Source organism: Zingiber officinale, chromosome 4B, assembly GCF_018446385.1.
Source record: "Zingiber officinale cultivar Zhangliang chromosome 4B, Zo_v1.1, whole genome shotgun sequence".
Lineage (NCBI taxonomy): Eukaryota > Viridiplantae > Streptophyta > Magnoliopsida > Zingiberales > Zingiberaceae > Zingiber > Zingiber officinale.
Genome location: NC_055993.1, coordinates 134,430,923 through 134,502,294, shown reverse-complemented (window position 1 = coordinate 134,502,294; position 71,372 = coordinate 134,430,923). Strand labels below are relative to the sequence as shown.

The following is a 71,372-nucleotide window of genomic DNA, read 5'->3' as shown; positions in this document are numbered from 1 at the left end:
GAATGGTTACCGAGACTAAACATGGTTCAAAGATGCTGAAATCAGGCCTTCCCAGCCAAAATCAGCAACTTGAATCGATTGGAGTTGGGTTCCAATTGATTGAACCTCTCTGAATCGATCCACTGATCGATTCAGACTTCCTGGATCAATCGGCTGATCGATCCAGCGAGCTTCTGCTCGCAGGAATTGTCTTCTGAATCGATCTACTGATCGATTCAGTCTTCTTGGATCGATCGGCTGATCGATCCAGCGAGCTTCTGCTCGCAAGAAATTCCTTCTCAATCGATCGGCTGATCGATTGAGGCACTCCAATCGATCCACTGATCGATTGGAGGTCTGAAATTGCTGAAATTCAATTTCAGCCAATTTCAGAAACCCCTAGAAAATTCTACAAAATTCCAAAAATCGTAAAAATTTGTGTAGACATTATTTAGGGTATAATTTATCATGGAAAATAGTTTTCTATGAAAATACATCATATTTTCAAAGATTGACACAAACTTGAGAACTTGCAAAAACTTTAGTGTTTTCTTCAAGTTTGTGTCTAACTATTCAATGGTGATTACTATCAAAAGATAGCCTTCACCAAGGTTTTCCAAACTTATTTTAAAAACATTTTCAAAACCAATATCCCACCATGTTCCTTGGGCTTAATGCACATGACTTGTACATTAGCTTTCCCAATGATGGGAAAACACATAATTATGTGTTTTGATGAACTTAAAACTCAAAAGAATGCACTAAATCAACATCTTGAGTTTTGTTCATCATCCTAACATCTCACTTGTATCTAATGTGCACTGAAACACATACAAGTCATCTTATAGGTCTTTGTAAGATGTAAGATTTTGGTTTTGCCCTATTCTAGGGATCATGCATATCTATCTAGGCATTTTGAGAGGTAGACATCCACAAAGGATGTTACTTGTTGATTCACTTGTTAAACAAATGCCACTTGTTTATTCCACTTGTTGTAAACAAATGCCACTTGTTGAACTAATGTCATATGTCCTTAATTTTTTTTTTTTAAGGAAATAAACATAATGCATGATAATGTTATAGCATACATCAAAATAAAATAGCTTTCAAAAGAAAGATTCCTATAACTACATGATGTATGTATGACATGACATGGTATTTTTGTATTTTTCATGATAAGTCATGAATGCAAAATAAAAATCAAAATAAAGTATGATGTCATGGCATATTATAGGCAAACAATCATGGCAAGGTTTAGCATAAATAAAATATACCTAGATTACCTATCTATGTATCCTTAAAGCTTAGCTAAGTTAAAACTTAACCCTAGATTGCCCTCTAAATGCTCCAAGAAAATGTCAAAACCTAAATTGACATTTCTATTTCTCTTGATTTGTTTATGCCACTTAAAAATTAAGCATATCCTCAAATGTTGGCATATTTCATTTTCCCATAAGAGTAATCACTTTAAATTAAGGCTTAGATTTGCCTTAAATTCCTAAGACAATACCAAAGTCCCAATTTGGTATTTCTTAACACTTGATTTCTTGTGTCATTTAAAGTCATCTCAAATTTCTTCCTTTATAGCACATTTTACTCTTTCCAAGAGTAACAATAAATCCATTTCATTTTCAAAGGTTAATAAAAACCTTGAAAATGCTCCTTGAGTGTCAATTTCTTCAAAGTTGGGTTAACTACCCTTCTTCTCAGAGTTGACACTCTCTAACCCATCTATGGGATAGAGAAAATGCTCCTAGGAACCCAAAACCTATTGGTGCTCCTTGGATGCTCTAGGTATTCATTAGGGATAACTTCCCTAGATACCTTCCTAATGACCTTGTGTGGTTTCTTAGAAGTCTTGGTCACTTTCTCTAGATCAACTCTAGGGATTGCTTCCCTTGTAACCTTCTTTGTGACTTTCTTAGACTTCTTAGAAGTCTTAGTCACATTTGTTGCAAAAATACTCTTAGGGATAACTTCCCTTGTATTTTTGGCTTGACCACTAGACCTAGGGTTGGTTCCATAACTATATGGAACCCTATAGTAAGAGATTACATCCTTCTCAGCCTTTGGTTTGTATCCCAAACCCCTATGGCCATTAGATGACCTTTGTGCTCCTAGACCTAGGCTATGCTCATTTTGCCCTTTTAGGATATTTTCCATCCTTTTTAGGGTCTTTTCCATTTTATCAAGCCTTGACCTCAAGACTTGATTTTCTATCACTAAGTCCTTAGGTTTTGGGTTTCCATTAAATTTATGAGCATTTTTATTTCTAGGCTTGTAGCTAATGTCCTTAGTGTGATTGCCTAGATTTTTATCTACCTTCCTAATCCTAGGTGTGGTAGTTTTAGCATGGTAAGCTACATTATTTTCCTTAATTTTACCATGCTCTCTATTCTTATGGTAAATAGCATTAAAATGATATAAGTTAGAACTAGCATGCTTTTTACCATAATGTAAAGGGATCGGCTCAATAAAAGTTACCTTCCTTTTTACCTTAGAGGCTCCCCCTTGACTTGAGCTTCCTCCTTGAGCCTTGACCATCTTCTTCCCCTTGGGGCATTGATTTCGGTAATGCCCTTTTTGTTGACATAAGAAGCACACAATGTGCTCCTTGCTCTTCTTTGTCCCGGGGGTGGTCTCCTTGGGCTTCTCCTTGCCCTTTTGTGTCACTTGACCCTTCTTCTTGGCCAAGTTGGGACACTTGCTCTTGTAGTGCCCACTTTCCCTACACTCAAAACATATTATATGATTTTTATTTTTAATTGAAACATTTATACCTTCTTGTGTAGGGATGACACTTTCTCCTTTGGATCCGGAGGTAGAGGCTTCCTCTTGATCCGAAGATGATATTCCTCCATTTGATTTTGCTTGACTTGTGGAGGTGGAAGCTTCTTCATCCTCTTCTTCTCTTGACCCGGATGTGGAGGATTCTTCTTGCTCTTGTTCCGGTGTCAATGAAGATTGCTCCCCCTCAATCCTAGAGGTGGAGGCTTCACCTTCTTCTTCATCTTCATCCTCTTGTACATGAAACAAGGAATATACTCCTTCCTTGCTCTTTTGATTGCTCTCCTTTGAGGATGAAGCTTCTTGGACCTCCTCTTCGGAGGTTGAGCATCTCTCAACCTCGGAGTCCTCCTCTTCTTGGTTTTGATCCATTGAGTCGCCCTCTTTGGATTCTCCTTGATTTGGTACAGTGGAGGGGATCTCATGAATCCTTGCCAATTTGCTCCAAAGCTCCTTGGCATCTTCAAACTCTCCAATTTGCTCCAGGATGTTGCTTGGCAATAAATTGACCAAAAGCTTGGTCACTTTGTCATTGGCCTCACATCTTTGGATTTGGTCTTGGCTCCACTTGCTCCTCTTGAGTACTTTTCCCTTGGAATTTGTGGGAGCTTCAAAACCTTCCATGAGAGCAAACCATTGCTCTATCTCCACCATTAAGAAGTTTTCGATCCTTGATTTCCAAAGATCGAAGCTTGTAGATGTGTATGGTGGAGGCACCCTCGTGTCGAATCCGAGTCCATCTCGGAATTCCATTTGAAGTTGAGCTTCTTGTGATGAAGTCTTCGACTTGTAGAATTGCTCCAACTTCTTCACCCTCTAGCTTTGCTTGTTTTGTTTGCCCCTTCCGGCGATGATTCCGGTGAAGAGCGGCCTTGCTCTGATACCACTTGTTAGGATCGAAAAGTAGCTAGAGGGGGGTGAATAGCTTCGTGTTTGCTCATCGTGCTTCGTTGCTTGTTTCTTCAAAGTGATGCGCAGCGGAATACAAAGAAACAAACTACAACAATGCTAACAATAGGATTTTACTTGGTATCCACCTCACAAGAGGTGACTAGTCCAAGGATCCACGCACACACACACACCTCCACTAATAAACACTCCTTTTCGGTAACTACCGAAGGCGGAGAAGCCCTACAAGACTCTCAATACAAGTAGAAGAAAGGGTAGTAAAGAATAAGCAAAAGCTTACAAGAGATGCAGTAAAAACCCTAACTTCTTATTCTTCTCGTTGCAACTCGCCTCTTGACTTGGATGAACCTCCAAGAACCTTCAAGAACTGGCGGTGAGGAGCTTAGAGTCTTTGGGAGGAGCTGTGATGAATCTGGAATGAATCGGTGAAGTTATGCAAGATGCCTGCGGCTTAAATCGACGCTAACGGTCAAATCCGATCGATTGGCGCTCCCAATCGATCGGAGGCTGGATCGATCCACGGATCGATCCGGAGCGCCTGCTGGAAAAAACTTCCGGATCGATCCACGGATCGATCCAGCGCTATCGCCGCGCCCCAATCGATCCAGCGATCGATTGGGACCTCGAATCGATCCACCGATCAATCCAGGGGTTCGCGAGGACTCACCGGATCGATCGGTGGATCGATCCAGATCTTCCGGATCGATCCAGCGATCGATCTAGATCTCTGGATCGATCCACGGATCAATCCAAACCTCTTGATCAATCAATTGATCAATCCGGATCTTGGTTTTGCCCAAACCAAGCCCAAAGCCCCCTAAACCAACATCTAGTCAACCATGACTTGTTGGTGCATAAGACCTAGCATCCGGTCACCCTTGACTAGCTAGGACTCTCTCACCAAGTGTCTGGTCAATCTCTTTGACCCACTTGGACTTTTCTCTTCTTGCCAAGTATCCGGTCAATCCCTTTGACCTACTTGGACTCTCACCAGATGTCTGGTCAACCTTGACCCATCTGGATTTCTCTTGCCTGGCTTCACTCACCAGGACTTTCCCAATTGCCTAGCTTCACTCACTAGGTCTTTCACCTGGCTTCACTCACCAGGATTTTTCTCCTGCCTAGCTTCACTCACTAGGACTTCCCAATTGCCTAGCTTCACTCACTAGGTCTTTCACCTGGCTTCACTCACCAGGATTTTCCTCCTGCCTAACATCCCAGTTAGGACTTCCCAGTCAAGTATCCGGTCATCCTTGACCTACTTGACTCTTCTTCAATCAACCTTGCATTGTCAAACATCGAAATCTAAACCAAGACTCAAGCTTGGTCAACCAGGTCAACCTTGACCTGAGGAATGTTGCACCAACAAGTACATCCTCCAGGAAGTGCACCAAGGATCGTGCGGAGGGCATCCGGGCGGACGTTCTCTGGCCAGGAAGATTCTGCTGGCCGGATACTTCTGGCCAACACTACAAGCAGACGCCGCTCGGACCGTCGCGATGTGCCTTTCCTGCCAGAAGTATCACAACTTCTCCCACCGACCGGCTGAGGAAATGAAAGCATCTACCGTATCCTGTCCGTTCGACCAGTGGGGAATGGACATTGTGGGCCAATTTCCTATGGCAACCGATCAGCGGAAGTTTCTACTAGTGGCGGTCGACTACTTTTTCAAATGGGTGGAGGCCGAGCCACTAGCCAAAATCACCGAGCAGATGGTTAAAAAGTTTATATGACAACACATCATCTGTCGGTTTGGCGTCCCCCGTCGGCTTGTTTCTGATAACGGGCGGCAATTCGGGGGAAAATTGCTCGAAGATTGGTGTAAAAGCTATGGCATCGAGCAACACTTCACGTCCGTGGCGTATCCCCAAAGCAATGGTCAAGCCGAAGTAGCCAACCGGGAAATTCTTTGCATTCTGCGCGCTCGGCTCGACCATATGGAAGGAAGCTGGGTGGACGAAGTGCCTGGAGTTCTATGGGCCATCCGAACGACTCCGAAGGTGTAAAATATCGAAAATAGGCGAATATTAATAAAAGAATTTTCTGGAATGTTTGAAAATTTTCCGGGAATTTTTCGGAACTCGTATGGACGAGTTAACGGGGATAAAAATAGGGCCCGGGAAAAGCCTGTTTGGATTACCCATTTAAGCGAGGAAAAGTTGGATTTATTTTTCTTTTTCTATTTCTTTTTCCTTTTCTTCATTTCTCGCCGTTTTCCTCCTCTCCGCCACGCGCCTTCTCATCTCCTCTGCCGAAAATCACCCCGTGCCCTAACCTCCTAGCGCCGGCGGTTCCTTCTCCTTTGAGTACAAGCTGTGGCAAGGGGAAATCTTCCCTTTTCTCACTGATTCTGCCCTAGATGCCGGTACTGAGCCGATCCTCTTCCCCCATTTCTACTTCTTCCTCGTCTCCACAGTCGCTCCTTAGCCGTGCCCTAGAATGAGCGCCGACCACTGTGCGGTGGATCTGAGCCACACCGCCGACGCCTCTTCCTTTGCAGAGTGTCGTCGCCGCACTGGACAGAGCCGGCGCCACTGCTGATCACCCCGTGCCGACGCCACCTTCTTCTTCCCTTGCCCTCTCTGCCTTCGTGTCGGCTGTCGTCTTCTTGTTGTGCCCTGGCGCCGCTGTCGACGCCAACAGGCACCACCGGACCCTGCTAGTTCTTCACTGCCAGCTGAGGGTTGTTGCTCTTCTCGGTGACGATCACTGGACTTGAAGAGCATTCCGGCCACTGTTGCTTACTTCCATCGCCGGAGAAGGTCAGGTAATGGTCTTGTTAATTACAACCGAGATGTAGATTTTGGTATGCTATTGTAAGGATTTCAATTGTGAGTTTTGGGAATTTGTTGTTCAATTGGCAGTGAACAGCAACATGAAGTAGTTCGTGTTGGACTTATGACCATGAAGAGCATTGCTGATTGGAACATGAAGCCAACACAAGAAACTGATGCAACATTGATGATCATGTTGTTGACTAAGCATCATCATGTTGGAGAACAATTGTTGGTCCTCCAAGTTGAACGTTATTGATTTGGGTGGTTCTTCTAAGCAACCAAGTTGTGGTTCTGTGCTGATCAAGAGAGGGATGTGCTGCTCTTACTTCTTCGACTGTGTATCACAGTAGTGGTTTGGTGAAAAGAAAGTAAGTGATTGATTCTTATGAGGTGATGAATAGGGTTTTGATTTTAGTTATAGATCATGATGTAATCTAGATTATATGATTATGTTGTTGTGAGGGATTATAATTGTTGCAAGTTCTAATTTGTATGAATTAGTTATGAAATGATTGAGGAGTTGATGATTCCATTTAAGGTTCAAAATTTGATTTGGATTTAGGTTAGTTTCTCGGGAATATGATTTATCTAATTAATTAATATGTAATTAGCTAAATCTGTATATCGTGTTGTTACAGGACTGTGATTCGAGACGGGCGTCTCGACATCGGGTTGGTTCGATTCGATCTATATCGGAGGCGGGTACCTCTTGACTTATCTTTTATGATATCGTCATTTGGATATGCATAGTACTTTATAGCTGCAAACAATGAACATGTTTGTCTTTGGTATTTCACTGTTTGATATCCATAGCATGTTAAGTTTGTCGCTTGTTATGTATCCGTGCTTATATCTCGTGATTTATTACCATGAGTATCTTATTGCCATGAGTACTTTATTACCATGAGTACCTTAGTTCCTAGAGTAAGTGACATACCATGCTCTACTGAGGTTAGGACTAGGTTCTGGATTTTTATTTCTGGCAGGTGTATCTAGATTATCTTATACCTAGGTTTTTATACCATACCTGACTTGTGTACCTCTATTTGTATATCATATATGATTCGTGTACCTAGACTCTGATTCTTTGATCTGTGTATATTGTTGGTACATATGTTATGGAAGGAGGATATGTTTAGGATCTAGGTTGTTATACCATAGAGGATCTGTATACCCTAGATTCGTGGATTTGACTCACTGATACTGTGGTACCCATATTATACATATATGGATATGGTTATGCTGATCAGTTTATGACTATGCTTAGTGTCATGCATCATGATTGCATGCTGCGCGATTGTCGGCTCCACTATAGTTGAGCACATCGCCAGTTACATGTACTGCACACACCACCACTCATGGATTAGTGGTATATCAGACAGATGTGTGGCGGTTCTGCTGTTTGGCTCCGTTGGTCTGAGGACTCAGCGTGGTAGCTGCAGCGCCTGCTCGTTTGGCTCGACATTTAGTGTAGCAACAGAGTAGGCAGACGGTGGACTCTTGGCTCCGTTGGTCGGTGACTCGGTAGCCAAGAAGATACCTCCCGTCCATCGTGTCCGGAGATGAGAGCATTGAGCTCCCCATTTATGATTTGGGGTCACAGACGGAGTACTCCGACAAGATCCCGTCCACTCGGTCACACATCAGAGCAAAGGATGGACAGAGTGCACGGTTGTCACAGCCCTACCCACTCGGTCTCACCATTTGTGTGTGAGATGATCGACCGGTGAGGGTGACCAGACGCATCATTAGCATCATATGCATTGATGCATTTATATTCTTATGATTGTGTTTCACGACGTTCACGTGATTTTGGTTGATGCATATTTTTGACCTGCATACAGGATTATTGACACTTTCGGTTTGACGACCCTTTTGTCTGGATAGGAGTTCCTGGTGAGTACAGCTTCCTCAGTTACCTTTCAGTTTTACATATTCCCTATATATGATTAGGAAGCTGTATTCCATGTTTGTTGTTGTTAGATATATCTTACTACTCATGTCCATTGGTATTCGCTGAGTTGTTGAACTCACCCCCGTTGACACTATCTTTTCAGGTACCAGGTTATTTATGGTGTCGCTTGGAGCATCCTGTCTGCTGGTCCCCACGTCACATCAGAAGACTTATCGGTTTCACGTATGTTTTGTTTATTTTATGTGTCAGTTTGTTTAGCTCTGTACTCCGGTTTTATTTTTGGAGTGTTGACGTTGTTATGTGGTATTTTGTATTTATGTTATTGGTTGTGTAAGTCTAGCCGGCTAGCAGTTTTGTGTTTTGGTTTTGGTACAGCCGAGTAGGCTGCTTTATTTTTAACTGCGTGGTTGTGTCAGCCAGAAGTTGAATTTGATATTAACTGCGTGGTGTTTGTTTTCTTTTATTGTTATTATTCCAGCCGCATGTGGCTGAGGTATATAGTGCTTGTAGAAAAGTTTCAGATTGTCCGTCGTACAGGGGAGATGCTGCCGAAATTTCTTCGGACAGAGACTTCTCCGGGGCGTGACAATGTAGTGGTATCAGAGCAGGTATACGATACTTGCTACGTATTCTGGATTTTTGAGATTTATCTGATACCAATTTATTTGGTATCAGAGATCGGCTTACGTGTTTTATTTCTCGTGTTTTGGATTTCATGTTTTAGTCTTCTCGATGTGACTTTTTGGATTTTGGGACTTGGCAGAAGCAGGACATCTCCAAGCTATAGGAGGTATGTTGGTATATGTTATCCTACCTTTTGATTAGTTTATGCCCTGTTCATTATTACAGTCTATGACATGTATTAACACTCTTTACTAGTACCTGTCTGGTGGTTGTAGCATATATTATATGTGATGGGTTAGCCACTGATATTGATTGACCTTAATAGAGATTAAGGATTATAGGCTTTGGTGATTTTTCATATCATACCATTAGTAGTATTAGCTTCTGTTATTATTAATTGGTTAGGAGATGGAGGCACATACCAGTCTCTGTTATTATTAGTGTGTAGTAGATAGTACCTTCATATTCATGTTGACTAGTTAGTAGAATACCGATATACTTTAGTTAGTTTTCGTCGGTAGATGATTATTGTACTCTGGTTATATCGGTCAATAGAAAACTGATTTACACATATTGACTTGGGGTAGTCGTGGGTTGATTTACCTTAGTTGCTTGTAGAGGCTTTATTTATTCTTGATTAGTTAGTAGATGATCGATTAGTTTTGTTGATCCGAACAGTAGGGGATTGACCTACTTTACTTCTAGATGTTTGAATCTTGAGTTATTCGTGGTTAGTTGGATATCTTGAGCACATCGAGTATCTAGCTTATCCTGACGTGGGAGAGGATTGGATTAGCCATATACTATTGATGATTTGGTCAGTCGATAGAGGATCGAAGTATCCTATTCCATGGGTACTGTAATTTTAGACTGTTTTTACCTAATTGGATAACTTCGAAGATGGCATAGGGTTGGTGTGATAGATTGGATTAAATATGCTGATTATGCATATCTATGAAGTGTACATATGATTGTTATGAGTTGAAGGAGTTCTATGATGGATAGTTCATTTGTGGATAGTGTGGGTATATATGTGTTTGGTGTGGTATATGAGGTATCTTGTTGATTATGTGTGATTTGTGAGTACACTTATGTTTATTAGGCTTTATTGGAAGTATTAAGTGATTATACTCATTTGGTATGTGTTGTGAGTATTATGGGAGGTGTATTGTTGATTATATCTACATTGATTTTTTGCACACGTGTTCGGTAGGTATTGCTGGAGGTATCATACTGAATATACCTGATTTGTGTGTGTTTTTGGTGTGTACTAATTGGAGGATTATGTCGATCATACATATGTTGTGTGTGCACGTGTGTCAGATGTATGGTTGGTAGCATCATGATGATTCTACCTATGTTAAATGTAGAATGTTAAATGTCTACATTATGATATTGGTTGTTTTACGCTGTCAACTAATTCTCCCATTAGTGGGTGACCGACCCACTAGGAGGATGATAGAGTTGACTATGGATTTGATTTGCTTACTGGGTGGTTATACCCTAGGCTACCCACAGTGATATGTGGTAGAGAGATCTCGTGCAATCTCTAGCTAGATAGTTAGGTGCTTTGGGCCCTTATGTATTGTTGTGGTAGAGCGTAGCTCCCACATGTTATGGATCGTTTGTGGTAGAGCGTAGTTTCCACATATTCTGGATTCCCACATATTTAGGAATTGTTTTGTAGTGGAGCGTTGCTCCTACATATTGCGGATTGTTTGTAGCGGAGCATTACTCCCATATTTATTGTGGATACATGTTTTGGATTATTTGTGGTGGAGCGTTGCTCCCACATATGGAGGATTTCTTGTGGTAGAGCGTTGCTCCCACATATGTGGTGTTTCGTGTGATGGAGCATTGCTCTCACACTGGAGGATATATTCTTTGGTGATTTATATCGTTGGTGATCATATTTCAGACTTATTGTTGTGGATCTTATGGTTAGGAATGTCTGTGATACATACATTATGTGTCTTGGTTTTACCATTAGTGCTTGCGGTGCCCTAGATGTTATTATGGACTCGATGATTTGGGTATCCCTAGAATGTTTGGATCGGTTTCCATTGTCTTTGTTGACGATGTTGTGATCTATTTCGGATCCGCGGTGAGTCACGTACACCACCTTTGCTTAGATCTAGAGATGTTTCGACGAGAACATCTATATGTGATGATCAGTAGTGCTTATTTGGATTGTCTTATGTGATGATGATTTGAACACACGGTCACCAGTAGGAGTATACCGTGGTTCCACAGGAGATCGAGGTTGTTACCGTTGGGAGTAGACGGAGTCGTTATAAGAGGCTCGCAACTTCCTTTGTTTGGCTCAATATTTCCGGAGATACGTTGAGGGTTTCTCACGGATTGTTATGCTACTTACACGCCTGATCAGGAAAGGCGTGAAGTTCACTTGGACTGAGGTTTGCAAGACCAGCTTTTAGGAGCTGAAGCGGAGTTTAGTGTCGGCTCTGATTTTTGGCTTTACCTTCTGGAGAGGACGAATTTGTGCTCTATACCGATGCATCTCTACCGGGTTTGGACGCTGTTTTGATGCAGCACGATAGAGTAGTCTCTTATGCTTCTCGTCGGTTGAAGAAGCATGAGAAGAACTACCCTGTACATGATCTGGAGCTAGTCGCCATTATTTTTTGCCATGAAGATTTGGCAACATTATTTATATGACGTTAAATTTGAGATTCTCACTGACCATAAGAGTCTCAAATATCTGTTTTACTTAGAAGGAACATAATCTCTGACAGAGGAGATGGATGGAGTTCCTGAAGGATTTTGATTATACCATTAGCTATCACCTAGGAAAAGCTAATGTGGTTTCTCCGGGTTAGGCCTTGGAAGTCTAGGGACTTTGACAGAGCAGGGTCATTCTGGTTACCATGGTTGCTCAATCGTCGATCGTGACGAGGATCCAGGAGCCCTAGGTTCAGTATTTGCGGTTATTTGCAGCTGGATAGCTTCCGGCAGCAATCGAGTTCACACGAGACGAGGAGGGTATTATATACTTCGAGGTAGATTATGCGTACCTTAGTCTCATCCGGTCTTATAAGAGTTACTTCCGGAGGCTCATCGCTCATGATTTGCTGTCCACCCAGGCGGTACCCGTGTGTACCAAGATTTGAGGTGTTTCTATTGGTGAAACGACATGAAGGGAGACATCGCGGATTTTGTAGCTAGATGTCTTGTCTGTCAGCAAGTGAAGGCCGAGCACCAGAGATCTGTTGGTTTATTTCAGCGGATTCCTATTCCCGAGTGGAAATGAGAATATATTACTATGGACTTTGTGGTGAGTTTGCCGAGGACATGATGAGACCATGACGCGATTTGGGGTAATCTTTGATCAATTACCCAAATCCGCGCACATTTTGGCTAATCGGAGAACAGATTTCCTGGATCGATTGGTAGATCTGTTTTGCCGGGAGATCATCAGATCACGTGGTGTTCCGTTGATTATTATTTCGGATAGAGACCCCGATTCACGTCTCGTTTTTGACAGAGTCTGCAGCAGACCTTGAGCACGCAGCTCTGTTTCAGTACAGCTTTCCATTCTCAGACAGATGGATAGTCATAGCGGACCATTCAAACTCTAGAGGGTTTGCTGAAGTCTTGTGTATTGGATTTTTGGGGCAGTTGGGAGGACCATTTGCCATTGGTAGAGTTCATCTACAACAACGGTTTGCATTCGGCTATCCAAATGCCACCGTTGAAGCGTTGTAAGGTAGGCCTTGTCGGACATCCATCCTCTGGGTTGAGGTTGAGGAGGCCCAGTTATTAGGACCTCATAGAGCTCAGTATGAGGCAGAGTTGGTCCGTATTATCAGACGGAGGATGTTAGAGGCGCAGGATCGCCAGAAGTGTTATGCTGATCAGAGACGCAGACCCCTAGCGTTCTCTATTGGCGATCATGTATTTCTGCGAGATTCACCCACGAAAGGAGTGAAGAGATTTCGCCTCAGAGGTAAGCTAGCTCCGCGGTACATTGGTCCTTTCGAGATCTTGGAGGGTATCGGAGGGGTAGCTTACCGGTTAGCACTACCATCGTCCCTGGCAGGCGTCCACGATGTATTCCACGTATCGATGCTGAGGAGATACGTGCATGACCCGACACATGTGCTGGCAGATATCCCAGTTCTAGATCAGCCTGACATTACATATGAAGAGGTTCCGGTACGGATAATCAACCGGAAAGAGCGTCAGTTGCGAAACAAGACTATCCGGCTGGTTAAAGTCGGATGACAGCATCATTCAGACGAGGAGCCTACTTGGGAGCTCGAGGATACTATCCGAGCTCGATATCCCCATCTTTTCACTTGAGGTGTGTGATTTAGTTTACCATTCAGCATTTATACTATATATCTGTTGTTAGTACTTGCTGATGGTAGATAACGAAATTTGGGGACCAAATTTCTATTAGTGGGGGAGAATGTAAAATACCGAAAATAGGCGAATATTAATAAAAGAATTTTTTGGAATTTTTGGAAATTTTCCGGGAATTTTTCGGAACTCGTATGGACGAGTTAACGGGGATAAAAATAGGGCCCGGGAAAAGCCTGTTTGGATTACCCATTTAAGCGAGGAAAAGTTGGATTTATTTTTCTTTTTCTATTTCTTTTTTCCTTTTCTTCATTTCTCGCCATTTTCCTCCTCTCTGCCACGCGCCTTCTCATCTCCTCCGCCGAAAATCACCCCGTGCCCTAACCTCCTAGCGCCGGCGGTTCCTTCTCCTTCGAGTACAAGCTGTGGCAAGGGGAAATCTTCCCTTTTCTCACTGATTATGCCCTAGATGCCGGTACTGAGCCGATCCTCTTCCCCCATTTCTACTTCTTCCCCGTCTCCACAGTCGCTCCTTAGCCGTGCCCTAGAATGAGCGCCGACCACTGTACGGTGGATCTGAGCCACACCGCCGACGCCTCTTCCTTTGCAGAGTGTCGTCGCCGCACTGGACAGAGCCGGCGCCACTGCCGATCACCCCGTGCCGACGCCACCTTCTTCTTCCCTTGCCCTCTCTGCCTTCGTGTCGGCTGTCGTCTTCTTGTTGTGCCCTGGCGCCGCTGTCGACGCCAACAGACACCACCGGACCCTGCTAGTTCTTCACTGCCGGCTGAGGGTTGTTGCTCTTCTCGGTGACGATCACTGGACTTGAAGAGCATTCCGGCCACTGTTGCTTGCTTCCATCACCGGAGAAGGTCAGGTAATGGTCTTGTTAATTACAACCGAGATGTAGATTTTGGTATGCTATTGTAAGGATTTCAATTGTGAGTTTTGGGAATTTGTTGTTCAATTGGCAGTGAACAGCAACATGAAGTAGTTCGTGTTGGACTTATGACCATGAAGAGCATTGCTGATTGGAACATGAAGCCAACACAAGAAACTGATGCAACATTGATGATCATGTTGTTGACTAAGCATCATCATGTTGGAGAACAATTGTTGGTCCTCCAAGTTGAACGTTATTGATTTGGGTGGTTCTTCTAAGCAACCAAGTTGTGGTTCTGTGCTGATCAAGAGAGGGATGTGCTGCTCTTACTTCTTCGACTGTGTATCACAGTAGTGGTTTGGTGAAAAGAAAGTAAGTGATTGATTCTTATGAGGTGATGAATAGGGTTTTGATTTTAGTTATAGATCATGATGTAATCTAGATTATATGATTACGTTGTTGTGAGGGATTATAATTGTTGCAAGTTCTAATTTGTATGAATTAGTTATGAAATGATTGAGGAGTTGATGATTCCATTTAAGGTTCAAAATTTGATTTGGATTTAGGTTAGTTTCTCGGGAATATGATTTATCTAATTAATTAATATGTAATTGGCTAAATCTGTATATCGTGTTGTTACAGGACTGTGATTCGAGACGGGCGTCTCGACATCGGGTTGGTTCGATTCGATCTATATCGGAGGCGGGTACCTCTTGACTTATCTTTTATGATATCGTCATTTGGATATGCATAGTACTTTATAGCTGCAAACAATGAACATGTTTGTCTTTGGTATGTCACTGTTTGATATCCATAGCATGTTAAGTTTGTCGCTTGTTATGTATCCGTGCTTATATCTCGTGATTTATTACCATGAGTATCTTATTTCCATGAGTACTTTATTACCATGAGTACCTTAGTTCCTAGAGTAAGTGACATACCATGCTCTACTGAGGTTAGGACTAGGTTCTGGATTTTTATTTCTGGCAGGTGTATCTAGATTATCTTATACCTAGGTTTTTATACCATACCTGACTTGTGTACCTCTATTTGTATATCATATATGATTCGTGTACCTAGACTCTGATTCTTTGATCTGTGTATATTGTTGGTACATATGTTATGGAAGGAGGATATGTTTAGGATCTAGGTTGTTATACCATAGAGGATCTGTATACCCTAGATTCGTGGATTTGACTCACTGATACTGTGGTACCCATATTATACATATATGGATATGGTTATGCTGATCAGTTTATGACTATGCTTAGTGTCATGCATCATGATTGCATGCTGCGCGATTGTCGGCTCCACTATAGTTGAGCACATCGCCAGTTACATGTACTGCACACACCACCACTCATGGATTAGTGGTATATCAGACAGGTGTGTGGCGGTTCTGCTGTTTGGCTCCGTTGGTCTGAGGACTCAGCGTGGTAGCCGACAGACGCCTGGCTCGCTTGGCTCACCGACATTTAGTGTAGCAACAGTAGCCGATGCAGGTGGACTCGCTTGGCCCGCTGGTCGTGACTCAGCTGGTAGCCAGAGATACCTCCCGTCATCGTACCGGAGATGAGAGCATTGAGCCCCCATTTATGATTTGGGGTCACAGACAGAGTACTCCGACAGCATCCCGTCCACTCGGTCACTCATCGGGCAGTGACGACAGAGTGCACTGTTGTCACGACCCTACCCACTCGGTCTCACCATTTGTGTGAGATGATCGACTGGCGCAGGGGTGACCAGACGCATCATTAGCATCATATGCATTGATGCATTTATATTCTTATGATTGTGTTTGCACGATTTGGTTGCGATTTTGGTTGGATGCATACTTTGACCGCATACGTGATTATTGACACTTTCGGTTTGACGACCCTTTTGTCCGGATAGGAGTTCCCGGTGAGTACAGCTTCGTTACCTTTCGTTTTACATATTCCCTATATATGATTAGGAAGTGTATTCCATGTTTGTTGTTGTTAGATATATCTTACTACTCATGTCCATTGGTATTCACGAGTTGTTGAACTCACCCCGCTGACACTATCTTTTCGTGTACCAGTTATTTATGGTGTCGCTTGGAGCATCCTGTCCTGGTCCCCACGTCACATCGGAAGACTTATCGGTTTCACGATGTTTTGTTTGTTTTATGTGTCGGTTTGTTTAGTACTCCGGTTTTATTTTTGGAGTGTTGACGTTGTTATGTGGTATTTTGTATTTATGTTATTGGTTGTGTAAGTCTAGCCGGCTAGCAGTTTTGTGTTTTGGTTTTGGTACAGCCGAGTAGGCTGCTTTATTTTTAACTGCGTGGTTGTGTCAGCCAGAGGCTGAATTTGATATTAACTGCGTGGTGTTTGTTTTCTTTTATTGTTATTATTCCAGCCGCATGTGGCTGAGGTATATAGTGCTTGTAGAAAAGTTTCAGATTGTCCGCCATACAGGGGAGATGCTGCCGAAATTTCTTCGGACAGAGACTTCTCCGGGGCGTGACAGAAGGAGGGAACGGGCGTGACGCCATTCCACTTAGTGTATGGTGGTGAAGCAGTGGTTCCAGTTGAAGTGGGCGTCGAATCCGTCAGGGTCCAAAACTACAACAAAGACAACGCCGAGCGGAGGCAGCTGGAGCTAGACTTGGTCGACGAAGAACGGGCTAAGGCATCCGTCTGGCTGATGGCGTACCGACAAAGAATGAAGCAGAACTATAACCGACGAGTGATCCCCAGAGCATTCCAAGTCGGCGACTTAGTATGGAAGAAAGTAAAGCCGGTCGGGGACGTTGGCAAGCTGGAGGCCCCATGGGCAGGGCCATTCAAGGTAGTCGAAAAGCTCCGCTCGGGCGCCTATTATCTGGAGGATGAAGACGGACGACAACTAGAGAGGCCGTGGAGCGCGAACCACCTCCAGCCTTACCGGGCGGGGTGAAAGGTGCGCCAATGTAAATCATTCTGTATACTTTTTTCAGCTGTATACTTGAAATGTAGAAATAAAAGATCGGAAGACTAGAGCAAGTATAAGGCATCGTCAGCGAAATCGCCGGAGGTATATTGTACGAGCCAAAGACTCGATGCCGAAACTCCTGCGCCGTTCGGCCAGGTAGATATTGTCCAAATTAGGCTTAAAAGCCCGTCGAGCTCCGACGTTAAATATCGAGAGACGGACCGACGTCTATAAACCCCCCGGCCGGAAGACCGTCGAGCTCCGACGTTAAAAATCGAGAGACGAACCGGCGTCTATAAACCCCCCCGGCCGGAATACCGTCGAGCTCCGACGTTAAAAATCGAGAGATGAACCGGCGTCTATAAATCTTCCGGCCGGAAGACCGTCGAGCTCCGACGTTAAATATCGAGAGACGGACCGGCGTCTATAAACCCCCCGGCCGGAAGACCGTCGAGCTCCGACGTTAAAAATCGAAAGACGAACCGGCGTCTATAAACCCCCCGGCCGGAAGACCGTCGAGCTCCAACGTTAAAAATCGAGAGATGGACCGGCGTCTATAAACCCCCCAGCCGGAAGACCGTCGAGCTCCAACGTTAAATACCGAGAGATTGACCGGCGTCTATAAACCCCCCGGCCGGAAGACCGTCGAGCTCCGACGTTAAATATCGAGAGACGGACCGGCGTCTATAAACCCCCCGGTCGAAAGACCGTTAAGCTCCGATGTTAAATATCGAGAGACGGACCAGCGTCTATAAACCCCCCGGTCGGAAGACCGTCGAGCTCCGACGTTAAAAATCGAGAGACGAAACGACGTCTATAAACCCTCCGATCGGATAGTTTCACGCATGGCACTGTTGGTTGCTACTCGGAAAGACTATAGGTTCCACTGTACAAAAATTTGTACAAAGGTCTGAACCTTTTCCTAGCTACCATGTGTTCTTTTAAATTAAATTTTGGATCTCCTGCGGAACTTAACACGTTTGATCCAAAACTTAATCTATTTGTTCTTTTAGGTTTTGACTTGGATCTCCTGCGGAACTTAACACGTTCGACCCAAGTCTCCTTAAGTTATTAATTCCATTAAATATCAATTTCCATAAAAGGTTCCCAGTACTGACGTGGCGAGGCACATGGCCTTCTTGGATATGGGAGCAACCACCACCGACTAGACAAAACCTTTAATAGAAAGCTAATATTTAATTTCCTAAAATAACTTTAGGTTAACCAAAGAGAACAATCAAATCACAAGGAAAAGAAAGAAACAAAAGAACACAACTTCGAAAAACCATATTCGAAATACTAGAACGTAAGCCTCTTGTATTTGGTATTATTTCCATAAATAACTAGCATGATGCGGAAATAGAAATTACTAGTTATACCTTGTAGAAAAACCTCTTGATCTTCTACCGTATTCCTCTTCTAACCTCGGACGTTGTGTGGGCAACGATCTTCCAAGATGAGAAACCACCAACCACCTTCTTCTCCTCCAAGCAAGGTTCGCCCAAAAAGGAAACTTCACCAAGGAGGAAAACAAAATACTAACCAAGCTCCAAGAGATGCTAGCTTTCTCTCTTCTTCTTCTTCTCCGAGTAGTATCCGCCACCACAAGAACTCCAAGGGAGAGGGAGAGGTTCGCCACCACAAGAGGAAGAGAGGGAGAGGGTAATGGCCGCCACAACACCAAGGAAAGAGGGAGAAAACAATAGAGGTTGTGTCTTGTGAAGGCACCTCACCCCTTCTTTTATATTCCTTGGCCTAGGCAAATTAGGAAATAAATTTTCCTTAATTTCCTTGACATGATTTAATTGAGAGAAATAAAATAAAATTCCCAATTAATTTGTGATGGCCGGCCACATCATGAAGGCAAATAGACAAGTTTCAATCAACAATTAAAACTTCCTAATTTGTTTCCGGAAATTTAAAAAATAAAATTTCTCTTTAAAATCTCTTCATGGTTAATAAAAGGAAATATCTATAATTTTAATTTTATTAACATGTGAATAATTTTAAAGAGAAAATAAAACATCTCTCCAATCTACAAATAAGGAAAGAGATCTGATCTCTTTCTTTAATCTTTTGTAGATTTTTTATAAGAGAGATATTTTAATTTTAATTCTCTTTAAAATATATCTTCCACATAATAATAAAAATTAAAATTAAATTTCTTTTTTAATTTTATTTGGCCGGCCCTACTAGCTTGGGTTCAAGCTAGGGCCGGCCACCCAAAATCATACCTAGGCCGGCCCTAGCTTGATTCCCAAGCTAGCTTGGCCGGCCCCCTTTGGGTGGGTGTAGAAGGTGGGTATAGTACTCTATAAATAAGAGGCTACGATAGGGACCGAGAGGAGGAATTGGTTTTGGTCTCCCGATAAAATTAAGCATCCCGTGTTCGCCCCGAACACACAACTTAATTTTATCAATGATAATTCATTCCACTAGAGAACTATCATTGAACTACCGCACCAATCCCAAATTACATTTTGGGCTCCTTCTTATTATGAGTGTGTTAGTCTCCCTGTGTTTAAGATATCGAATGTCCACTAATTAAGTGAGTTACTGACAACTCATTTAATTAATATCTAAGTCCAAGAGTAGTACCACTCAACCTTATTATCATGTCGGACTAAGTCCACCTGCAGGGTTTAACATGACAATCTTTATGAGCTCCTCTTGAGGACATTATCAACCTAGTATCACTAGGACACAGTTTCCTTCTATAATCAACAACACACACTATGAGTGATACCATTTCCCAATTTATCGGGTTTATTGATTCATCGAACTAAATCTCACCCATTGATAAATTAAAGAAATAAATATCAAACATATGTGCTTGTTATTATATTAGGATTAAGAGCACACACTTCCATAATAACTAAGGTCTTTGTTCCTTTATAAAGTCAGTATAAAAGGAACGACCTCAAATGGTCCTACTCAATACACTCTGAGTGTACTAGTGTAATTATATAGTCAAGATAAACTAATACCTAATTACACTACGACTTTCTAATGGTTTGTTCCTTTCCATTCTGGTCGTGAGCTACTGTTTATAATTTATAAGGTACCGATAACATCATCTTCTGTATGTGACACCACATACTATGTTATCTACAATATAAATTAAATGAACAACTACAAACAAATGTATATAATTAGACCAAATGTGATTCTTTATTCATAATGAATGTTTACAAAGCTTAGGCTCTCAGTATACACTCCAACAGGCACGACTCCGTGGTAATGAGCGACCAACAACAGATCCTGCTCCTAAGATAAGAATGGGGCCAACGCATGGCCTGGCGGCCCGCTTATCGAAAATACGATTCACATGGCCAAACGTTGTTCACTTGCTAAACGGTCTCGCGGCCGAGGGCATTTTCGCAGACAATCGATTCAAACTCGAGTTGGAATGGTGGGCCGAACGGCTAACTCATAAAGAATACTTTAGCGTAAAGATGGAAAAAATGCTGGCCGAAACAAAAGTTAGTGGATGGATATTGGTCGAGCAACCAAATGACAAACAAAAATAGGATTCATTTTCGCCAAACGACGGGCAAACAAAAGTAGTTATAGCAAAAATATTTGTGCCGAACGGCGAGAATAAAAAAAAAATGTAACCACTCCTCACGCATCAAAATCAAAAAGGGCGTCAGGGATAGAGCCCATCATGACGGCCAGATCTTCTGGGGGGATGGACAGCTCGGCTGGTAGGTGACCCTTAGTCTTGAAATAATCAATCGCCACCTTGATAGACTCTTCAAAAGTTAGAGATAGCTTGTCACGGAACTTCTCACCAAATTCGTCCGAGCGGACGAAAGCTTTTCGCACTTTAGCCGACCGGCTGGGCTCCCCATCTTGATATTCTTTGAGCGTGGCTCTGGAAGCGTCAAGGGCAGCCTGGAGATCTTTCAAATCCCCTTCAGATTTGGCCCGTTCAGCCGAGCGGCTCTCCCGTTCGGTGGCCAGTAGGCCGTCCAAGTCCCTCACGCGTTGTTCCAGCCCTCGGTTTTCCACCTTCATCGAGTCCATATCGTCGATGGCCTTGAGCTTCCGGCTGGTCGCGAGCTTTATTTCCTTATCACGCTGCTTGACCAGAGCCTCGAGCCGAGCCACCTCACTCGCCCGGTCAGAAGATCGTTGTTGTTCGGCTTCCAAGAGCTTCTTGGCTTTCTCCAGAGCAGCCGTGGACTGTCTACTTTCCCCCGAGGTTTTGAGCTTTTTCAGCTCGTCCTCCAGCTCGGCTAGGCGGTTGCTGATGGCGATCTGCTCCACCCAGTTCTGTGAACGGATGTGGTCAAGTTAAAAGCTAAGCCAAATTAACCAACAAGACAAAGGATATACCCCAGTCGCCTGTTGCAGATTGCTGTCGCTTAGCTGGCTGGGGGTCATAAGCGCGACGCGGATCCGAGCGTCCTCCCAGACTTTGGCTAGCGGCCCGGTGAGGGTGATCTGCTGTTCGGGAACCGATGGCCGATCAGCGGCCAGTAAGTATTCCTCCGAGGGAAATCGAAGGACAGTTTTTATCGCCCTCGGGCCGCTCGGATCATCTTGGGACGTAGCGGCTTGGCCAGAGGGCTCACCGGTCGGGACCGGACGGTCGCCTAGTCGCCTAAGGCGACGCAAGGTCCGAGAAGTGGAAGGTTGTGCCTCGGAGAGGGTCAGTGGTGAGTCAAGCTGAGTCGGAGTGTGCTCTGAGGAGATCGCCCCAGAGACCACGGGAGCATCGTCACCCCGCTCGAAACTCTGCTCGTTGGATGGGGTCGGCTGAGGGACTTGCTCTTGCCTCCTGCGTTTTCGGGCCACCAGAGGAACTTCATCAGCCGATCGGCCCTCTTCCTCGGCTTGAGCCGAGGAGGTGATATCGCCCACAGCCTCGTTGGGGGAAACAGGGACGGCTAAAGCTTCAGGGGCACTTTGAGTCCCTTCACCCCCTTTATCTGTTGAGCCGACCAGGATAAGCCCCCGTTCGGCGACCTCCTTGTTCTTCACCGTTTCAATTTCAGCGGCTTTCAACTTAAGTCGCTCGGTAGCCTTGGCACGCCACATGAATTCAGTTACAGAAACGAAGAATAAATCAGTTAGAACAAAAGAAAAGGGGTGATAAGAATGCTTACTCATGCTACAAGGCAGATCGGCTTGGACGGGGGGCAAGCCAAATATATACATCACTCCCGGGAGGAGCAGCTTGTCGATATTGTAGCGCTGGTCGACCAGTTGGTTGGCCGCATGAAGATACGCCGGATGGCTCTTGAATTTGCCAAGTCCCGGTTAGTTCGGCACCGCTGTCTGCCACTTGGTTCGGAAGGTCGGCAGTTCGGGAAGACGCAGATAGAAAAAATGCTCCTTCCAGTGCTTATTAGAACTCGACATGTTGTTAAAAAGAATAAAGCCTGCCCTAGATTGGAAAAGGAAAGTTCCCCACTCGGATTGTTTCGGGTAGAAGAAATAGTGGAAGATTTTTGGATCCAGTGGGATGTCATTCAGCTTAAAGAGAATTATCACCCCGCTCAGCAGCCTAATGGAGTTCAGAACTAGCTGGCCGAGCGGGATACGAAAATAGTTGCACACTTGAAGGAGGAACTGGTGAGGAGGAAATCGCAGCCTGGCCAAAAATTGGTCTCGGAAAAAATAAATCGTGCCGGCCGGCGGGTCATGGGGCCGATCGGAAGGAGTAGCTAAAACTATTTCATGGTCAGTAGGGATCTCATATGTCCGAACAAGACGTAGGGCGTCTTCCTCGTCAAAATGGCTCTCCATGGTCATATACCAAAGACCAGGAGCGCCAACTGATGGTTGAGAGGTGCTCGCCATAGTCGAAAAGAAACAGGAGGCAAAAAAGAAAATCGGGAAGCAAACGGAGGGCGACGATAAAATGAATAGGACAGACAATGAAAAAAGGCGAGGGATGTAGGAAGAAAGCTTACGAAGGAGAAGATGATTGAAGAAGGAGGCTGTGGAGGCGCCGGCAAGTCGAAGAACAAGATCACCGGAGCAAAGACAGCAGCAGAAACTCTGATCACGAAGAAACGAGAATGCGGCGGAGAGGAGAGGATTAAGTTTTATAGGGTGGGGGCCGGGCGGCCTCCACCGTCGGATTCAGGTCGCAAAAAACAAAGTTTCCATCAGACCGTCCATTTCAAACGGTGGCTGTCCCATCAAAGGTAATGCCACCGCCGTACGCTGACAATAGCTAGTCCGCCACGTGTCGGTCGGACACAGGGCGCATTTAAGAAAAGCATGCTCAGCTTTAATTATAAAGATTTGGCACAAATTCCAACGTGATATCGAAGAAGGCATCCAGGGAATAACGCCGAACGGGCATGACAGAAAAGAAGAGCCGAGCGGAAGAGCATTCCATGGGCTGGTTCAACGAGCGTTATTCAATCAGACCGGCAGTTCAGTCAGTCGGACTTCGCCTCCTTCGACTAGACTTGAAGAGGAGGCAAGTGATCCGGTGATAAGGATGGGGGACCCCCTTTTCTGAAGGAAGTCAAAGCCACGTGGCAACCCAAGGCCAAGAGGCCGATCGGGAAAGAAGTGTCGATCGGCCTAGAGGAATATAAGCAGAGGCACAGAGCCCGACAAGGAGTTGGGTTTCCGACGCTCAGGGTGAAGAAGCTCGCCTGGCCGAGCGGACGGTCCGCTCAGCATAGGCATAAAGCAGCAACTGATAGGTTTAGCCGAGCACACGAGCGAGACTCTCCCAAGCAGATTCGTACTTAGGGTTGGTCGGACGTAACGATATGGTCGAACGGCTGGACGGCTGGACCCTCGCCCTGAACAGAAGACAAGAACAAAGAAACATCCTCTGACAGTAGGCATATTCGGAGGACAAGCCATGTACGGAATCTTAAACCGGAATGTTCTAATGTCCCATCATGGAGGTGCTCGAACTGTAGAAGTATGGCGTCAAGCATGCTCTTCTGACAATCCCATGCTGGGGTATGGGCTGAGGACACGTGTTCATCTCGATATGTGTGCCTGAGCTCCTTCCCAGCCCTATATAAGGAGCCTTGCACTTCATCGGAGGTAAGCACTCTCGCATATTCGGAGCCACTTTCTAGTCCTCATCTTGCCTGACTTGAGCGTCGGAGGGTCGTCCCCGGGGACCCCTCCCCAGCCCGACTTCCTTGCAGGTTCGCCGGAGGTCCTTACGACCGGTTGTAGATCTACATCAGCCATTCGGAGAGCGTCAAGTGCCCAGCGTCCGTTGATTCAGCTTTCGGACAGGATCAGCAAGTATGATGGCATGCCGTCTTAATAATCAATAATCCATCATAGCCTCCCCCCGATAAGACGGTGTGTTGTACCACTTATAAAGCTTGTTTGGCCCTCAAAACTTGCTTCAAAATGTGATGGAAGTGCAACTTATCAAGATGACGTAGCTAACCTTGAGCCTTGTGAGCTTGGCCTTGAGCATTAATTGAGTTGTGTCATAGACCAACTCCCTTATAAATTGGTTACCAAATATCGAAAATCTCCATGCAAAATCCATATATTGTAGAATTTGAAAGAGCATTGAAAGGAACGGTTCGAATTAAGCATAGAGATAATACCACAAGAATGATTTGATAAACAACTAGGGGCGATGAACTCCATAAAATTATCATAATCCTTCAAGAACTAATGTGAATTAACTAAAGCACGATCAAGTTTACAAAAAGACATAGCATTTGACTATGTCAAGTGGCATTTGATCGAATAAAGGTCCATTAGTCCACAAACTTGAACAAAAAGCTCTAAATCATGTAGCTCGTAATTCGTAATAGATTACCCTCCTTCCTTATCATGAAATGTCAATAGAGAGTTAAAATATCTCATAAGAAGTTACAGTTCTAATATACCCTCCCCAAGTGCAGTGAGGTCACTCCAAAAAGGCTGACGAGGCTAAGGACGACAATGGATCATATTTAGGTCAGATTCCATATATCCTTCGTCCTCATACTCATTAGAATCGGATATTCATCTTCATATCCATACTATTAAAGGATCGAATATCTTCTATATAATTTTTTTCCCATCCAACTATCACTATTCAATAAAAACATATAAAATTAACATCATACTCAGATATTAAACCTTCTATATAAGGAATTGTCATTTAACCATACATGAGGTGTTGCCACCATGAGGTTGAGGTTTGAATCTCGGTAAAGCCGAAGTAAATACCTCCCTTATGTGCTAGTCACTATTCCAAATACTAATAGTCACCCGTGATTTACTTTTTCCGTATTGACCCTTGGATGAATTAACGAAAATACTGAGACGAAGATATTCAACTTTTTACCACCATGTCATTTAACCATGCATGTCATGCCCGCTGCAAGCTAGGGCCATGCCATGATCACAGCCAGAATTTGTTTCTGACCATAATGTGAAGATCTTTTCCAACACACAACAATCATTACAATTAAAAAATTATCACTATAAGAAATATCTCTACACATGCCAAAAGGTTATAATGTGTGATTTCAACTTGATTAATTTTTTATGTCATTCTTTAAGTTCTTTTTGATATATAACTCATAACATAATTTTTGTAATTTACAACTGAATTTACTTTGTTTCTATTATTATTTTTAATTTATAATTTATATAACAGTTAGCAAAACTGCTACATGATTTACTTGGATGCACGCGCTAAATTGTTTATGCGCCAATATAATTTATTTGGGTGTGCAAATTTAATTGGGCATTTTAATAATAAATAAATAAAAACAAATATCCTATTGGCAATAAAATTATTATTATTATTATTACTACGACGCGCTTTACCGGCCCGGTCGGTCATTTTAAAGAAGATGACGGTGGTATTGGTGGGGATGACGTCATTCCTATGTCCCCCGAACTGTAACTTCATTTTTTTTTAATTTCCACCTAACACTTTCCAAACCCCTAATCAGCTATTCTCCACCAACAACTGCCCTACCCGATCAAGTTCAAGTCAAAGCCATCGGCCAATCCCCTGCTTCCTCCTCCTCCTCCTCCTCCTCCTTTCTCTCTCTATATATAAATCCAGAGGCAATGGGGGAAGCCATCCCCCTCCTCGGCTCCTCCCCCACTCCACTCTCCAGAAGCTTCGATCCAACTCCGTTCATCCGAGCCAGGGCAGATCCAGTGGCTAGCGGTTGCTCCGTCAAAAAGCGATGGAGGCCGTGGAGCGGGTGTGGGATTCGGGGCGGCGGGCCAGCCAGAGCCTGAGCCACAACATTAGCCGAGGGATGAACATGGGCGGCTGGGGAGTGGAGGACGTGTTCTCGCGCAACAGCAGCACTCGGAGGCGGTCCGGTAGCAGCCGCGACGACGACGAGGAGGCCCTGCGCTGGGCCGCCCTCGAGAGGCTGCCCACCTACGACCGCCTCCGCACCGCGATCCTCCGGTCGGCCGCCGATCCGGGCGGCGGACCGGGCGAGGCGCGGCGCCAGTACCGCCACAAGGAGGTCGACGTGCGCAAGCTCGGCCCCGCCGAGCGCCAGGAGTTCATCGATCGCGTCTTCAAGGTCGCCGAGGAGGGCAACGAGCGATTCCTCAAGAAGCTTCGAGACCGGATCGACAAGTATTCCTAATCCCCTTTCACTTTTTTTTAAAAAAAAAAAATAAATTATTATTTTAAACTACGTAATTCATTTCGAAATAGAAATGAACAACAAAATTTAGTTCCACACCACAAAATTTCTTCCTTTTTCTTATTTATGATGGGTAAAATGCAAATCCAAGAGAGGCAAGTCTATTCCAGCTGATCATTCTGTCTTTTAGGTTGAAGGTCCATTTGTTGGTTAGCTAATTTAGTTGGATTAATTGACGCATGAGCTTGACATTTGCCCTTCATGGATAAATGTATTACTAATGCTTTCCCATGTTCAACGTTGGGTCTTTTTCCCGTCATTTTCATCTCTTTTACACTCCAAGCTACTTGTGTAGGGAAAATTATAAATTGCATGGTCTATTAGTTCTCTATTATCGAGTCTTCTTAGTTACTACAAGATTATACTTTGTATGTTTCAATACAATACATGCATATTGTCCATGTAGAAAAAGGATAATTTTGACAATCAATACAGTTCTAAAGTTCTTGTTTATAAGAATCCAAATGAATTAATGCAGACTAGAAGTAGGTGGTGGCCATGATAGGATGGTGGTTGGATGTCAATTTTTTGATTTGATAAAAGAGTTGCTCACCACATACATTGACAATTGTGGATTTTTCTGATCCACAGTTTACTTGCCCCCAATCATTTGAGTCAATCAAAATTCAAAACCAATTAATTAAATTTTACCCTTTGAATGATACAACCCTCCTGTAGTCTAGTCCAACTAAAGAAGTGGACTAAAGAGACTTTTGGTGCAGGGTCGGCATCCGGTTACCAACAATAGAAGTGAGATTTGAGCACCTAAACGTGAAGGCCAAGTGCCATGCCGGAGACAGAGCTCTGCCGACGCTCACCAATACAGTAAGAGACATCGCGGAGTCCGCCCTCGCCCTCTTGGGCATCCGCCTCACTAAGAGAACCACTCTCACTATCTTGAAGGATGTTTCGGGAATCATACAACCCTCAAGGTGAATAAATCATGCACGCTGCTAAACTGATGAACCATAGTAGTCTCGATAACTGATACCTGCCTGTGAACGCTTAATTTCAGGATGACACTTTTGTTAGGCCCTCCATCATCTGGGAAGACCACCCTCTTGTTGGCCTTAGCTGGGAAGCTCGACCCAACTCTAAAGGTTAATGGAGAGATAACATACAACGGGCACAGATTGGATGAATTTGTGCCACAGAAAACTGCAGCATACATTAGCCAGAACGATGTCCATTTAGGAGAAATGACTGTGAAAGAGACACTTGATTTCTCAGCAAGGTGCCAGGGAGTAGGAGTAAGATACGGTATATGGTCCCTGGAGCCTATTAATTAGTCATGGACAAAGGATCGAACTTTCTTTCTTTTTAATTCTAAGTAATGAACGACTTTGTAATTAGATCTTCTCTCGGAGCTGGCGAAGAGGGAGAAAGAAGCAGGAATATTTCCGGAAGCCGAAGTGGATCTCTTCATGAAGGTCACTGCTGCTGCCTGATTCACTAATTTTCGTAGTGATCTTAATCTTCCCTTAAATTTCAGGCCACAGCAATTGAAGGAGTCGAGAGCAGTCTTCAGACGGACTACACACTCAGGGTAAGTATGACACGCCTAATTAGTTGATGGGGAAGGAAGTCAAACTAGTAGATAGACTTATCCTTCAGTTGCTTAATGCCAAGCCACCTGCCCACTTGAGTTGACAGTGTACATTTCAACAAGTCATTGCCAGCAATGTTTATAGAGGTGGAGTTGGTGAACAATAAATAAAGAAATAAATAAATAAACAGTGATTTGACTTGTTAACAACGATGATTATATCAAGTCTCTATGCTTTTCCTAATTGCTACAGATGTATTAAATATTCTATGTAGCTACTGTGTCTTAATCTTATGTAAATATTTTAACCATGGGATAATGGCGCAGATACTGGGGTTGGACATTTGCGCTGATACTATCGTGGGAGACGAGATGCAAAGGGGCATTTCTGGAGGTCAAAAGAAGCGCGTCACAACAGGTGTACTTGAAAAGTGTTAAATTATAAGGACAAAAATTAAAAAGTGTTTCTATTTTTTAAATTATTATATGAGTGTTTTTATTAATTATTTTTTTAAATAAAAAAACTATCCATAAAATGATACAGGTGTTCTCAGATAGAATAGGATGTAGTCTAGTAGGTATGAAATTTTAACTGTTATAAATATTATAGTTATTATATCGTAAAAATCAGTGAAAGCTTGCTTTGAGGGGAGGAACTGGAATTTGAATTTGAATGTTGCAGGCGAGATGATGGTGGGGCCGACCAAACTGCTATTCATGGACGAGATCTCGACGGGGCTGGACAGCTCCACGACCTACCAGATCGTGAAATGCCTGCAGCAGATCGTCCACCTCGGCGAGGCCACCATCCTCATGTCCCTCCTCCAGCCCGCCCCCGAGACCTTCGACCTCTTCGACGACATCCTCCTCCTCTCCGAGGGTCAGATCGTCTACCAGGGCCCCCGCGACCACGTCCTCGACTTCTTCCAATCCTGCGGCTTCCGCTGCCCTACCCGCAAAGGCACCGCCGACTTCCTGCAAGAGGTGCCAAACTACACTTTCAAATTTCTACTGCTGCTTCTGCTTCAGATCCAGTATTTGAGACTCCTTGCGTACGTGACTGAGTAGGTGACCTCGAGGAAGGATCAGGAGCAGTACTGGGCGGACAAGCAGCGGCCATACCGCTACATTTCGGTCTCCGAATTCGCCCAGCGATTCCGGAGATTCCACGTCGGTCTTCGCTTGGAGAACGAGCTCTCCGTCCCATTCGACAAGGCCCGCAGCCACAAGGCGGCTCTCGTCTTCTCTAAGAAGGTTGTCTCCTATTCGGAGCTGCTCAAGGCTTCCTTCGGAAAGGAGTGGCTCCTCATCAAGCGAAACTCCTTTGTCTACATCTCCAAGACCGTTATGGTACCATTTTTGTTCTTTTTGCCAACCAAGCCCCATCTTCTTGGTAATTCTACTTTGTCTTCAACTCCTTTCTGTATTTGTTTGAAGATCGTCATAATAGGGCTCATAGCCTCGACCGTGTGGCTGAGGTCACGCATGCACTCGAGGAACGAAGACGATGGGGTCATTTACATAGGGGCTCTTTTGTTTGGCTTGATGGTCAATGTCTTCAATGGTCTCGCGGAGTTGTCAATTGCCATCGACCGTCTGCCAGTATTCTATAAGCACCGGGACCTCCTCTTCTACCCAGCATGGGTCTTCACCTTGCCCAATTTTCTTCTTCGGATACCTATCTCAATCTTGGAGACCATTGTTTGGACTGTTATGACCTACTATACCATAGGATATGCGCCAGAAGCAAGCAGGTAGAAAGCTTCCCAAAGACTTTTTTTTTCTCTTTTCCGTGTGCTTGTTAAATCATACACCATAAGTGGTTATTCTGCATTGCCAAGGATTTACAACCTACTTAATGAAATCATTTTCACATTGCAGATTTTTCAAGCAGCTGCTGCTAATATTCTTGATTCAGCAGATGGCAGCAGGGATGTTCAGAAGCATTGCTGGTCTTTGTAGGTCCATGATCATAGCCAACACTGGTGGGGCACTATCTGTTCTCGCCATGTTTGTTCTTGGAGGCTTCATTATACCTAAAGGTATTTGTATATGGCTCTTCTTTTGGTCCATGTGTTTAGGCGTTCGCACTTCATGAAACATAGGATAAGTGCATTGAAGAGGATCTTAAGAAATCATGGCTTCCAATTGGTACTTTTTTGTTGCAACGTTCTGTCTGATTTGCTTCTTTTCTTTCTCTTCTACAGAAATGATTCCGAATTGGTGGATATGGGGATATTGGGTTTCACCACTTACTTATGGTTATAATGCTCTAGCCGTGAATGAGTTTTTGGCTCCAAGGTGGATGACTCAAATGGTAACTATCAATTTGCAGTCACTTCCATCTCTATTCCAAAGATTTGATGACGACTTTCTTATGGATGACTCAGAGCTCTATATATTTCATGCTAGGCTCCAAATAATAGACCACTTGGAACGGCAATCCTTCAAAATGCCAATGTATTTGCAGAGGGAAGGTGGTACTGGATTGGAGCCGCTGTACTTTTTGGGTTTAGCATCATCTTCAATGTCCTATTCACAGTGTGCCTGATGTTTTTGAACCGTAAGTTGTTGTTCATCTAACTGCATAAAAGATCAGAACATCTTTTTTTTATTGCATACTGGAAGCAAAGTCACCTCTGTGAGAACTTACAAGGATCCGCACTAATGATCCAACCAATCTGATCAGAATGTTATGATTTTTTCTTTAGAATTAGATATTAATTCAAAAAAGAAAAGATTTGGCCAGGCCACACATTAATAGAATTATAAAATTATCTGATTCATACATTTAAAAATTAAATATGTTATCCAACATGATTTACCTTTAATTTAAAGATAAAAAAGTTCCAAAATTTTGATACTCTTTGAATTGTTTTTCCCCTTAAAATTGGGTTTAATTTTAGTTTGCCATCCAAGAGAATTAAAAACAGGTGTTCTGATTTGACCTTCATTCCCTTCATATCTTTTAGATGTATGTTTTGCATATGGTGTAATATTATTATTGCCAATTGTGCTAAACTATTTGTCTTAGAAGGTTAGTTTCGCACTAAGATGATCAGTCTCTAATTTGACATAGCTATTGGAAAACGACAAGCTGTTATATCTGAAGAAACGGCAAGGGAGATGGAAGAAGTCCAAGAGGAAGGAAAGGATTTACGAAGACTTAGAAGGACAAATTCTAAGAGTGAGTCTATACCTCATGCTTTGTCAAAAAAGGATGGAAACAACACCAGTATGTAGACACAATCCACCCATAAATTTCCAACTAAACTTCACTATGATTTGTGATATCACTGTTGTTTTTATGCTCTAAAAATGATCACCTTCTACAGGTGAAATTATGATGATTCGAATGAGTCCTAATCTCTCAAATGGACTTAATCATGAAATGTCCATCAATGCAGCCACTGGTGTTGCTCCTAAGAGAGGAATGATTCTTCCTTTTACACCTCTTTCCATGTCCTTTGATGAAATCAATTACTTTGTCGATATGCCTCCAGTGAGTTTTTATCTTTAATTTATACACTTATTTCAAACTTTCTTTGATTCAAGAAACATTTAGAACTTGCATATTTTCAACACAAAAGGTGGACACTATACCTCTTTAAATATTCTAATCTCTTACTTGTGTAATTCTTTGTTCCTCCCATCTAATTAGTTTCAGTTAATCACCCAGCTACTACCAATTAGCTGAAGTTTTGAACAATCTGTTTTTTTTTTCATTAGTGATTGGGACATTGCAAGTTGGATAATTGTTTCTTTCCATTCTAGATCTCCTAATGTAAAATAAATAAAATCTAATTAAAGCAAACCTAAAGGCCTGTCATGTCAATTGAATGGAACTTTAGCCATTGACTGAAGTTATAATTTACTGTTCTTTAGGAAATGAAGGAGCAAGGAGTCACAGAAGATAGGCTCCAACTGCTAAGGAATGTTACAGGGGCTTTTAGACCAGGAGTCTTAACAGCCCTTATGGGAGTTAGTGGTGCTGGTAAAACCACCCTGATGGATGTTTTGGCTGGAAGAAAGACCGGTGGCTACATTGAGGGTGACATCAGAATCTCAGGGTACCCTAAGAAACAAGAGACTTTTGCAAGAATTTCTGGGTATTGTGAGCAAAATGATATCCACTCACCTCAGGTGACAGTCCGAGAATCTTTGATATTTTCTGCTTTTCTCCGCCTTCCACATGAAGTCAGTGATGAAGAAAAAATGGTAAGACTAATTATTCCTTTTCTAAAATTTCTAGATCTTCATATTAAATCATAATCTTGACTCCTTAAATCTCACATAAATTACTAGGACCTTGCATTATGATGTCAAATTTGCAGTTAGTGATCACTAAGTCAAAGCAATAATTTAATATTCATGTGTTCAAGAATTCTCTAGGTATTTCTCCTCTCTTATTACCTATTGAGATTCTCCACATATCCTCTTGGGTCTCATTGCTTTACTTATATGAGAGTTTGTGTGGATCTGTTCTCAGCTACTTAGACTGAGGAGATGTTAAGTCATTCCCTATTTATTAAATCTAAGACGGTGCTGTTTTCTTTCTACTCTCTTTTCCTTCAATCCTTCCTGACTCCCTCCCTCTTCTCCCTTTAAAATGCATTTTTCAGAACTGAATTTACAGTTTCTACGTTGCATCTGTGCTAAAAAATGGTATTTGTTAATTAACTTCTAAAGAATTGTGTATTTATAGTGAGTTTAGTACTGAGAATGCAATTAACTAAAGGTCTTTCTGCTTGGCAGAAATTTGTTGATGAAGTGATGGACCTAGTGGAGCTTGACAACCTGAAAGATGCCATAGTGGGTCTTCCAGGAGTAACTGGGTTGTCCACTGAACAAAGGAAGAGACTGACAATAGCAGTAGAGCTTGTTGCTAATCCTTCTATCATCTTCATGGATGAACCGACATCTGGTCTTGATGCAAGAGCAGCAGCTATTGTCATGAGAACTGTGAGGAACACAGTCGATACTGGAAGAACTGTTGTTTGCACAATCCACCAACCAAGTATAGATATATTTGAGGCCTTTGATGAAGTATAGAATCTCTAGCCAGTGATAAATGAACATATTGTTTAAATTTTTTGCCTGTTTATAAGCTAATAAAATAAACTTTTTACTGAAACAGCTTCTGCTAATGAAAAGAGGTGGTCAAGTGATATACTCTGGACCCCTGGGAAGAAATTCTCACAAGATAATCGAATACTTTGAGGTACAAATTCTTATATATAAAAATAGGCTGTTTGTTTTATCACTTAAATTAAGTTTATAATTGCTGTCCAATTTGCTGCATTCATTTATTGTCTATCATGGCCTTAATTAAGTTCATAACACTTTCAAAGAGTAAAGGAAAATAATTTGATTGTTTCAGGCAATTCCTGGAGTTCCAAAAATCAAGGACAAATATAATCCTGCAACATGGATGTTAGAGGTCAGCTCAGTTGCTGCTGAAGTACGTTTGGGAATGGACTCTGCTCAGTATTATAAATCATCAAATCTGTTCCAGTGAGTGAAATGCAACTTTTATCTTAACTAGCTTGTCAAACTAGTTGCACCATTAGTTCTTTTAGTAATTGATTTAGTAGCCTTATGAGATTTACACATTAATGCTGATTGTATTGTTTTCATTGCAATTCTATGATCAGGTGCAACAAAGCATTGGTGAATGAGCTCAGTAAACCAGCTGCAGAAACAAGTGATCTGTACTTCCGTACACAGTGTTCACAATCATCATGGGGACAGTTCAAAGCTTGCCTCTGGAAGCAGTGGTGGACTTACTGGAGAAGCCCTGATTACAACCTTGTCAGATATTTCTACACCTTGATCACTGCTCTACTGTTAGGCTCCATATGTTGGAGGATTGGTCATAAGGGGTAAATACACAAACAATATCACACTGTTGTTATGAGCTTCTGGAATACAGTGGTAGCCTATCTCTTTCATTCCAAGGCATAGCCCAGCCATTCAGTGTAGGAATAAGAAGGAACTCAAAAAACACCTTTATGCCCTTTGGACTTTAAGATGTATGAAGTCTCATATTTGACCTTACCAGCAAGGCAATAGAGATTCTATTTAAGTGAACCTAGATTGAAGGATGACCTAAGTTAACAAATCCTTCTTTGAAATGCAAAAGTGGTTACCAATGAAATCTTAGTTACGACACTAGATCAGGTTGTGCTTCTGAAGCCTGGTTCATACCATAGCAATTCATACAGTACTTGTTTGTTTTAGGCTAGTTAGACTATCATTGATGGTTACAGGAGGATGGTTTCCATCCAAATGTTAATATACTAGATCAGGTCATGAGTTCCTATCCTGGTTAATAGAAAGATTCTTAGGTTATTCATCATAGAAATAGTGCTTTATGTGAATACAGATACATCAATTATTTGTCTGATGATGCAGGGATAATTCAAACAGTCTTAGAATTGTCATTGGAGCTATGTATGTAGCAGTTATGTTCGTTGGTGTCACTAATTGTGCCACTGTGCAACCACTTGTTGCAATCGAGAGGACTGTCTTTTATAGGGAAAGAGCAGCTGGAATGTATTCAGCCTTACCATATGCCCTTGCTCAGGTAAGAGTGCTGTGTTAATTTTCCTAAGATGGAATGCTCTGCAGATAAAAGTATTATTCTATTCTAAGGACAAAGTGATTCTAGTGAAATCATTCATTATTTTCATAAATGGAAGTTAGACACAGTAAGAACACTTTATTGGACAAATGCTGAACAATAGTTCATATGTTACATTGCAGGTGCTTGTGGAAATACCATATGTGCTAGTTCAAACCATGTACTTTTCTCTTATTATATACTCCATGATGAGCTTCCAATGGACAGCAGCAAAATTCCTTTGGTTCTACTTCATCTCCTTCTTCTCTTTCCTGTACTTCACTTACTATGGAATGATGACTGTCTCACTCTCACCAAATCATCAAGTTGCTGCAATCCTAGCATCCACATTCTACTCGGTCTTCAATCTCTTCTCCGGCTTTTTCATTCCTAAACCAGTAAGTCTCTCCTGCCCAAATTTTTTGCTTTTCTTGTCGGGGTTGATTCTAATTTGTTCAAGTGATTGTAGTTTCACTGTCACGCTTCCAAAGGTTTTGATTGCATGGACTTGTATTTGTAATTAATCAATGAATGCCGTGTAATTGGATTGCAGAGAATTCCCAAGTGGTGGGTGTGGTACTACTGGATTTGCCCACTTCAATGGACAGTTTATGGACTCATAGCAACCCAATATGGTGACCTGGAAACTAGAATCACAGTGACTGGATCTGTAGGGCAACCGAGGCAAAGGATTAAAGACTATATCAAGGACTACTATGGATACAATACTGGCTTCATGCCTGTAGTTGCCATTGTGCTAGTTGCCTTTGCCATCTTCTTTGCTTTCATGTTTGCATTCTGTATCAAGAAGTTGAACTTCCAGAACAGGTAGGAGAAGTGAATAGGAAGTAGAAGACCAAAAAAAGGAGTAAAGTATTGGATGGTGAGTAAAGGGTTCATTTTGCATTTTTTTTTTCAAAGGTCAGAACCAAAGATCTCAGGATTCTGTAGGTGTTTTTTTTTTTTTTAATAGTTTTGCAATTGCTGTAGATATACTCAGTGCAACTATAAGGCATCCAAGTAATTAAAGCTTACTTGTCAATGCTGTGAATAGTCTTGTTTCCTTTTGCACAAGGCAAGTGAGTGTGCATTAATCATAGAGAGAAATTTCTAGCATCAAGGCAGCTTCCAACATCTGCATTTCCTGCAGCAATAAATTCTAGCAAATTGTAATTCCAACAATTGCTTTTCCAGCAACACCAGAATCCTAGTAACTGCATTTCCAGCTTGTGCACTTCCTTCGGCAACTACATTCCTAACATAATTTTACAGATGGTAGTAAACTGCTCTTCAGAGATTGCAACCACAACAGTCCAAGCAAATGGCAGCAATTACTAGGCAGCAGAGGAATAAATATATCAGCTAGAACTCCAGATACAACCACACTATTTCTGCATTTCTGAGTTTCATAGTTCCAGCATTTTCAGCAATCATTAAGTCTGCTCTGCAGCAACAATCCAGCAAATAGCAGGCCAGTCATCAGAACTCAGCAACTATTTGAGTACAACCACTTCTACAGCAAAGCTTACTGCATACTCCAAAAACATTTACCAACCAAAGCCAACTTTGGAATTTCATTTCAGCAATCATCATCACCCCAGCAAGGATAGTAGCTCCTGGCAAATCGCCACAAGAAATACAACAGGACTTGTACCTGAATATACAGTTCAGTGGATTGTTTCTGCTTGTCAGCTCAGTAGCCACACAGGAATCATGGTCTTATTCTGACATGCAAATTTTGAAGTAGCTTCTGCTATCTTGTAAAATGGCATTCCAACAATTTCAGCCATTTTAGTTGGGATGCAGAAAACCTTCATCCATCCTGCTACATGAGCCATTTGACAGTAGTTTTAGCTACTACATCTTTCCTTGCTAAACGGGTTATCGCTTAGCAACCACCCCTCATACGTTCTGCTCATACTTTGGAAAAGTCTTAAATTATTTTCCCTCCATATGCAATAAACATATGCATCAAAGGTCAGCTTATATATCACAGCTTCCCTTCAACTTACTACATTAGCTTGGAGATCTCAGCTCAAACTATCAAAAGTATAGCCAGAGTCATGAAAGAGGTGGCACAAGGACTACTCCAACACACCACCATTCAGGACACATCTTCTGCTTTTTGTTCTTGCCAACTCTATCCAGCTTAGGTAGTCTTACATCAACCAACAGATGGAGCGTGCCACTGTGTCCTTGCCTTCCTATATTGTTGATATTGTCAGTATAATAAACAAGGATCTCATGGTTCCTAAGCTAACTCGTAAGAATTGCCATTTTTCTTTTTCTTTTTTTTTTTGAAAAGAAAAACTTCCAACAAATGCATTAAACCATCAGGCAATATACATAAGTTCCTTTATATAGAAATCTTCACATTTTACGATAGATTATTTCTATTTGATTAAAACTGGGATGCATGAAATTATAGTTACATTTAAATTGTGAAGGCTCAAGGGTTTCATAGTATGTTAAAGTAGTCTGAATCATGATATTAATTATGTCCTCTACCTGACTATCCCTTAAAAAAATGAAGGAAATAACCTAACATTGTTGCATGTGCACCACTATGCCACATTGTGGTTTGCCACTCGCCATTGAAGCCTCATGGAAATAGATTAGAACTTGAATGAAGGTTCTTATGATGTATAAAAAAGGTAGATTCGTTACCTTAGCGGCCTTCCTAGTGCCGGTCTCACGGATATGGAGGGAGGTTCATGCAGGTACACAGACCATAGACGCATGGCGAGGTAAACCCTAGGTCGTCAGTTCCTGAGAATCGACCCCTGGCCATTACGCCAGAGATATCATATGCCCACCGTCTGCACTACGCCCTGGGGGCGTTCTTATGATGTATAAAGGGCAGGCCAAATGTAATTCTACTTGTTAGCACTAGATATCATCTTCATTTATTTTGTAGAGTCAGGAGGGTTATGGCTTCTTTGACTTACCTTATAATATTCATTGGCAGATTTTAAAGAGACAAAAGAGCAAAGCCTTGCATTGTCGTGTGCTGTTTATGAAAGAATGTCGTAGGTGCACAAACAAAGCTAATTTAAGTATTATTCACAATAATATGTAGAATCTTATTGGGTAATAAAATGCATGGTTTAGTATAAACTATAGCCTCAAATTTTTGAGATAGTTCTAGAAAATTAGATCTGTCAATTGATTTATTTATTTTTTTTTGCCAAACTTAGATAATTATTGTAATGACATGTAATACTTGTTGGTACAATGAGAATTCCAACAAAGTTATTTTAATGTGTTTAGAAAAAGATTTAAATTAGTGTTAACTTGTGGTAGGTTTAAATTAATTTTGACTTGTATAAAATCCCTTTTCAAAGAACAAAATGATTTTATTAAAGTTTCAATTGATTGGGTTGAGTTCTAATCAATTGGAGAAAAGATGATATTGCTCAACGGCTCAGTATTATCAGCCCCAGTAAAATATAGATAGGTAAATTATTTTATTGCATGAGGCGGTAAGTCACCCAATAAGATTTCACCTAAACTATTGGCTACACACCAATCAATTGGACGCTTGAAAGCTAATCATGGAAACCATGTTTTTTTGGCTTGATAGAGATGTGCAGATTCTCTAGATGTTGGTATTTTTTTCTCATTTTACTATAACTTGTGTGCGTCGAGATAAGATATAGATATATTTGTACAAAGTTCTTTTCCACCTCTGATAAAGATGCATTAACGAAAATTTGGGAGTCAATTTATTAGTGAAATTTCAAATTAAGAAGGCCAATAGGGGCTTTCTACAAAATTCCTGTAGATAAGGAACACCAATAATCCCTACGCAAAAGAGTAGATCTGTAAACAAAACGAAGATAAAGGAAGAAAATATAGAAATTATTCATTTAGAGACAAAAGTTATACCTACTTAAAACAAGGGAAACAGTCAGTTGCCGGGAGACGAAAAAGAATACCAACGAGGATGCATGCAGCTAAACTGAGTGTTGATAAGTTTACATTACCCGATGTCTTCCTGTGGAGAAAGACATAATATTTTTTTGTTTTTTTTACTAGAAGAAGATTCCATTAGTGACTAAGTTATCCCATCTGCAAAACTGGTGAACTTCTTGAGGGAATGATCGTTGATGTCGTCTTCACTTTCTAGTGGAAACCAAGTAGTATCCAAGGGTCGCTAATAGCACGGCAGCTACTGCAGCTGATGCAGCCCATATCCAATAGGATGATGTTTTTTTCTTTTTCAATATGATCTTAGGTGCCTTGACCCTTCCAGTTGGTCGGTTTCTGAATCTAGCATTTCCCCTCTCAACCTTGCTCTTTTCAGCAACTAGGGCATCAGTATTGACAGTTTCTTCTTCTGGCTCTGAAACCTTGGATTCAGCTTCAGCTTCAGCTTCAGCTTCCTCGGCGGGTGCAGGAGGTGTTGATGCCCCGGCCTTCTTTCTAAGCCTCTTCTCTTTTTCCTATCAAATTTCAACGAAATGTGACTATTTTCAGACATAAGAGAGAAAGCTTGAGAAACAGTATCATAATTCACACAAACACATGCCTTCAGTTTCTTTTCGGATTCCTTTTGAGCCCTAATAGCTGCTTTTGCCGCTGCTTTCTCAGCTTGCTTCTTCTTTCTTTCCAAGGCCAACTTAGCTTTTGCAATCTCCTCTTCTCTCTTTATCTCTTTGAGTTTCGCAGCATCAATCTCATTCGTCTTTTGAATCTCCTGAGGTTTCTCAAGTGCTGGTGACTTGGCAGTGCTCTTAGGATCTTCAGCCTCTACTCTTGATTCAACTACCTTGGGTGCTTTCTTAAGGTTGGTTTCTTGGGTCTTTTTGTTGGGAATAACGTCCTGCTGCGGTAAATGTACATCCGCAGCTTGTTTGGCATTTGCCTTTGCCGGTGTGGCCTCCACATCTCTGGTCACTGGACGCTCAACTGTAATAATTGGCATTTCATCAGGGTTCCTCATCCTGCCATCCCTGCTCAATTGCCTAATATCAAGTGATGACAAAATTCTCTTCTCATAATCTTCTCTTAAAGCTTTTTCATTGCTCCATTCAGACATAAATTTCTCAACCTGACATAGAAAAGACGGTCAAAAGAAATATGGGGTGACAATGAAATGACAGATGGCATCAACGCACCTCATTAAACACAAAGTCTTGGAGTGATGCTATATCCTTCTTTGCAGCAAGATCCTTTGCACGGTTTAACATAGCACGGTTTTGGAAGAAGCAAGCATTCTGGAGACAGAGAGATAAGGATAAAGAAACGGATAAATAACTGGTTACTGAAGTAAATCTACTGGGTAGCCGATCACGGATAAACAGCAACCCAACAAGCTCTCTTTATTGCAACCATACTTATTATGTATTTGAAATAGTAAACAAAAGAATGAAACTTTCAGAAGGTAAATAAATTCCAGCATAATGAAAAGGCCTAGTAGAAGCCCAAAAATTAAGCACAAAGAAACATGAATGATAGTGAGACAAAATGACAACTGAAGTTGGCCTTGGAAAGAGAAGCGAGGGAAAAAAATATAGTTTTAAATGCCATAGAATTATGTTGATTCTCATGCAAGGCAGAAATGAGCAAGCAAATATAGTCAATCTCATGAAAACTTAAATCCTTTTTGCCTATTTCTTCCAACAAAGCCGCATGACTAAACTACAGTTTTATAATGTCTTCCAACAAGGAGATTGGGAATATCAATCCAACTACTAGTAAATGGAGAAAAGAATGGTGTCACACAAAGTACTACTTGAAAGCCAGTGACAATGAATATACAAAAGATTCCAATTGTTGGTGCAGGGCCAAACTCCTAAAGGAAGGTTTGGTTAAAGCTAGTATAATGCAAAGCTTCCAAATTGATATAACACCTCAAGGATGAGAAAAACAACTCACAAATGAACGAAAACTAAGAAACAAGTAATAGAATCAAGCAGTTGTAATTATGAATACAAACTCAAGTCGTGAAAAATACCAGTCTAGCACAATGAAATCCATTATTACTCTCACAAGAACCTAAAGGAAACTACAATACTGCAATGAATTAAGATAATTCATAAAGGGGTGTGTCAAAACACAAGTCTCATTTATTTAAGCAGATTGTTGAAGCATATAAAAGATGAACTGGAAAAAAAAAGTCAAAACTATTTACAATTTATAAGGTATGATATTAATTTGGTAGTTTGTGAGGATTAATTTAAACATTTTGCATTATTCAATTAAATGTATGCTACATATAGGAAACATTCTATATATCTTCTTTAGTGTAGATGCCCATATATAAAGTAGGTCAACTGCGTACCACCTGTATACCATTTTAAAACCTTGATTAGCGTTGTCAGTGGGTTACCACCATTAATAAGAGTTAGCATGCCAAAATGAATATAGTCTACAATGAAATCCAGAATATATTTAAAGTAGTAATCCATGCAGTTGAAGTTGTATATATAAACTCATACCACATCATCACGAGATTTTCTTAACTCCACAAGAGTTTCAAATGCCTTGTTTCTTTTATTGTTGATGTTTTCCAACTCCTCCTGTAAGGAACTAATATCATCATCTAAAACCTTGAGTTCATCTTTGAGGCCCTTGATTTTCATACGAATTGGTTGTTTCTCTTTTTTTATTCCACCAATGTCATCAATTATTAGCTGTGAGCACACAATCAAAATAAACAATATCAATATCTGTTTCTAATTGAGAACTTCCAAGAAAGCTAAGAATATTCCAGTGAGATTAATCAACATCTGAATTCGTATAATAGTCAGAGAAATATATGTCACTTACTTTGACCTGGTCTTGAATAGCTTCTTTATGACCAAATGAATCTTGAATCTTAGCCTTTTCACTGGCATTAGCAATAACCTTATCTCGTGTTGCTTCAAGCATTTTTATCTCCTTAATCATCTGTTTTTCTTCAACTAAAGTTAGACTCTCATGCTGCATCTGGTAGTTCAAGCCATAAATCTGTCTCATCAAAAGAGAAAAAATCAGCTACATGGCACCCTGAGTAAAATATCAACCCATGGAAAATATCAATAAATCTATGAGTGAATATTTACAAGATTATTGAGCTCTTCCTCTGAAGAACATAAACCCATGCCCTTTTCCTTCACAGCAATATTTGCACTACGCAGCTTTCCAAGAGCATCCTGAAGTGGTTCCATTGACTTCCTCTTTTCATCCATTGTCATTCGATACTGTTTGTCTTCAGCAGTCAAAGGTTTTAATTGCACAATCAAATTTGATCTTTCAGACTGCAATTAAAGCATTAAATACAAATAAGATTTGAGACTAAAAACTGCTTTATCAATGGTTTTTATCCATTTCTCTCATCATCTCATGCTTATCTCAAAAGTCCACCACTCCACAATTATAAAAGATTGCTAATGGTGAACTATAATTTGGAAGACAAAAAAGAATAGTGGAACACAACAAGAAGATAAAACTCCAAATAGTATTAATTTATGATGATATACCCTTTTTGCCTTTAAGGCTTCAATAATCTGAACCCTGGTTTGGGTGCACTTAGTGACCTCTTTGTCAGCATGGTCAATTCTTGCCTTCAGTTTAGGGTCTTCAAAGGTCCTGTATCTTGCAACATAGAAATTATAAACTTTCTTTTCAGCAGGCCACTCTTCCACAGCATCCTTTGGTAAATTTGCATTGGTTGATTGGTCCCCTTCTTTAACTTCTCCATTGGCTACATTTAGTCTCACTAATTCATCCAGTCCATTACCCTGTTTAGTCTCTGACATGCATTCTCTTATGGCAATGAAAGAGTTATCCTCTTCAGTTCCTTCGTTGATGTTTTCTTGAGTAGTCTCATGCCCTAGGATCTCCATGACCATGATTCTGTCAAATGTTAAATAAATTTCTTTTGGTACGCATCTTAAAAAATTCTTTCTGAAAAAATGAATCAAGCAAGTAGAGAATGATATTGAAAAAAAAGTTCGAAGCCCTATATTGCTCCCACAGAATCCATGAGTCAGTAGAAAACATGTGATTTCAAATAATCTTTGGATAGGTAAAAACACCAATACAAGTGGCAACATAAAGGACATGGTCAAAACATTGTCCTTTATAGTAAGTACAAAAGAATTGAACTTAACTATATGGTTTGTCATAGTATCTTGCAAAAAAATATAATTACTGAAGAACAATATGTAGTTGGATTTTTGTTGTCCCTATTTTGTTTCTCTAGATAAACTAGAACAAAATAAGATTAGTGATTCTTGGTCAATGTTATCTCAACACAAAATTGTTGTTATTTTTTCACAGATGATATTCCCCTCTACACATAAAATCAAGAGAATATCTGCCTGGAATAATGTTAAATTAGTAATTTTGTAGTAGCAGAAACTAAATTCCCAACTTAAACTTGTATACCATTACACTTATTCCAACTTCATAAAAATGGTCTTTCCACACAAAATGGTAAATGATAATCACAGATAAATATTAATTATCAGAAAGTGAATAAAATGCCCAAGGAAACATTCAGAACTTAAATTTTATTTATCAAAAGGATTGAAACAGTAAGGGAGTAAGAACCAAATAAATAAGAGGATGAAGACAAGATTAAAATGATGCTGCCTACAATTGTATCGTGATGTTTTGCATATGAAGAGCTCAAAATGGGAGATTGCACAAGATCAACACTCAATCCAGACTCTTTAGATTGGAAGAAACAATTGTATGCTTTTGGGTTGCTAGATTTCCAATACAGTGCACGTCATTCACAGCATGATTGTAGATGCCATGGATAACAAAGTAGTTATAAAGGAAAAACAGCAAGGAGCTTTGACTTAAAACAAAACACTAGCAATGAGAGTAACATGTTAAAATATGCATGAGGAATCAAGGAGCAAGAAAAGTGTTGCTCAGCATTCAGCATAGGATTGTAATCATACAGTTCGATGTAACCTTAAATTATTGGCCAGTAAAATGGATGCCATGAACAAAACTAGGTTCAGTCAATGAGCTAGATACCTCAAATTCAAGTTGTAACACAAGATATTCTTGCAAAATAAACCCTAATCGACAGTTCATTTCACTCCATTAGTGGAATCTAGCTGATCACGATCAGTTTATGTCAACATTCAATTATGTAAGCAGGTGACAATCAGGACCAAGGATGTCTGAACCGATTACCCATGTAGTCATTAAGAACTTCTTAGTGAAATAAAAAAACACCAAAACCAACATTAAAACGCAAAATCTCAAAAAAAAATCTTTCTAAACCAAAGATCACTTCAATATAAAAATAAGCAGCTGTGCATGACCAACAAACACCATATCATAAAAATTGATAGTACAGAATTGTTTTCTTCCAATTATATTAGCCTGTCAACGCAAGCAATAAAACAAAAAAAAAAAGTCAAGCGATTAGAAAGCTAAAACAGAAACAAAGTTCAATTCTTCTAGCAATAGAAATCTTAAACGGATGGATGGTACAATTTACAACATCAGTATTTCGGATCAAGATCATCCAAGTATCATTCTATTCAATCACTATCAAGTGGGAAAGAAACATTTAGATGCATGCCTAAACAATAAGGAGAAGGTCCAAAATCGAGCGGGCACTCCCAAGATTAAGCACAAAAGCGGAAAGTATCTAGAAAATTTTAATATCCCTAAACCCTATCCTCCTCTCCACCAATAATTCCAAGATCCATCGATACCTATGATTAATCGAACACTCAAAGCCTCAACTTTTTTCCAACAATAAGAAGATACAGACGAAATCTGAACAAAAAAAAAAGAAAAGGACAACAAGCATCGATAAAAAGAAAACGAACTCATGCAATCAAAAAAGGTAAGCACACTGCGATCGATCGATCGATCTAAAAGCAAATCGTTGGAAGGAGAAGTTGCCTGTGAGGGACGCAGATCGGGGCGACGTGATCGAGATCGCAGCCTACGCCGAAGGAGGGACAGATAGGGGACGGAAGATCCCCAATTGAGATGGCCCTAATTGAGGATTTCTATATATCGTTCTCACAGTCGCAAATACGTTGGGTCGCAGATACGGTAGAATTTCCATTTCGGGGGGGCGCGACGTGGAGAGAGAAAAGGAGTAAAATAGCAGATGGCCCCACCACCCCCATGCGGAAGGTTTAAGTGCCCTCTACATTTCGGTTGAGCCATCGAGCCGTTCGATTTTAGGAAAAAACAATCTGCATCGACCATCTGGCGAACCGGCTAAATTTGCCTAACTAATTTCGACCAGCTGTGTCAAGGACTTTTTCCATTTCTTTTTTTTTTCAAACATCGCTAGATATTTAACAATTTATGTATTTTTTTGTTTTTTTTTTTGCGTGTGTATTTATTGTCGTTCATATAGATGAATGCGTTTTTTTAAGCTTTCCCTCGTTAGCAACCTTGTGTATACTGACCTTCCTCATGTTTCAATGATTATTTCAAAAGTTAATAGTAATCATCCATAATGTATCTTCTTTTATTAGAAATTGGTTGGCAAAAGTGTTTAGGAAGCACAGACACTTTTTATCAACTTGTGGAGAAGATTAAATTTCTTAGTCAATGTTTGGTTTGGTTATTTTTAATTTTTATTTTTTGAGAAAAAAATATTTTATTTGATTTTATCATATGATCTATATATTTATATTTATCTTCCTCTATATCTATGAAATTGATACTGAAAGGACTGTTAAAATAACGAAACTATTTTTTTTATACTATTTTGACTGTCACTGTAATGTTTATCTATCTAGATGTATATAACAATTTTGATCAAATTTCACAAACAAATTTCATTGTATACACCAAGTGATGTTTATCTTAATACACTTCAAAAATTATTAATAGTAGAAGGTGAAGTAGTTAGTTTAATAATTTCACACTCAGTAAAATAACTTTTTTATATCCATGAAAAATTCATCGTAAGATTTATTGAAATAACCACTTATATGTATGTCAACTAGGACACACTTCAAAGGTTACGAAGAGAGGAAGTGTTGTTTTCACATGCAGCATATCTCAAAGTATGATTAAATAAAATGTTTAATATATATATATATATAAATAAAGTTTAAGTAGACGATCTTCTCTTTATTAGATAAATTCAAAATACAATTTATACATACTTAAAAAACCAACTTTGCGAATATTTAATTAACAGTCTTTCTTTGGCATAATCTTCTCTCGATCGATATTGTCCAAATGCTTTTATTTAATCTTCTTTCCGGTAAGTAGGTAATTTGATCAGTACATAGATATCAAGCATAGCCACAGGCGCCGTACTCACAGCGCTGCCCCGGCGGGCAGATGCGGCCGCAGCCGCCGCAGTTGTCGACGTCGTAGGCCACCGCGACGCAGCCGCCGGCGCAGCAGAGCCGGCCGAAGCCGCACCGGTTGCCGCACCGCCCGCAGTTGTGGCGGTCGGAGAGGACGTCGCGGCAGCGGCGCTTGCAGCAGTGGAGCGCCCCTGGGCAAGCGATGCCGTTCCCCGACTGCTCGCACCGGCCGCCCTTCCTTGCCGACGCGGGGAACTGCAGAGACGCCGAGAGAGCGAGCGCCAGAACGAAGAAGGTGGTGGTGGCGGCTGCCGCGGCCATGGCTACTGCGCTAATTAGCTCCCAGCTGACTCGATCTCTTTCTCTCACTCTACTTACTATATAGCCGTGAATTTGGCTGCTCACCGGCGGCCATTGAAAGGAGCACGTGAGCTGTTCGAGCTATAAATTCCGAGAGTTGACTTTTACTCTGCGTTCTATTTCAGGACGTCCCTAAACTCTGCCAGACTAAACCTTAGAGAGCGTTTAAATATATTCTCTCCTGCTTGAAATTAAATATAATGCAAAGCTTAGCAATTGTAATTCAATGGTTGCTTTCTTCCCACTCTTTGCATTTATGTCTTAACCTAGATCTGCGTTCGATTTCTCGTTCAGTTAAAGTCATCCGAGGCCATCATATATTTTCTTGAAGTTTCAGCCATTGTCGAACTTTAGGCGTAGATCACACTAAATGTAGTTAGGACCCTAGGTTGTTGACTAGTATTAGTGTGTGTGTGGCGCTCCGATATATTTCCAGACGGCCTGATTCACTTAAAGAATCAGGATACCGAATAGTGTGTGTGACTTGACACCCGGAAGTATTTGTGGACGTCCAGATTCATTTTTGAGAAACGTCTAATATGCAGAGTACATGCTCAGGGCACCTAGATTGAATCTAGGCGCCTGAACCTTATAAATCCAGGCATCAAGATTTGATCAACGTGCCTGGGTTGATATGATTTTTTTTTAAAACTCTTTATCCTTAGGATTCAATCTTCTCAATTAGATTATAATGTTAAAATTAAATTAAAAAAATTTAAATTTTACCTATAGGGTTCAGACTTCCCAATTAGATTATAGGAATCAAGTTAAAAGAAAAAAAAAAATTAGGTGCTTACGGGGTATAATAATGTGGCTTCCCAGTTATGTTTCGTGTTGAAACTAAAAAATTTTAAAATTTTACTTCTAAGATTCAGGCTTCTCAATTATGTTATAATATTTAAGTTAAAAGAAAAATAAAAAAAATTAGGCGTTTATACAGGGTATAATAATATATTTGAGGTTTATATCCGAGGAAATGTTTATTTTAAAAAAATCAAAGAATAAAAAAAATAATCGGGGCATCTAGGTTGAATTCAGGTGTCCCTACTGGGATGTCCGAGTGCTTGGATTCAATTCAGGCGTCCCGACAAGCGTCGCAGATAGTCCCGTAAGCGATTGTCACATAGGGTATCAAAACCCTATATATATATATAGAGAGAGAGAGAGTGTGTGTGTGTTTTGTTCTCCTGCGCGACGCGCACAGTACGTGACTGTAAAATCTAAAAAAAATAACTTTGATACTATAACCAAAAGTCTGAACCCTAGAAATAATTTTTTTAAAAAATATTTTAATTATTTTTTTAATTCAAAAATAAAAAAAAAACTAAAATCAGTGATATCCTGCGCGCGCATAGTCGCGCACTGTGCGAGCGCACATGATATCAAAAGTGTATATATATATATATATATATATATATATATGTGTGTGTGTGTGTGTGTGTGTGTTTGTGTGTGTGTGTCCGAGCGCTTGGATTCAATTCAGGCGTCGCAGATAGTCCCGTAGGTGATTGTCACATAGGGTATCAAAACCCTATATATATATAATCTTTTACTAGGTGATGGCTAGTAAAATCTTTTTCATAAGACAGATCAGTCATCTTAGAATTAATTGATTCGAATAGCTTCCATAATATATATATATATATATATATATATATATATATATATATATATATAGAAATTTGTTATCCTGCGCGACGCCACAGTGCGCGACTGTGCGCGCCGTGCAGGATAACAGCTGTTTTTTCTTCTTTTTTTTTTAATTTTTTTTAATTTATGAATTAAAAAATAATTAAAAATAAAATATTTTTTTAAGAGTTTATTTCTAGGGTTCAGGCTTTGGTTATAGTGTTAAAGCTTTTTTTTTTTAGATTTTACCTCTAGGGTTTAGGCTTTCCAATTAGATTATAGTATTTGGTTTAAAAAAAAATTTTAATTTAAGTATTTATTGAGTATTGTAATATGTTGAGAGGATATATTAAGGTATTAAATATTTATATAAGGAAATGTTAAATTTTTAATTGATTTTTTAAATTTAAAATATTAAAAAAATCAAAAAAAAAAAACCGAGCGATCTCCTGCGCGCGCGCACAGTCGCGCACTGTGCGAGCGCGCAGGAGATCACTCCTTTATATATATATATATATATATATATATATATATATATATATATATATAATGTTGTGTCATATTCATATTATTGATAATATATTGGATGAAAGAAGCTTTTCTTTTTAATTCAACTATTCGAACCAATTAATTCTAAGATGATTGATTTGTCCTATGAAAAAGATTTTACTAGCCATTAAAATAAATTCAGAAAACATAAATGAGTCCTAGCGGATGACCCAGCATCATGAGTGGCTTGAACACCATCAGCGTATGATATGCCTTGCGCGAGATTCAAACTCTCATTGTATGAAAGTTTGTCTTACCTCTTACCATCGTATTGTATCCCAGGGATAATGAAATACACTAACATGCTTCTTCAACTAAGATGATCTCGAGAATACTCCTTAATAATAGAAGTTGATATCAGGGGATAAGATCTCCTTGCGGCTAAGATCTCCTTACAGCTGAGCAAATCCAACCTAATTACTTCCCGATTATATTGGGGGCAGGATCCATGTACTACTAGCTAGCAATGTCTTGTAAACCTGAGACCCAATAGCCCGTTATGGTTTGAGAGCATATTTCTATAAATAAAACAACAAAGGATATAGGGCAGAAGTGTGGAGAGTAAGAACCGGTACTAGAGGATCATACGAGATCTCCTTCCAACTCAACTGACCCACCCTAGTTACTTGCAAGTTATCTTAGAAAAAAATTCACATACTACCAGATAACACATTATGATTTGAGAGCATGTGTTGGTCCCTTGCGAGTGGCAAGAGAGAGGTGAATTGCCCTGCACAAATAAGCTCAAACCTTTCTTGACTTATAGTTTGATTAATACAAACACTTGTACAAAAAGAAAGAAGAGGCAAATCTTTTACTTAGATTACAATTAGAGGATTATTAATTCAAGATGTTGAAAGCTCACTAACAAATCTCCTTCAGACGGAGAAACCTCTTACAATAGTTAAAGCACTCGAATACAAAACTGAACAAAACGAGAATCGTTTATAAGTGTTGTGTTGAACTACTGAGATCAGGGTTGTATTTATAATACTGATCCAGGCACCTGGAAGGGTTCCGGGCGCCTAGATGTGGATATAATTTTATTCACGTCACAACGGATTGCAACAACTGGCATTTTGATAAACTTTTTAGTCCGGGCGACTGGAAGGGTTCCTGGCGCCTGGACGGTGTTGATATGCCCCCCCTTGGGCGAGGCACCCAGGGGATTCGAGCGCCTGGACTTGGTCCAGGTGCCTCCCCGTTCCGGCTCCATTTGCTTGGGTGATTTCGGTCATCCGAAATATGGCTCACCCGAACCCATTTTCCGACCTTCTCGAGCATCCTTACCCGAACTCATTTTCCGACCTTCTCGAGCATCCTTCTGCTCCGGCTTCTTGTCCCTCGAAATTGCCGCACACTTCCTTCTTATCTGCTAGTGTACTCTTTCATAGTGCCTCGTCCATAGATGCACCAAGTCTGTCGACTCTCTTCCGTGCCATCATTCTCGCTAACTGCGTCTTTCGCTCGACTTCTTATGCTCCTAAGTTCCTGCACACTCAAACATAGTGTATCAAAACATAATAGGATCTAACTTAATTTGGTTGATCACATTAAAATTATCACAGGGTACTTACAATCTCTTCTGATGTGGCGATATAGGGAGGCTCACTTGGCACGGGGTCAACTGCCAGGTGGAAGTCAAAGTCAATGTGGTCAATGCCAGGGTGTCAAAGGGTCGAACGGTGAATGATTGTAATGGTTGATCGAGACAATCAGTGTCCAATCGGCAGGAGACATGTCCCGAGTGGACCACCCGTCCAACTCGGGATATTATAATATGATAATGGAACGCTCAAGGTGGAGCAACAGGACGCTGAGGAGACCGGAAAGCTTGTCCACATGGGGAGGTAACGCTACTACACAGTCACCGCAGGGAATAGCAACTAATGTTGACAGAGCGGAGGGGTTCCGACCGAGCGGCTACCCCGCTCGACTAAACAGTGAGACCTGGCCATCAACTGAGCGGAGTCCCGGCGGTAGCCGCTCGGCCAAGCAGTGGGACTGTGATTGTATCACTTAATATCCTTTTGAGAGATAGTGTCGTTGACACGAGGTATGGTCGACATGCAGATCGTACGACGGAAACTTATACTGTCTTGTTAGAGATATGCATGCCCTGTTAAGGTATAATATCAGAGGTACTTTTCTGATAGGTCTATTTATGGGACATATTAGAGAATGTGCCCATGCCTCAAGAAGCATGTACGTCGCCCACCAGAGCTCTATATAAATGGGGGTCCATCATCGGCGGAAGTACGCATAATTCACTGTTTATGCTAGAGTTACAGTTGCTCAACTTTCTTCCACTATTCCGGTGACTGACTTTAGAGTCAGAGGGTCAATGTCAAGGTCCTCTTCCCTGGCCCGACACTGACATTATACTTATTTTGCAGAGCGGAGCGAGGTCTACAGTCAGTCAGCGAAGTCGCCACATCCCCATCTTTCTACCTTCCCATTTTCGGACAGGATCATTTTGGTATCGTCTATGGGAACATAGTCTGCATTCGAACGAGGATATGGAGGATGCTAGAGGATTAACCATGGTGACGCTGACGCAAGAGGAGCTCGACATGCTGATACAAGCCCGAGTGACAAAAATAGTGGAGCAGCAACAAGAACAGGCCCTGGCCGAGCGCCAAATGTAGGAGTCAGCAGCATCAGCCATGGGCCGGCAGGTCGAACCCGGAGACCAATTAGACCAAATATCTGCTTAAGGAAAGAACAAGAAGTCGACCGGCATGTATGGGAAGGCTCCCAATGCGTCGATCCCCTTTCACCGAGTGTTGTTTTGAACTCCATCTGAGGAACGGGGCCGAATAGATAAGGACCGAGGATCTTCCTCGGACGACGCACTTGTTTAGGATGCAAGAAAGGGGAAGGCACCAAGGGACGATGATTTACCCGAACGGATCAATCAATAATTTTCGCAGGGGATTCTAAATGACCCTTTTTTCCAGACATTACACCCCGCTGACGACCGGGGAATATAACGGAAGCACCGATCTGGACGATCACCTGGCTAAGTTAGACAACGCAGCCACACTTCATCAGTACATTGACAAGGTGAAGTGTTGGGTCTTCCTCACCACTCTCTCCGGATCAGCACAATATTGGTTCAAAAGGTTTCTGAACGGATCAATCCACAAGTTCAAGAACTTTCGAGCGACATTTCTACACCACTTCGCTAGTAGCTGCCGCCACCAAAAGACAAGCGTCAACTTATTCTCCCTGAGGCAAGGGCCCAAGGAAGCATTGAGGGCCTACATACAACGCTTTAACCAAGTAGTCATGGGCATCCCAGCAGTCTCTTCAGATGTATTGGTGAATGCCTTCACCCAGGGGCTCATCGAGGGGGAGTTCTTCCGATCGTTCATTTGGAAGCCACTGAGAGACTTCGACCACTTACAAAGGAAGGCAACAGAATACATAAACGTGGAGGAAGCCCAAGCCGCCAAAAGAAGGGAAGTGTCAACCGAACCCATGGCAGTGCCTGAGCGGTGTCCATCGAGCAGCCATTAACCTCATAAGGGGCCTCGATTGGTGGGAGCACAACCACACCACGAGCTCAGGACGCATGATGTGCATCATGTGGTAGCTAATCGACTACAAAAGGCAAGGTGTGGATGCCACTATTCTGCTCATTCCACTAGTCGGTGACGCACAACACACGGGACTGCTGTGACCTGACGTCAATATCTAGCAGGTCGACTCCGCGGGGATATCGCCATTGATCACCATCACCTGATCGGGGACATAAGCGTCGATCATCTGAGAGAAGGGAGGAAGAAATGACGGCAGTCGAACCACACCCTCATTAATCTCAGAGGAGGAACAACCAAAGTTTTGCTCGAGAATCTACCGAACGAAGTAGACCTTCGGCTCGAGAGGAGGAGAACAGGAGTAATGCCACTCAGGGAGAAATAGGAATGATCGCTGGTGGGCTGACCAACAATGATTCCAATCGAGCGAGGAAATTGTACGTTTGGCGACTCGAGATCCATGTTGTTGGCTGCAGCAAGGAGAAGGCCGAAGGACTCGAGATCAGTTTCGGCTCGAAAGATTTAGAAGGAGTGGAGATCTCTCACAATGATGTGCTGATTATCCGAGCGGTAATCACTAACTACGTTATTCACTGAACCTTTGTTGATACAGAGAGCTCAGCGAATATCATATTCAAGAAGGCATTAGATCTTCTACAAATCGACCGGAGCAAGTTGTTGGCCATGACAACCTCACTCTATGGATTCACAAGCAATGAAGTGTTGCCGATTGGCCAAGCCCACCTGGCCATCTCACTCGGGGAGGAGTCGCTAAAGAGGACAAGGACCATAAACTTCATTGTGGTGGACGCGCCGTCGGTCTATAACGTCATATTGGGTTGACCAGTACTCAATGAGTTCTGAGCGGTGGTGACCACCTTCTTCCAGAAGATTAAATTTTCGATGGACAACAAGGTGGGCGAAGTCAAGGGCGACCAGTTGGCCACTCGACGATGTTATGTCGAGATGGTTAAATCTGAAGCAAGGGCCACTTGGAAGAACCCTTGCATGGAGGTGCACACTATCACCAAGAAATCTTCTACGTTGGTCTATGTGTTGGATCATGAATTCGATAAGGGGGTGAATATCGATTTAAAAATTTAAGCGAGTAAATACGCAGCAGAAAGAGTGAAAAACAGACAATGCTAACACAAGTAATTTTTTACTTGGTTCGGAGCTTTCGGCCACTTCTACTCTAAGTCCCGCACTCGTCGAGTGCTTTCATTGGACAATTCACTAGCAATTCGAAAAGTGTTACAATAGTAAAATATAGAGTTGCTTTTAAGAAAATAATACCAACAATAAGAAAATGAAAACAACAACACTTTGTTGGAGAGGCGTCGCAAGCGCACGGCAGCACAAGAGTTGGAAGGCGTTGAAAGATTTGTCGTTGTTGTTCCTTTGCTTCAGCCTTCACCCTCCTTATATAGGAGGTTCGGGGTGCCCGGATCCCTTCAGGGTGCCCTGAATATGACGTAGTCGAGCCAGTCAGCGATCTCCATGTGGCGAAGCGACGATATGGATAAAAATTGCCTCCGGACACCTGGACCTTTGTTTTCCAGCAATCTCCTTCCTGCAAGAAAACGTTAGTCCGAGGCAATGTAAATTATATATATCCTGCAAAACAGAGTGTTGACATAGTTTATAATAAAACAGTATAGTAATTAGATTCCGTCTTCTCGAGATTGGAATCTAGTCACGATCTCGACTTAGGTATCCGAAATGGATCTAGGTCGGATCGACGCCTAATGTTCCCTTCCCGGGAACATGTCCTCACAGTCACTCCCCTCCAGTGACTTACCTTCACTTACCCGCTAGACTTCCGGTCAGCCCGTCGACCATTCTGAACTTTGTGTCAGCTATCCGGTCAGCCCATCGACCTCGTTAAACTTCCCTGCAACACTGAGTTAGCACAACAGATAACAACAGTGTTAATAAAATATAACCTAGGGTTACCTCCTAGGGTTGCCTAGCTTTACTCACTAGGACTTCCATTGTCTGGCTTCACTCACCAGGACTTCCTCCACCTAGCTTCACTCACTAGGGCCCGACTTCACTCACCGGGACTTCCACCACCTAGCTTCACTCACTATGGCCCATCTTCACTCACCAGGACTTCCACCACCTAGCTTCACTCACTAGGGTCCGACTTCACTCACCAGGACTTCCACCTTGCCTAACCTTTGGTTAGGACTTACCTTTGCTAGTTATCTAGTCCTGACTAGGCTTCTCTCTCCCAAACATCAAGTCCTATTTGGGTCAACCCTTGGTCATATTGTCAAATATCAAAACCTTAGAGGTCAATTGTACCGACACTATGAAGAAAAGAAGGAGCTTCAGATCTACCCAAGCCGATCGGAGGCAATTCCCTTTGTCGCCGCCAACCTGGAAAGCAAGAAGAAGGTAGAGTTGGTGGCCTACCTTGGACAAAACCACGATGTGTTCGCCTGGTCAACACACGAGCTCCTAGGCATCTCGCCAAGCGTGGCTCAGCACGAGCTTCATGTCTGACCGGATGCTCGGCCGGTGAAGCAGAAGAAGAAGGACTTCAGCGCGGAACAAAACCTAATCATCCGTGCAGAGATAGAAAAGTTGCTGGAGGCTGGTCACATTTGGAATGTTCACTTCCCGAGCTGGCTCGCTAATGTTGTATTGGTCTCCAAGCCGGGCAACAAGTGGTGGGTCTGCATCGACTTCCGTAATTTGAATAAGGTGTGTCAGAAGGATTTCCATCCACTGGCCAGGATTGACCAAATGGTGGACTCCAGATAGAAGAAGATGAACTAGTCGCACATCTGCACTTGAGGATCAAAGAACTCATCACTGGACTCACGAATCTTGGAGAAAAGAAAACGAATCAAGATTCATTAAGATACACTTTAAATGCATTTCCTAGGATACCCAAGTGGACATCTATAGTCGACTTGTTTTATATATCTAAAGATGTCGAAGTTAGTTCATTAAAAAAATCTATTTTCCACTTTGAACTTCATGAGTCAAGATGTGTATGTTTACGAAATAAAGAAGAAAAGGCAGCCCACAACATATCTCTAATGGCCAACTAGAAAGACGAACCAAATCCATACTCTAAAGAATCAATTTACAAAGATGACGCAGCCTTATTGGTAAGAAAATTTAGCAAATTTATTAAATCTAACAAATTTAATAAAGCGCAAGACTAAGAAATATTCTTAGAGTAAAAGGAAGGTCCGATGCTACAACTGCCAAGGAGAAAGGCACATCAAGGATGACTACCGCGAACTGAAGAAGAAGGAGAACGACAAGGACAAAAGACCAACAATATTGAAGCACAAGAATCTGAAGGTCACATGGGACGAATCTTCGTCCTCCATGTTTGAGATCGAAACTTACGCCGGACTAGCTCTAATGACAAACCACCAAGGAGAAAATGAAAGTAGCTCAGAGATAAGTATCGATAAAGGGGGTGGATTATCAGAAGAAAGTTGTGATGAAGGGGGAGCATCAGAATACGAGATAAGTGAGGTACGTGTACTTTCTCCCAAACAGTCTTTCTAATTTATCAAAATGTTATCTAAGAATATAGTACAATTAGTATGAGAGAATGCTAGGTTAAAATTAGACTAAGTAAATTCATGCCCCTTAGATATGTTTAATAATTTGAAGATAGAAAATGAAAAACGAAAAATAGAAATCGAAAAGTTGAAAAATAACTATGCATGTTCAAACGATTTAAAAAAAAAAATTTAGAAATTATGGTAGAATAAATTGGTATATTAGATATCACCATGGATAAATTAAGAAAATTTCTAAAATGTATGTACCTCCCAAATTTTTAGTAAATCCAGTAATCCAGTAGGTAGGAACTTATATTGGATTCCAAAATCTTTTTTAGATTAAACTCTAATTTTTTTAATTATTAGGATAGAAATTATCTCAATTAGAAAAATATTTTTTAAAGGCTTTTTATTCTTATTTTAAGTTGAAATTTTTTTCTACTCTATCTGATGATTTAATCTACTAAGTATTTTTTTAAAAAAAATTTTGTTTACTGTTAAGTTATTTTTTTAATAAAATTATTAACAAAAATCATACTTTGAAATTTAAATTTATTTTACAAACTTAAATTTTAAAATTTTTATTTTTCTACTGTTAAACAATGTATCTCATAAATCCAAGAAAAATAATAGAATTTTTAGAGTTGAAAAAATATTTTTAAAGATTTATTTTTAAAAATTAGTTTCCGTACTGAAATAATTTATTTCTTTTCAAATAGAAAGTATTTCTACGTGTAAATTTTTCTACTAATCTAACTTATTCCGTTTAGATTCAAGAAATATTTTCAAGATTTTTTGAAATAGAAAAGTAATTTTTATATTATTTGTGTTCAAATGGAAGCTTAATTATTGAAAATAGAATATATTTAAAAATTATTTTTAAAAAATATTAGCCTACTAGTAATGTTGGTAATGTATCCCTAAAAATATTTGTTTAAGTTGGCTTAATTGGTAATGTTGGCAATGTTGGTTATGTTATTGTAATTTTAGTCCTAATTTGAACTTGAGTTGATACACATAAAAAAGGAGAAGATTGTAAGTACCCTGAGATAGTTTTGATGTGATCAACCAAGTTCAATTAGGTCTTGTTGTGTTTGATCCTTGTGTATAAGTGTGTAGAAGCTTAGGAACAGAAGAAGTCGAGCGGAAGACACAGCTAGCGAGAAGGATGACACAGGAAGAAAGTCGACGGACTCGGTGCATCTGAATGATAAGATGTTGCGGAAAAGTATATCGATGGATAAGAAGGACGTGCGTGGCGGTCCAAGGGACAAGAAGCCGGGGAGAAAGCCTGTTCGAGGAGAATGTCGGAGTTGGGTTCGAGGGAGCTTAACTTCGATTAGCCAGAGAATTACCACGTGAAGAGATCAGCCAGTAAGGAGTTGATCTGCCACTTGGAAGGCGTCTTCCATGGTTGGAAGGTGTCTTCGATGAACAGTGCGAAGACGCCTTCCAACTTTTGAAGGCCCCTTCCAGTAGCCGTTAGCCGCAGATAGAGTTTTATTCTCAACGGATATAACTCAACTAATGGAAGGTGCCTTGGACCATCTTGAAGGCACATTTAAGTTACGGATAGAGTTTTCCAGTGACTATAAAAAGACCCCTAGAGTTAAGAAATATTCAACAACTTGAACAACAAGTATTGTACACTTTCCTAGTCTTTCTTTTGAGTTATCAACTTCTGAAAATTGCTTCTCTGCCTACAATAAAAGAGAATTCTAGTGGAGCTTTCTTCAATGTCTTGGATTAACAACCACTTAGGTTGTAACCAAGTAAATAGAATTGCCCTCTTTATTTTCTTTTATGTAATTATTCAATTAATTCATTATTATTATTGTGTTAGGCTAATCTAATCAAAGGATCGAGAAAGAGACTTTTTTTTATACACAATTCACCCCTCTTTTGTTGGCCTCGTTGCGCTAACACTTATGGTGTGATATAGTGCAAATGAGGGTTCAATTCTCACACATCGTGAATAAATGTCTACAACGCTCGAATCACTTAAGGTGATGAACTGCCCCCTTGGATCCATTTACACTTTCCGAATTTATCCGGTGGCAGATGGAAAACTTTTGTAAGATTAATTTAGTAATTTCCAAGTGAATAAAGGATAGAAATATTTGAATACCTAAGCATTTCTAACCATAAGAGACATTGGGAGTCTTAATCTCGTACAATTTCAACATATAACATAAGATGTTTATGGTAAAACTCTCCTCTCAAGATATAATGAAATGCAAAGCTAATTTAACAGATACTACCAACAACTTGAGTTAAAACCTTTGTCTTGTCCAAGACTTCAAAAACTTTGAGCAACTTAAAAAAAGTTAATCAGGCGTGTTGAGTCTGGGATGATCAGTCCAATCCTACAAAAGTTTTTCATCGATTATCAGGATAAATCGAGAATCGCTCGTAGCGGGCAGCCCAGAAGCCCAACATGCTTTAGTTGCGTATTCCATTTGGAGGAAAAATTCCTACAAATTCGTCATAGCTGGAGCTTGAACCACGAGTACTTGGATGACAATCTAGATACCCTACCACTACACCATAACCCCGGGGGCAACTTTGAATAACTCAAGCACTTTGTTTAAGGAGAATTAGGAATGTTTTAATGTAACCTTTGCTACTCAAAGCTCCTCGATACCTTATATAGAATTAACAATGACTCCTAACCACCACTTTTATCTTTCTCTAGTCTAGTCCAATGCCTTCGAATCAACTGATCATGAGACAAATATTATTGTTGAAAGCTAATAATCATATCACCAATATAATTAACTAGAATTCTTATCAAATCGATCGAATGCTCAATCCTCTAGTTGACTTAAAGATATATTTAATCAATTATTACTCGAATAAAAATAGTCTATTCATCAAGTATTCAATTAACTTGTGGATTGGAACAAATTACATACCAATAGTCTCTCAATTAAAAGAAGGGTACTTTGTTTATCATTTTCTTGGACTTATCCTTTCATTGGCAAATATTGTTGCTACTTATCTATCATTCACTTACTCATTTTTTCAATGGTATAAGATAACAGTGCTGATGTTAAACGTCTTTCATAATTCATTCCTATATTATATGAAAGGAAATAAATCATAAATAATTACTAACATGAACAATGATCAATACACACTTAACTCATCTCCTTGTTACTATAGTCATGAATATAATATTTATGAATTTATATGATAATTAGCTTGATAATAATTTACTTATATGTTTTTCATATTAAAACATATATACAAAATAAAAATACTTGGGCTAATTAGTTAGCTCATCAATATTTATAAATAAAATTAATAAATAACTTATGAATAAAATTATTTATAAACTTGTCATGGATTATGTTTTTTAAAATTTTTAATTAAGATATATAAAAAAACTACCAGAACAACAAATTAATGTATATATTTATGATACTATTTATCTTTATTATAAAATTTAAAATTATATTAAGATCCCTTCGAATCATTATATAAACAAAGATGATTATTCCACCCCAAAGTTTTTCGTAGTTCATTCTTAAATTATATAGAGAAAAGTAAATCACGAAGTTATTTTATAGTTGATCGCTAAGTTAACTAAAGGGTGGATGAAGTTTTTTTTCAAGGGTATATATTTGTCGGGAATTGATCTCTTATTCCAATATAAGTAGTCCATTTAGAGCTTGCTTACTTGGGCGGAAAGAAAAAAAATGAGGGAATAAATTAGGGATGGTAACGGAATTGGTTCGGACTGAGTTTGACCAATCCTAGAACCTATCTTGTTAGAAAAAAATAAATCTAAATCCGAATCTATTCTATCTACTTATATATAATGGATTTAAATCTGTCCTATAACCCATTTGACCCGATTTAAACCTGTCCGAATGGAACTGGGTGGGTTTAAATCTCACCCATTGCCAAAATATTGCGAGCATGTGAGAATAAATGCCAGATGAATTTCTTTGTCCAACTTTTGAAGAAGATGGAGAATAAGGAGAATTCCGGGGGCTTTTCGCCAAAAGCATTGCCAGCATGTGGCGTCACTGTCGTGCCCTAGCTCCGCCCTTCTTCTTCTTCTTCTTCTTCTCTGTTTTCGCCTGGTTACACCTCCGCGACGGCGCCGATCAGTCTCTCCTCATCCCATCGCCGCCTCCGCCTCAACGCTACGTCGGCGAAACGCAACCAGTGGAAGTTCTCTCGCTAAGTATTGGGACAGGTTTATATCTATGTCGAAGATGCTATTTCTAAATATTTTACTTGTGATCAATTGGGATATTGAATGCCCAATTGGAGTATTGGTTTTCCAGTGTTGATATCTGATATAGGTATGGAGGGGGCAAAGATGGATGGATCTGTAATATAAATTAATTAATATTCAACTAAAATTATTTCGCTAATACTAAACATTATTGGTTGATTGAGGAATTAGAGATGTTGCTTAGTGGAATTTAATAGAAAGGGGGGTTTAATAAGGTCAGTTAGAGTTTTTAGAGTCTAATTTTGATGTGTCGAACTCCATTTATTTTCTATTTGAGTTTTGTTGGCCCAATAGATGATGATTAAGTTGATTTTGCCTTAGGTTCAAATCAGGTGTGAATCGTATCAAATCAAGTACTCTATAGTCGAACCAAACTGAATCAGTTTGGTTCACATTGGAAAGGATTTTAGGGTTCTTTTGTTTTTTTTCCCATGATTTCCACTCTCGTGTGCCTCATCCTTTGTTTGCTATAAGCTTTGTGTCTGACTCTCTACATGCCATTTGACAATGGGTCACCGCCCAGCCTCCTTAAACACAGGTATGGAACGGAAGAGTCTGAATAATGGAAGTCATTAGTGTGAAAAATATGATCATGTGAATCCAAACCATGTTATGTTATTGTAATTTGTTAAGATCATGATTATGCATGCATAACTAGTTCGTGATCAAATATGCTAATTGTGTGAACTTAATAATTGACATGATAACCATAGAGATTGATTGTACATGTTCTTTATGCTAGCTGACACATATCGTGTGATTGATAATAGCATTATTTACATGAAGTCATCAGTATATTCATGTAGACCTTGTGTACTGTTGATACATGCTAGAATATCCAAAGTACATAAAATTTGTAGCTTTGTATGAACAAGTTTAACTCATAATTGTGTATAAGACATGCATGCAGATATTCATCGCACTGATAAGACAATACAAGGCCTTTGGCCAGGTAGCCATGTTAGTGATCATTATTTCATGTTAAGGGTTGTTGGGTCCCATGTTTGGTTAGTTAAGGTGAGTTGTTTGGCAGTGATGACTGCTTGTGATGTCATTGGTAGTCTATTTCAGCTACATCAGGGAAACACAAAATGACTACTCATGTTGTTTATTTTCAAACTACCATGAGCAACTTTAGAGATATCCTTCCAATCACCTTGAATGTCTGGGAGATATAGAAACACATTGATAGATTACTTACCATTATCTTCACTTTGTTAGTCTCGGTGAGGTCACAAATGTATATGTGCGGATGTTGCATGTCTCAATTATTGATCGACTCTATTTTGACCATCAAGTAGATTGAGTCGCTTTGGTGGTTGACTCATCTTCAATGGATTATAGAGTGGTTGTGGGAGTCGACAGCAAGGTAGAGGTGGTTGTTTTAGAGGACAGAACAGAGCTAAGTGTACTATTGAAGGTTTGGGCATATTAAGGATACACGCTATTTACTGCATGGTTTCTCATCTGGTCACTTGTTTCACATTGCCAATGCCGGTCAACTTAGTACTCAACCAGCTCACACAAGTTCACAGGCAAACTCATTGTAAAGAGGATTCTCAACTCCTCCAGATGGTTTTTGTAGATCGCCTCAAAGTTTGTTTGGCTGCGAAAGGTACATGCAAATTTATGCCATTGTTTACCAGATACTTTTTCTCTAGTGGTTAAGGTCACTTCAGTTTGTATGTCTCTATCCCTAGTTACTACTTTCCGCTATTCACTTCGTTAATCTAACATCAAAATGTCTTTCTTCATGGTGTTCTTGTTTCTTACAAAGTTTATATGGAGCAACTCTTTGTTGCTTAGGGGTGTGTGTGTGTGTGTGTAAACTAAACAAATCATTGCATGGATTGAAGAAATTTCTAAGACTGGTTTGAAAAGTTTAGTTCAACTCTCCTTTAATATGGGCATGAAAAGGAGTATCTCAAACTAGTCTTTTATCTTGTCTCTTAGTTGGAGAAGTGTATCCTTTCTTATTGTGTATATGGATGGCAGCATCATGACCAACGTTGACACTTGTGAAATTACATGACTGAAATATTAGCTTCATTAATAATTTTTTACTAAACATTTGGGTGACCTCAAGTACTTTCTGGGGAATTACTCTTTCAGAGAGAGGTATCTTATTCACAACGCAAGTATGGACTAGATATACTTGAAGAGACTCACATGTTGAGGGCTAAACTAATAGATACCCTGATAGATTCTAATATGAGATTAATACGAGGACAGGGGTGTCATTGACTAATTTAAGGAAATAGACAAGATTAGTAGGAAAATTGAACTACCTCGTAGTTACCAGACATGTCATTTTATTTATTGTTAGAGTGATCAGTTAGTTTCTGGAGAATCCATGTAATGATCATTTGGAAACAACTTCAAAAATTCCATTTGTTGTTAAGTGACCAGTTAGTTTCTGGAGAATCCACGTTGTGATCATTGGGAATCAGCTATAAAACTTCTACAGTAGATAAGAGTGCTCTAGGTAAAAGGTTTTGTATTCCATGACTGAGGTCATCTCTAGATTGTGAGGTACTCAAATGCAGACTAGAAAGACCATGCAGGATCTCCCGCAAATAACATGTTCTACTTTCCATGATTGTGCTCTTTTTGTGGGCAATCTTATATTCCAAAAGACAAAGAGGTAAATAGTTGTAGAAAGATCGAGTTAGAGGCAGAATATAGATTTGTGGCCCTAGGTAACATGCAAACTCATTTGGGTAATAATCAAGATGTAATGCATTTCGTTTCGTGTCTCATATTCCATAAGAGGATAAAGTATAGAAAAATTGATTCACTTCATTAGAGAGAAAGTACAATCTAATAAGATCGTCACTTCTTAGTTCTAATGATAAGTTAGCAAATCTGTCGACTAAATTATTGAGAGGGCTTATGGTTTAATACATTTATAACAAGTTGGGAATTTACAATATATGTGAACCATCTTGTGGGGAATGTTGAGATTCATGTATAAATATAACTCATGAGGGTGTGTTTGTAATAGTATACTCTATTAATGAAATGTATATATCATTTAGAATAATTCCTTCACATATTGGGACTCATATAAAAATGTAACGCCTCAATGGTATGTTTGTAATACCATAGTTTATCAATAATATCTATATAAGGTAGTGGGGACTGCCTAAGTGTATTGAGAATAATCCTTGTACATTTCTTGGGCATGTTGGATTTCACCTAACATGTTTTTTGTTATCATGTGATTAAAGGGTTTCTGGGTGTTATCACATGCTTCTTATATGGTTGTCAATGTTGGCTTTACATTGTAGTGACAAATTGCACTGATAGTAGGCACTACAGACGTTTGTGACTTGAGTATGTTTTAGATTACTATGCTTGATCTGCATCTAGTTAGGCAATTACAGAGAGCCTCATGGTAATTTAAATTAACCGAGGTTTGCAAATTTTGAGATTTTGCAGTGTCATTATACATCTATTCATTTGTGTTGCTAATAAAATGGTTTTAGAGAAACAAAAGGGCAATTTTATTTTTTGCCGTGTCACTTTTTATTAATTCTGTCTATTGATTGTCGCAGCTGACACATCCTTTCTGTTTGATTCCGTATGGAGTGCGATGAAAATGGTAGGAGCGATCTATCGCAAAGTGAACTGCTGCAATGGAATCAGTGGCAGCTGGTGGATTCAGTTCTTCCGACCGGTGGCTTTGCTCATTCTTATGGTCTTGAAGCTGCTGTCCAAACACATTTTGTGGCAAGTTCTGTAGATCTAAATTCATATATCATACAAGTCTTGGAGAATGTTGGTAGCCTACTTCTTCCCTTTGTATATTGCGCGCATAAATCCCCAGACACCATCACCTGGTCCAAGCTAGATAGATTGCTCGAAGCGACACTAACAAATGAAGTCAGTAGAAAAGCTTCAGCATCTCAAGGATCTGCCCTCCTAAGAGTCGCTGCATCTGTATTTCAGGAGGTTCCATCCCTCAAAAGAATGAGGGACAATTTTTTGGGTTCACGAACTGTTTCTTTCCACCACGCGCCTATCTTCGGTCTCATATGTGGACTTCTCGGTTTCGACAGCAGTGTCTCTCAGCGGATGTACATGTTCATGACAATGAGAGATGTTATATCTGCAGCAACCCGGTTGAATTTGATAGGACCTCTTGGTGCATCGTCGTTGCAGCACCAACTTGCCCCTATCGCCGAAGAATTGATAAAGAAATGGAGGGACCGTCCAGTCGAGGAAGCATGCCAGGTGAGTCCGCTGATCGATACTGTGCAGGGTTGCCATGCCTATTTGTTTTCAAGATTGTTCTGTTCTTGATAGCATCCCAGGGTGTTACTTCTTTGGCATCTTACGAGTATTATCATCCTTTGGCCATTTTTCTGGTCTCAAAACTAGTTTGGAATGAAAAAGAGGCAAAAGCTACGATAAAACCTAATGCACTTTCTCCGATGTATAATTTTTGTTACTTCAATGCTTCGAACATCAACACTAAAATTCATGAAAAAAAGTCTACACTGGAAAGAGTCCGTCTAAGTAATTTTTTGGATCAATAATAATGAAAAGGACATCTCTTTTTGGAATCATCGAAGGGATGCATCTTTTTTATTTCTCAAATTCTTTGTGCTTCCTAGCTGCTATTTGCGTGGTGGCGGTCGCGGCGCAAGCAGATGCCATATGAGACGACGCATGCAACGACACAGCTCCTTGCTGTACACGCCACACAGGGACATGCATGCACCGTCGCCGCCAACTCTCTCGTGTATGTACGCATGTTCTCTTCCAACCTGTGCATTTATTCACCAAACCCAATCACCTTTGTCCTCTTCCCCCTCCCCTCGATCGATCTCAATTATTCGAGTATTTTCTTTTCTTCTTAATTCACATATAACAAAGGAATGTGCAGGCACTCTGACAGTGTAGATATACATGACTCTGCAGCTAATTAATTTGCTAGCTACTGCCATAATATATCTGCAGTCCTGAATGATGCCCGACTTCTCTGCAGGGTATGGCTTGCTCGCCGTCGTCGTCATGGTGTCGTTGCTGGCCGGCTCCGGCGCCGACGCACAGCTGTGGCCGGAGTTCTATGCGACGAGCTGCCCCAAGCTGCAGGGCGTCGTTAGATCTGTGATGGCGCAGGCGGTGAGGCGGGATCCTCGCATGGGCGCCTCCATCCTCCGCCTCTTCTTTCACGACTGCTTTGTCAACGTAAGCCATTTTTTTTTTTAAAAAAAAAAGTATTTTACCATATTTCTCTTACTTTTTCATTTCAATTTAATTAGATTAAAAATATTATATAGCATTTCTATATTAAATAATTTTTTTATCAATTAGATAAGAATAATTTAAATTTTTAATTTAAATTACTTTAACATAATTAAAATGGTTTGTTTTAATATATTGTCGTAATTAAAATAAAAATATGTTAAAATATTAAAAGATACTCAACAACGAAGATTTTTTTATTTTTTTATTTACTTTTTCTTTTATTTTTGTATATTTGTTCTTTATTTGAGATGTTAATAAATGAGTTGATGGATTCCCGTCGCCGCAGGGATGTGATGCTTCCGTCCTCCTCGACGACACTCCGACGATGGCCGGCGAAAAAAACTCCGGAGGCAACGCCAACTCCCTCCTGGGCTACGAAGTCATCGACGCGATCAAGGCCCGCGTCGAGGCCACCTGTCGCTCCACCGTCTCCTGCGCCGACATCCTCGCGCTCGCCGCCCGCGACGCCGTCAATCTGGTAATTATAATCGATTGATTCCGGTCGGCCGCCGTTCAATGGTTAATTATATTGGACTAAATGGGGAGGGGAAACGCAGCTGGGAGGGCCGACGTGGCCGGTGCCGCTCGGGCGGCGGGACGCGAGGTGGGCGAGCATGGCCGCGGCCAACGCGAACCTGCCCCCCGCCTCCGCCGGCATCGACGACCTCGTCGCGCGGTTCGCCGCCAAGGGCCTGAGCCTGCGCGACCTCACGGCGCTCTCCGGCGCCCACACAGTCGGCGCAGCCAAGTGCAGCAAGTTCCGGCGCCACGTCTACAACGACAGCAACGTGGACCCCGCGTTCGCCATGTTCCGCCGGAGGATCTGCCCGGCAGCCGGCGGAGACGCCCGGCTGGCGCCTCTGGACTCGACGAGCCCGAACCGGTTCGACGTGAGCTACTATCGGGATCTGATGGCGCGGCGGGGGCTGCTGCACTCTGACCAGGAGCTGTTCAATAACGGGCCGGCGGACGAGCTGGTGAGGCTTTACGGCGCCAACGGAAATGCCTTCGACCGGGACTTTGCGGCGGCGATGGTGAAGATGGGCGGAATCAGCCCCTTGACTGGCGGCGCAGGGGAGATCAGAATAAACTGCAGGAAATCCAACTGATGGATTGGTTGATTAATTAATGTTTCTATATATTAAAATCATTAATAGTATGATATTCCATGATTAAATATCGACAATAATCAAGTGGCCCTATAGAGTTGGTCTACGGGTATAAAAGAAGGTAAATTTAAGTACACTGAGGAGACACTAGTTGAGATAGAATTTCAAGTCGTGAAATCATGTACCCACCAGCTACACTACAGCGTGAGGTTATTGGCAATAATTAGGACATCCACAAGCAGAAATGGTAATGGGGGGAGGGAGTGAGCAACCAAGCACATGTGCAATAGTTGGATTCGACGGATGGATTAATGGTTAGTGCATGAAGTGTTATCATAATGAGGTTTGGGGGATAGATTAATGGAGATGCTGGGACGAGCAAATCACCTTTTGTCATAATAGTTGGATTCGACGGAGTAATCAATTAGTGATGAAGATCAATAGACTGATATGCGGAAATCAACTTGACAACAACTCTATAAAAAAAAATTTCAAGGAAGATTGAAGTAGCGAGTTGTTGAGTGTTACTAAATTTTTCAAACCTCGCGAAGTAATTATAAAGCATGCGAGGAAAGCAAGATTTATTTGTATAAATTATTGTTTACATTCTATTTCGTCTTTCATCTTTATTCTTGTATTTTGTTTCTATTCTTGTATATTATTTTTTTTGACTTATTATATGACATTTTAAGAGAGTGTGATTGCTAGAGAGTTTCTAAAATAAATAGTTATTCGATGGTCTTTAGCAATGAGGCTTGTTACATGATGTTATGAGCAGATCTAAAGGTGGCATGGTAGTTAAAGTTAATGTGAGATAACAGTTAAAGTTAAGGTGAGGTGACAACTATAACGTCATCCTCATCAAGGCTTAACTTCTCATTCAGCACTAAGGCCTTCGGTATAAGGGCAGTCGTCCTAGAGTTAGTCGGACTTGAATGGTCTAGTGCTCCACTTGTAAACAATCGGCTAACACAAAAGTCGGTCAAGATTATAACTCGCACTACATAACTCTATTATATAGCCGGTTAGCTCATAAGCCAACCGGGATCATCTAAGCTTAGTATTCACTAAGTCTCTCAATATATGGTCGAACGACCCCTGAGCTGATTGAGCATATGAAATACAACTCCCCACTGCTATAGCATATTCTCTCAGTATATTGCTGATCGACTCAGTAATCGTTCGAACCTATGGGTCTCAGTTCACTCCTTATGTGTCAATCCTCCTTCGTACGATCGATCGTTCATGGAGCTGGTCAGGTTTACAGGGCTCAACGTCCTAATCTCCTACACAAGTCGGCCAGTTGCAATGCCGACTAGAATAAAGTCGTTCAATCTTAACGCACCGATCGAGCATATGGGGTCAGCTCTCCACTTCTATAATATTACTCTCAGCATACATACTCAGTCTTATGGTACTACCTTCGGTATAAAGCTGACCAGCCACATGGCCAGTCGACTTACGAAGCCAAGCTCCCCGTTCTTCGAGAACCAGTCTCGCTGCATATGATCGATCGGTCATAGGACCGACCGGACCAACGAAATTCAACTCCCCATTGCTTTAACATCATATCCTAAACACAGGGCGTAGGGTATACAGTTGATCGTCCTTATGGTCGGTAGGCTGACTCGATTTCCTCCAAAAGATAACAATATTAGAGAATCACAATAACTGTCAGAGATTAACAACTATTTGTTAGAAAATATTCTTCTATTACAACATGTGCATTCAATGAAACCTTATTCAAGGGAGACTATACACATTCCATCAGCAAACACATTTTGACAGCATATTCTCTTAATTGTCTCATTAATAGCATAAGTTATAAAAGACAATTAAGATATGAATAACGGAAGATTCCTCAGAGAATGATTGTTACTCGACAACTTCTGACACCGAACATTCTCTGCTACCTTATTATTGCGAAGGTTATGAGAGGTGGTATAAAAGAGGGTCCTCTCTGTTGCCTCATTAATAGCGTAAGTTATAAAAGATAGTTAAGATATGAGTAACGGAAGATTCTTCAGAGAATGATTATTACTCAACAACTTCTGGCACCGAACATTCTCTTCCATCTCATTATTGTGGAGATTATGAAAGGTGGTATAAAAGGGGGTCCTCTCTGTTGGCCAAGTACAGGAGACAATATATTTTACATACTGCACGCATTTACTGCTCATCTTCTCCACTTCTCACTCGACCACCGTACTGACTTGAGCGTCAGATTGACTGTATCAGGGACCTCTTCCCTAGTTCTCGCTCTAACGTCATGTGATCTCTCTCTTTAATGTGTGTAGAAAAAAGGAAGCACCGGAAGTCCTTTTTTGTCCTCAACTCATTAGCCTTTCCTTTAGTTCAGAGTGTAGGATCGGAAAGACGCTAGGGGGGGGGGGGGGGGGGGGGGGAGAATAGCGATCGTCGAAAATCGAGAGTGAAATCAAAGTACTCAACGGAAGAAAAGAAAAGAATGCTAACAAATCAAGTTTTACTTGGTTCGAAGCCTTTGACGACTCCTACTCCAAGGCCTACACTCGTCGAGTGCTTTCGTTGGACAATCTATTATCAGTTCATAAATATATGATAGGAATTGATTACAAGAACTAAAAAAATAATGTTACTAACACAGAAAGAAAATCTAAAGGACTCTTCATTATTCGAAATTTGGAGCAGCCTTTCAGTGTCGTCTCCTGGTCGAAGGCCTTTATATAAGTCCATTTCGGGTGTCTGGAACCCCTCCGGGTGCCTGGACCATGTGACTCGGCCAGTCGACGCGCTCCACATTAGCTTGTGGATGAATTTTGTGGTCTGAGTGCCTGGACCGACTCTGGGTGCCCGGATCGCTAGGGCACCCTAGGCACCCGTCCAAGTGATACTGGTCCAACGCCCGAACCTCCTTTTTCAACTCCTTCTTTATTTGTAAAAAAGGGTTAGTCCTGGGCAACAAAAATAGGTTTATCCTGTAAAACATAGTTGGTACAACTCAGCAGATAGAACAACTCAGCGGATAGGAGTAGTAATTGTTGGTGCAGTTTTGCACTAATGGTCTAACTTAGGTTTTGATGAATGACAAGTAAGTTAAATTAGATTTTGTTGTGATCTAACCACTTGATTAAGTGTGCAGGAAATCCAGCTAAGTCAATGGGCCAACCGGATAGCTGGTATGAAATCCAGATAGGTCGACGAGCTGACCGGGTATCTGGCAAAAAATTCAGCTAGGTCGACAGATCGATCGGATAGTTGATGCGAAGTCCAGATAGGTCGACGAGCTGACTAGATATCTGGCAAAAAGTTTAGCTAGGTCAACGGGCCGACCGGATAGTTGGCATGAAGTCCAGATAGATCGACGAGCTGACCGAATGTCTGACAAGATGATAAGTTAAGTCACTAGAGGAGAGTAATCAAGTGAGAAGGCGTCCCGATTGAAGGGATAATAGACATCGATCCAGTTTAGGTCCATTTGAAATCTCTAAGCTGAGATCTTGATTAGTTCCTGGTCCTGGGAGGACAGGAACTAATTAATACTGCTCATTATTATTATACTAACATTCGTCTTGCATGTTATTATTTTATTTATTGGACTAACGTTGTTTTACAGGACAAAGAAGCACATTTGCCTTCGGATGAACAGTGTCCGAAGGCATCTTCAAGCTTGATGGAAGGCGCCTTCGTACTATTCATAGAAGGCGCCTTCCATGGCTATAGAAGGTGCCTTCCGCAGAATAAATTTTGGCCGAAGTCATGGATAAATGTCGGGTTGTTCGAGATCGAACTTGCCTCATTTGAGGCACCTTCTATACCTTTTATAAGGTTGTCTCGAGAAGGCATTGGAATACAACACCTATACGAGCTACGGCGCATCCGATTGAACTTCCGACTGCTCCAGGCTTCTGCTACGACTCTGCTGTGAAGTTGCTGCGCCCGACAACTGTTCCGAGAACTTTCGATCATGGCCAGCAGTCCGACACCGACACACGAGTGGCCCTACTTCTATTCCTAAAGTGTCGGTAACCTTTTACTGGTGTACTTGATTACTACAAAAGGACAAGTGCAGTGTGTTGCACTTGTTCTAACTTTCTTTGTACTCGATTTCCTCTTTCAGAGGTACCGGAAGAGACCTTTAGTAGATTATCCATCGATAGGTCCGCGGGACCTGGGTCTTGGAGTAGGAGTCGTCGAAAGCTCCGAACCAAGTAAACTGCTCGTGTCTTCTGGTGTGGATTTTATTTTAATTTTCTGCTGCGTACTCTACTCTATTTTTAAAGCTGGAAAGAAAAATTTTAAAAACCACGTGATTCATCCCCCCCTCCTCTCATATGCAATCGATCCAACAATAATTAGATCCTGTCTCCTTAAGACCAGGATCTAGTTAAGATCTCAACTTAGATTTCCCAAATAGACCTAAGTTAGATCGATGCTTACAGTTCCCTTAATGGGGAATGCGTCCTCACTGGATCTCTCCTCCAATTGTTTACCTTCACTTACCAACCGTAGTCACTTGACTTGGCTTTGGCCCACTAGGTCTTCCCGCCAGTTTTCATATCTGTAGACCCAACTTGACTTTAGTCAGTTGTCAGGTCCGGCGGACCCAACCGAACTTCCCGCCAGATATCGGGCCCCGCGGACCTATCTGGACTTCACACCAACTATCGGGTCCCGTGGATCTAACTGGATTTGAGTCTAGTGTTAGGTCCTTCATGTAAGACCGTTGAATTCGATAGAGGGGGGGGGTGAATATCGATTCGAAAATCTCGAGTTAAAACGCAGCGGAAAAGTAAAGAAGTAAATAGATGAACACTGTTGATTTTTACTTCGTTCGGAGCCTGTGACGACTCCTACTCGAAGGCCCGTACTCCTTGAGTACTTTCGTTGGGCAATTCACTAGCAATTCGGATAATTATAATTTACGTACAAATATTGCTAATGAAAAAGAAAGAAAACAAAGCTAACCGACAAACAATGAATTAAAAAGAG

The 71,372-nt window shown here is 41.0% G+C and overlaps 4 protein-coding genes and 1 long non-coding RNA gene across 7 annotated transcripts; 3 read left to right on the top strand and 2 right to left on the bottom strand.

Moving 5' to 3' along the window:
* The first annotated feature begins 13,654 nt into the window (after nt 1–13,654).
* LOC121978002 lies at nt 13,655–14,899 on the top strand. The gene is made up of 3 exons (XR_006111102.1): nt 13,655–14,191; nt 14,289–14,569; nt 14,840–14,899. It is a non-coding gene; the product is annotated as an uncharacterized LOC121978002 (long non-coding RNA).
* Nucleotides 14,900–26,162: 11,263 nt separating this feature from the next.
* Nucleotides 26,163–35,970, top strand: LOC121976877 (ABC transporter G family member 42-like). 3 transcript variants are annotated; one of them, XR_006110705.1, is made up of 23 exons: nt 26,163–26,690; nt 27,483–27,692; nt 27,776–28,020; nt 28,114–28,190; nt 28,253–28,306; nt 28,634–28,724; nt 28,989–29,290; nt 29,375–29,656; nt 29,744–30,060; nt 30,188–30,348; nt 30,514–30,623; nt 30,719–30,869; nt 31,386–31,541; nt 31,642–31,808; nt 32,192–32,524; nt 33,062–33,352; nt 33,444–33,527; nt 33,687–33,820; nt 33,961–34,188; nt 34,721–34,892; nt 35,072–35,326; nt 35,482–35,811; nt 35,919–35,970. XR_006110705.1 is itself a non-coding variant. In XM_042529270.1 (22 exons), exons 1-22 carry the CDS (start codon nt 26,281–26,283, stop codon nt 35,758–35,760), a joined length of 4,461 nt encoding a protein of 1,486 aa, XP_042385204.1. In that variant the 5' UTR covers nt 26,163–26,280; the 3' UTR covers nt 35,761–35,970. The 3 variants fall into 3 exon arrangements, 2 of the variants coding, with proteins under 2 accessions (XP_042385204.1, XP_042385203.1); XM_042529270.1 differs by having other exon boundaries at nt 31,386–31,493; nt 35,482–35,970; XM_042529269.1 differs by having other exon boundaries at nt 35,482–35,970.
* A 2,798-nt stretch (nt 35,971–38,768) lies between these two features.
* LOC121976876 (proton pump-interactor BIP103-like) lies at nt 38,769–44,952 on the bottom strand. The gene is made up of 8 exons (XM_042529268.1): nt 44,793–44,952; nt 42,395–42,770; nt 41,978–42,172; nt 41,703–41,882; nt 41,372–41,566; nt 40,049–40,147; nt 39,460–39,981; nt 38,769–39,373 (listed from the first exon to the last, which is right to left on the bottom strand). The coding sequence occupies exons 2-8, from the start codon at nt 42,764–42,766 to the stop codon at nt 39,047–39,049; spliced, it is 1,890 nt and encodes a 629-aa protein (XP_042385202.1). The 5' UTR covers nt 42,767–42,770; nt 44,793–44,952; the 3' UTR covers nt 38,769–39,046.
* Nucleotides 44,953–46,153: 1,201 nt separating this feature from the next.
* On the bottom strand, nt 46,154–46,492 carry LOC121978724 (protein GRIM REAPER-like). The gene has a single exon (XM_042531025.1). The coding sequence runs from the start codon at nt 46,490–46,492 to the stop codon at nt 46,154–46,156; it is 339 nt and encodes a 112-aa protein (XP_042386959.1).
* A 17,440-nt stretch (nt 46,493–63,932) lies between these two features.
* LOC121976875 (peroxidase P7-like) lies at nt 63,933–66,535 on the top strand. The gene is made up of 4 exons (XM_042529266.1): nt 63,933–64,272; nt 65,030–65,232; nt 65,579–65,770; nt 65,850–66,535. The coding sequence occupies exons 1-4, from the start codon at nt 64,074–64,076 to the stop codon at nt 66,399–66,401; spliced, it is 1,146 nt and encodes a 381-aa protein (XP_042385200.1). The 5' UTR covers nt 63,933–64,073; the 3' UTR covers nt 66,402–66,535.
* Nucleotides 66,536–71,372: the final 4,837 nt, after the last annotated feature.

Excerpts from the sequence above, each read along its gene's own strand:
- LOC121976877 (XM_042529269.1), top strand. The coding sequence starts at position 26,281 with ATGGAGGCCGTGGAGCGGGTGTGGGATTCGGGGCGGCGGGCCAGCCAG. Across the intron at positions 26,691-27,482 it reads CTTCGAGACCGGATCGACAA|GGTCGGCATCCGGTTACCAA; the intron begins GTATTCCTAATC and ends CTTTTGGTGCAG. Across the intron at positions 28,307-28,633 it reads AGACGGACTACACACTCAGG|ATACTGGGGTTGGACATTTG; the intron begins GTAAGTATGACA and ends ATAATGGCGCAG.
- LOC121978724 (XM_042531025.1), bottom strand. The coding sequence starts at position 46,492 with ATGGCCGCGGCAGCCGCCACCACCACCTTCTTCGTTCTGGCGCTCGCT.
- LOC121976876 (XM_042529268.1), bottom strand. The coding sequence starts at position 42,766 with ATGGTCATGGAGATCCTAGGGCATGAGACTACTCAAGAAAACATCAAC. Across the intron at positions 40,148-41,371 it reads GAAAATCTCGTGATGATGTG|AATGCTTGCTTCTTCCAAAA; the intron begins GTATGAGTTTAT and ends CTCTGTCTCCAG. Across the intron at positions 39,982-40,048 it reads AAGACTTTGTGTTTAATGAG|GTTGAGAAATTTATGTCTGA; the intron begins GTGCGTTGATGC and ends TTTCTATGTCAG.
- LOC121976875 (XM_042529266.1), top strand. The coding sequence starts at position 64,074 with ATGTGGACTTCTCGGTTTCGACAGCAGTGTCTCTCAGCGGATGTACAT. Across the intron at positions 64,273-65,029 it reads CAGTCGAGGAAGCATGCCAG|GGTATGGCTTGCTCGCCGTC; the intron begins GTGAGTCCGCTG and ends ACTTCTCTGCAG. Across the intron at positions 65,233-65,578 it reads TTCACGACTGCTTTGTCAAC|GGATGTGATGCTTCCGTCCT; the intron begins GTAAGCCATTTT and ends CCGTCGCCGCAG.